Source organism: Mytilus galloprovincialis, chromosome 12 (assembly GCF_965363235.1).
Source record: "Mytilus galloprovincialis chromosome 12, xbMytGall1.hap1.1, whole genome shotgun sequence".
In the NCBI taxonomy this organism is placed as follows: domain Eukaryota; kingdom Metazoa; phylum Mollusca; class Bivalvia; order Mytilida; family Mytilidae; genus Mytilus; species Mytilus galloprovincialis.
Genome location: NC_134849.1, coordinates 62,825,836 through 62,879,833, shown reverse-complemented (window position 1 = coordinate 62,879,833; position 53,998 = coordinate 62,825,836). Strand labels below are relative to the sequence as shown.

At 32.4% G+C, this 53,998-nt stretch overlaps 2 protein-coding genes across 2 annotated transcripts; one reads left to right on the top strand and one right to left on the bottom strand.

Moving 5' to 3' along the window:
- Positions 1 to 9,860: 9,860 nt before the first annotated feature.
- Positions 9,861 to 23,125, bottom strand: LOC143054509 (endoribonuclease LACTB2-like). Its single transcript, XM_076227537.1, has 7 exons — positions 22,958 to 23,125; positions 19,053 to 19,216; positions 16,452 to 16,572; positions 14,185 to 14,287; positions 13,181 to 13,402; positions 11,570 to 11,651; positions 9,861 to 10,319 (listed from the first exon to the last, which is right to left on the bottom strand). Exons 1-7 carry the CDS (start codon positions 23,092 to 23,094, stop codon positions 10,264 to 10,266), a joined length of 885 nt encoding a protein of 294 aa, XP_076083652.1. The 5' UTR covers positions 23,095 to 23,125; the 3' UTR covers positions 9,861 to 10,263.
- Positions 23,126 to 23,316: 191 nt separating this feature from the next.
- Positions 23,317 to 47,785, top strand: LOC143054508 (serine/threonine-protein kinase 3-like). The gene is made up of 13 exons (XM_076227536.1): positions 23,317 to 23,469; positions 28,156 to 28,236; positions 31,019 to 31,199; positions 31,702 to 31,764; positions 33,843 to 34,007; positions 34,766 to 34,871; positions 35,587 to 35,648; positions 37,259 to 37,396; positions 39,619 to 39,729; positions 41,104 to 41,173; positions 43,185 to 43,280; positions 46,003 to 46,199; positions 47,190 to 47,785. Exons 1-13 carry the CDS (start codon positions 23,456 to 23,458, stop codon positions 47,346 to 47,348), a joined length of 1,443 nt encoding a protein of 480 aa, XP_076083651.1. The 5' UTR covers positions 23,317 to 23,455; the 3' UTR covers positions 47,349 to 47,785.
- The last annotated feature ends 6,213 nt before the right edge of the window (positions 47,786 to 53,998 follow it).

The window sequence follows — 53,998 nt, the reverse complement described above, 5'->3', positions numbered from 1 at the left end:
GGTACTAAAATATAAAGAATAGATATTAATCAAGGTAAAGAAAGAATAGATAAGAATGGCATATAATTGAATTATTGAAATTGAATATACCTCCTTCCCTAACATCGCGAAAAAAGGTCCAGATCATCAGACAATGGCACGACAAACAAATTAATAAACAGTCCTTATAACAAGATCGAAATAGATGAGTGGACGGTCGGACATAATTTTAGAATTGTTTATTTTCTTATTTTTAGATTCACTTTTTATTTGGTATTTCATTTAAAATTTGACCCCTATTCAAAGGTGAAAGCCTTGTCTTTAAGATGTTTCCATGACGTGAATTATTTCATGAATGTATATGCAAGTCTATTTACCTAACACAAATACACGTACTTATTGTGCCAAGTGACGGTTTCCTAAATAACTACAGGATACTTAATGGTGTGGAAACTTGATGGTCAAGTACTAATTATTGTATTTATATTTAGATAAGATGCAACACTTTTGTAATTGTACGAAGATATTCCGATTTCGTCATTAATGTTTACAAATACGTATACAATGAGATTATTTTTTTCATTTATACATGTATTTACTTATCTATCAATTTTATTCATTTATCATTTTTATTATTTATCTATTTATTTTTATTATTTTTTATTTTATTTCATCTATTTATTTATTTTTATTTTTAAGGTTTATGCGCAGATTTGTAATGTATTCATTATTTAATTGTTTGTTTTATCCACCTACTTTGAATAATTTCACAATTGACTTGATAAAGAACGTCTTGTGTCTTTCCTCAACAAAGTCTTCAATCTTTTAATGTTTTATTGATCTTGACAATAATGTATTTAGAGATAGTGTCTTATCGCTGTCCTCGTTATAGGCTGCCGTGCACCTCGACTAATACCCATAAAACACTCTATTTTAATTGCTAGAGTGACAGTTTACATTGCTTTACAAATTATACACAATCAGAACAGACTCTCTTGATACCTAGGGACATATGATGGATCAGTTCCTGTTGAAAATGAAATTTTCGTTGAGATTTGTACGTGAATATATATTATCAACTAAAGTAAACTCCTCCGATAAAAATTTACCTCTTACTACATTAGATGTTGTATCACCATTAAATCAGGTTAAGAAAAAAAACCACAAGAAATTTTTAAATCACTTCGAATTTGAATGTTTCTACGTTTTTCTTTTGTCTTATCTAAGATTGATTGATATATGCTCAACGTCCAGTGGCAAATATTTAAGCATGTTAAGTTCAATTCTTATTTATTTGCTTTCTCTTATACATACTCTTCTACATCTAGTTAGACAGATTAGGCTGAAATTTAAAAGAGTTTCAAAATCATTTTGCTATTGCCATCTTCGTCTTTTACCATATATACAGCATCCTTAATCCACAGGTTCGGTAGGATCTATGGATAAATTATTATACCCCAAAAAAATGTAGGACCGAATAGAGTGAAAAACATAATGCCGGACAGATATAACAACTGAAAAAATGCATAATAAAATTTTTCATCCTATCCCTTCCCCCTAAAAATCAAAAAGTAGTTCCTTAAGAATCGCTTACCAGAAAGCATTCGGCAATCCTCGGTAGAATCCGCTACTCTCCTTATGTTAGATGAGGGTACGGAATCGGCCGAGTTGAGACGAATGACCAGAAAGCAGAGGTTTATTCCGTTCGTATTTTCCCTAGAGAAGAAGCTGTATTACGACAGAAAAGATTAAAAGTACGACGGACAAAGATGACATTTTATCTAGATGACTAAATGTCAGTAGCCTGTGGCATGATGTTTACACACCCACTAAAGAAGAAAAAAAGCAGAACCTCCCTCCCCACCCCTTGAAGTTAAATGGTTACTAGTATTTTTCTCTTGAGAAGAGTTGAATAAAAGTATGACAGAAAAGATGACATTTTATTTAGAAAAAAAAAATGACATTTCATCTAGAGAAAAAGATGACATTTCATCTAGAGAAAAAGATGATATTTTATCTAGAGAAAAAGATGACATTTTATTTAGATGACTAAATATTTCAGTAGCCTGTGACATGTTGTTTACACACCCAGTAGCTCTGATATAAACAAAGCAATGATAACCTTTATCTTTACCCTATTGTTTGATTACACAATCTACAATTAACTTTCATATTAGGTTTGACAATGGAATGCTAAATATTTTAGTAAACAAGTTGTTTTTCAGTCCCATACCGATGTAATATAAAAAATACAAAAAACAGAATACCTCAAATTGATTTTGTTTGTACTATTTTTTTTCATTTCCCGTGATTCCTCAGTTTATTTTTTACATCTACCAAATTGTTTCATAGGGCTTGGGGCATGGACCTTCCCTCTCCTTTTTTTTTTAGAGTGTGTGTTTGTGAGTGTAAGTATGTTTAACTTTGAAAATTAGTATTCTATAAGGTTTTTACTAATACCAGTAAATAAATAAATTTATGATGTACCGTATTAGGTTTTAATTTCAAATCAGTCAAGATTTCAAAATGTTAAAAGTTTTGCTCTTGTCCATACGAACATTCGTTTATATATGCTGCATCTTTATTATTTTTCCTCAAATGATTTCTAATGTTAATGGCCAAGATTTAAACTTACGGGCTAAATGCTATCAAATTCCATACACATAAATTAAAAGAGTAAAAAACTAGATTTAGGATGTATCGTACTAGCTTTTTAATATCAAATCAGTCAAAATTTCAAAAGGTCAGATTTCACTGTATATCTATTGGGTTTAAACAATTGATATATACCAAGGCGAATCTATAAGGCAGCAACCATTTGATTTTCGGGGGGGGGGGGGGGGTTTGGAAAAAAAAGTTTGTTTCCAGTTTTTGGAGAAAAAAATAATTTGTTTTTGATTCTGAGAAAAAAAAATTGTTTGTTTCACCCTCAGCTGCCACTATATGTAATGCTAAAATTGAAAGAAAATAATTGTTTTCGACTTGAGTTTGTACAGAAAAAAAACCATAGCCATATCTTAATACCAATATGGTAGACGGTCAGCATTATAATTCTAACTTGAGTGACAATGGTATACTCCTATGTTTATGAATCAAACAAATTTTAATTAGGTTGTTGCAGAATTTCTGCAAATTTTGCACCGAAATTTCTTCTACAAAATGAATTAATCAATGGCTGCGGTTACATGAGCAGACGATAAAGGAAATGACATGACAGCTTTAACAACAATTTTATTTCTAATTTTGATAAATTTGACAAAAGGTTAACAAGCATCTAGACCTTGGAAAAACCACGGTAATTAGGTACATCACCAATATTTAGGTTAGCAACTGAAAACAAATGTATACAAATGAAAAATCACACACATTATCATGTTTATCAAGGAAATGTGTCCAAAGTTCAAAGTCCGCAGTAATGCACTTGTGATATTGGATACGGATTAATTATAACAAGAGTGCATTTACTGCATGTAATGTGCTTTTCCGAACTGTTTTAAGAAAAAGCTTAAGCAACAAGTATTACAAAAAGTTAAAATTATCAATCAAGGAAATTGTCAACAGTTCCGTATCCGCAACTTTCTAATAATTTTGTTTTCATGGGTACCAATTTTCGTGGATAGAGGAACAGTTGCATATTCGTGGATATTTAAATTCGTGGTTTTGAAAATATTCACATGCATTTCGTTCAACATATAAATTCGTTGTTTCCCTGTACCCACGAAATCCACGAAAATTAGTTTCCAACGAATATTAATTAATCCACAGTAATTAAAGAAGAGCCTCGATTAATTAATGTACGTCTAGTGGTATGATTATGGATTAATTATAAAAAGAGTTTATACACACTGAAATCTCCTTTTCCGATCATGATTTAATTTGTATTAATTGTCTTTAAAAAAGAAAAGGTTCATGCGACAAGTCAAACTCCATACAGCATTATCGTTCGGGTCATCCTTCCCTTTCTCTAAAAATGAAGCGTAGCCAGATATCACCACTGTTTCGGAGTTTGGCGACAAGTATTACATTAAATAAGTAAACCAATGATTCATATAAACAAGGTTAAGGTCAGGTGATCCACCGGACAGACGGTTTACATGTACGTCTCACAATCGTTGTATACACCAAATATAAAAGTAAACCTATGTCATATTGTTTCCGAGAAAAAGTCCCAATGAAAATGACTAAACTTCACAAATGAACCATGAAAATAAGGTCAAGCTATTCAAGATGGCCCATGCGAGACAGACACCTTGCAATGATGCATCAAGAAAGCTAAAAAAAGAGCAAAAAAAAAGGGGGCAAATAAAACGAGATTGTACACGCTGAAATATCTCGCCTTCTTTACTAATTATTGATAATATGTTGATAGTGCTAAATATAAAGCTTTTCTACAAGTATCACATAAACTTAACATGATCCAAATAAATGAGGTCAATGTATTTCAAGGTAAAAAAAAAAGCTGCGGAGGCCGATACGTACATCATAGAATATTTCCATACAACAAATATGGTTGACCAATTGAATATAGCATTAGAAAAAAGAAAAGAAAAACTCAAAAACTTAGAGGTTAAGGTCAGATGACACCTGCCAGTTGGATATGTACTCCTAACAAAAATTCCATATACCAAATATAGAATATCTATTGCTTACAGTATCTAATATATGGACTTGACCACGAAAAGTTAACCGTGTTCACCGATCCATAAAATAAGGTCGAGCGCTAAAAACTGTCTGGCGGGCATGATTGAAGACATTGCTAGGTACGCACATGCATTGTACTATATATATATAGTTATCGTATTACTCATAATAAAAAAAAATTAACATTACAAATAGTCTGAACTTTTTTTTCAAGTAGTTACTGAAGGGCAATGACATAAGGCATCTATATATACAAATTAAAAAGCATACAGGTCGTCCACCTTCTAAAATATAAAACTTTTAAGAAGTTCGCTTACGCCACCACCGTCGGATCACTGTCGCCTATGTCGAGCATTCTGCGACAAAAAAAATATTGATATGCCTTCAACTAACTCCACTGTATTGCAGCAAGTATTTTGACTCCGGGTAAGCTAAACAAAAAGGGCCAAAATAAAGCCACCAAAATTCAAACTGTTCTCAAAAGCTATCAAATGGTCAGAGTGGAATCATTTTTTTGCCAAGGAATTATAGCTTGACAACACCATCCTGAGCTTTAATAATACGATGTGTTGTAATTAGAGTAATCTCTGTTACAACCAAAAACTCAAAGAAGAAAAACAGTTCATAGAAAACACACATGCGTACGATAAACTACAGTGTTTAGGCGGAGACAACAATACTTGCTCATATAGTTACACACCGACTCGTTCTTGCTGAGTAAGGGTCGACAATTCATGTACACCAACTCGTCCTTGCTGAGTAGGGGTCGACAATTCGTCATGTACACCAACTCGTTCTGTTAATCATTTAAAAATTGTTTTAAGATTGATTGAAATGCTTCTTTCAGCAATTTTGATTATTTCCTGGCGAACAGGAATCCTGAAGCCAGAATTGCTGGAGAGAACGACTGCTCTTTTGAAGGAAATCTGGCAATTAGGATTGGGGCCCAAAACATCATGCAACAGTAAAAATCTATGATAAAGAGATGTTCCTGACCCGTGACGGGTGTAAAAAGTAGCAGGGTTTTATAGGATGTCAACCCTCCCCTACAGATCTAGCCAATTGAAAAAAAAACCAACAAAAACATGCACCATTAGGCATAGCATTAAATAAATAAAAATATCATAGTGTTCAAATTGAGAATGGAAATTGGGAATATTTCAAAGAGACAACAACCTGACCAGGGATCACGGCTTGACTGCACAGTTGTATATAAATAATAGCATTTAATGTCTGGTGACACTTAATACGTAGGAGACACATGCTAGCCCTCCTCATGCTAAGATCTCTGTACTTTCTTAATATAAATGAAATATTGGCAACTGGACGTCCAGTAATAAGAGTCGATTCATCAATGCAAGGGGATATTGGAGATGCAGGATACAATTATTACAACTTCGTCAGGGGTAAGAACTGTTGAAAATTTTACACTGTCAATTTTGCACTTAAAGCTTTAGAGATAAGCCAAAACTTCACTTTACATGTATCCTATCTTCTATTTTTAACAACTGCAGCCAATTCTGGTGATGGCTCAAGTCCAAAGACACACCTTTTTTTAATAAGATAAGATAATTTAAGGGTTATTTAGGTACGGTTTGGTAACAATTGGACCATTAGTTTAAAAGAAGAAAATTAGAAATATGTACATAGGGACACGGATGATGCCCCTGCTGGCGTATAAAGTTATAAAGGGACTCAAGAACTTCAACAGAGTTTTGTAGTAATAAGCAAAACAATTCACATTTCATTTAATTTAGTTGAGACAAACTAAAGTCAGAAAATGGAAACAAAAATTCAGCAATTTTTCCATTTGTAAAGGGGCATAACCCTAGAATGGTAATCAAAGTGCTTGTAAGCACTGAATGGTAAATATTGCTTTTAATTTATCAGTGGGAAGTAAAATTGAACATTGCATTGTATAAAGCATTGGTTGTAGTTGATTCAACTACCATTTTGGACAAAGAAAAATAATTCCAATTTCCAAAGAAGATTTTGAAAATGACATCAGTTATATTTTTAGAACAGCAATTTATCCATTTTTAAAGGGAGATAACTCTAGAATGGGAAAAATGGCACCACCAAAATTCAAACTTATGTTTTGTGGTAATAAGCATTGTGTAAAAGTTTCATAACATTTGGTAGAGGCTAAAAAGTAAAAGAACAAACAAATTTGGGGATGTACAAATGGAGGGATGGACAGACAAGGGTAAAACTTAATGCCCCCTCTGCTATGGCATTTTAATTTAAAAAATAATGTGTTTATGGGTCACAAATATCCCTGTTTGTAAATATGCATGAGTCAACTTTGAAATACAGTTGCAGGCCTCATACACATTATTAAGACCAGTTTGTAATTATAGGCATTGGGTATAAGGCAAACTAAAGTTAGAGAATGGAAACAACAGATTAAACAAGTTTTACATTTAGAAACAGCATATTAACTCAAGAACATTAAAAGTAATGCCACCCAATTTCCAACTTGATTGATATTTTATGGTAAAAATTGTAATAAGCATTGTGAACATGTTTCATGATATTTAAATGAGGCAAAATAAAGTTAAAAAACTGAAAATCAACAATTTTTATGTTTACAAAGGTTCATAACTCATAAACAGTAAAAGTGACACCACCCAATTTCAGTCTTCATCTGTGTCTTGTGTGAAACGTACAGTGTATTGTGAATTGGTTTTATAAAATTTGTTTGAGGCAAACAAAAGTCGGAAAACAGAAAAGAAAATTCAGCAAATTTTATGTTTATAAAGGGGCATAACTCATGAACAGTAAAAGTGACAACACCCAATTCCAATCTTGATCTGCGTCTTGTGGTAATATGACAGTAATGACAAAGATAACACTCTGCCCCCTCTGTTCCAGTAAGACATAAACAAATTAAGATGACAAACAGAGGTCAATATACGCCAAGTGATGGCATTAGGTCAAATGGCCAGGTGAGTTTATAACACTGTACCAAAGTCAACTATATTATCTTTATATAACAATAATTTACAAATGTTTTAAACATGTTTTTATTTGAAATTTATATCATTTAACAAAATGTAACAAACTGATTTGTCATCAAATTTTGATAACTATAGGACATACACATTAAACCACTTAGGCCATGGAAAAATAATTCATGGTTTCCCCTAACCCGACCGGGTCATTGTTTTAACACCGGGTTATTTAATTTTTCTGGGGAAAAAAAAACAACAAAAAAAACAAAAAAAACAAACAAAATATGCAAGATTAAAGTTCCGCTGTAAAAACAAACAAATAGATAAATAGATATAAAATTACGCATGGTTCAGAAAAAAAAAAAAAAAAGCCTGCCTAGTTGCCAGGTCTTTAAAATTTTCGCATGTTAGGGGAAACCAACAATTAATTTTCCATGGCCTTAAAGGCATTACAATAACAATCTTGATTAATATAATACTTAATAATATATATATATAACGAGAGGAGTGTTCACATTTATTTGGTCCTTTCAATGACAAATGAAAAGTTTCAAGATTTATTTTCGAACCTTAACAAATCTGAATACCCTTGCAAAAAATACATTTTATTTTCTCCTGAGAGTCCACTTCTACTGCAAATCAAGACAGCTGATCTCTGAAATTCTTAATAAGGGGAGATAATTGAAGTTCTTAATAAAGGGTGATAATGATCTCTGAAAATACTAGTCTACCCATATAGGTATTGAAAAGTTGCTACTCTGAAAAAGTTGTTCAAAAGACAGAGTTCTGTCAGGAGAAGTTTCAAGACAGATTCACTGCATGTTCAGCATAATAAAAATGTGGTTATTAAACAATATACATATGTGTATATACATGTACATGGTTAGATAAAATATTACAATTAAAAAAACACAATAATTGACAAAATACTATCAATGCTTTGGTTAAAACTCTATATTCAAATACTATTGTTAACAAAATAATATCAAAACACTATATTTAAACACAATGGTTGACAAAATATTATCAATGCTTTGGTTAAAACACTATATTTTAATACTATTGTTAATAATAAGTTATGATTTCAAATTTTATTTTTATTTTTATTTTCTCTCTCCATTTTTCTAAGAATAAAATACTGTTAATTCAGAAATAATTGCGTGTTTTTTTTTAACGGAAAATGGTAGAAAAAAATCATGAATTTAAACAAGCTTGCTGATGCTACGAGAACGAGTATGAGCATGATCATGCAGTAATGTGATTTTGACCATCTTTCTTTGAACAAGGGCACCAACTTTTAAGTTATATCAAAATGACTGAAATTAGGTGAAAAAAATTCCGGATTCTTGGCCTAGTGCATATTACACTAAATAAAGATCATATTCTGATATCTGATACGTATTTCTCATATGTGGATGAATTAAAAAAAAAATCTGAAATTGCAAAAATTTATCTCATATTTTAGTTGTCTTCAAACATTGCAATAATAAGTGCATAAATTCTGAATATAATGTAGGAAATTTGTATTTCAACTATTAAACATGGAGTTAAAATAAAAAAAAGATTAAAAAAAAAAATCATTTCACAGGAATTTTACAAAAATGGCCCCACACAATTTTTACTCAGAAAGCATAAGAATACAGTAATTGCCATCATTTCAGTCACAATTTAAAATTGTTAACCTAATAATGAATGTTGAGTATGATTTTTATCATTTACCTCTGAAAACTTACAGCCAAAAGGTTCACAACTCTTTAAGTCAATATTTTCAACATCTTTGCTTTGTTTCATTTAGTTTATTCTTAATTTTTTTCTTAAAAAAATAATCATACCCTGTTGCTGATTATATATATTTTTATAAATTTCTATAAATACCTTCTCTCTATTCATTTTCTTATAAAACTTTTCTTTTATTCAAACTTTACTGCCCTTTGTTTTGAACATTTAACCTGTATACGAATATAAAAATAAAAAATCATATACAAATATATAAAATTTTTAATCACAGACTCTTTAATCTTATAATGATTTTGTCCAAAAATCAAGCATATCCTTATAGAAAAACAACCTAAGATTATTACCTAAATTCAACCATACACAGAAAAATCTTTATTTCAACCTATAATTCCAAATGCATCTTAAAATAGATAGCAGAAATTAATGACAAATTTTGACACTTGCTAATGTAACATATCAATAACTATGTACTGTGGATTCAGAATTTTTTTTATTGAGTACCAGTTTACAACCATTCAAAGGGTACAGATGATACCACTAATTTATATCTTCAAAAATTGTCAAAGAAGTACATATTTTTAATTTTTTTGTATGGTAAAGACTCTTGTTTAATCATTGAACCAAAAATACAAAAAATATATTTTTTCTTAATCCACTAAAAATTGGTACCCCATCCCCATCCCACCAATGAATCCACAGTAAACTAACTCTGTAATCTTAATATCAAAATAAAGGTCACTCCTTTCTGTTCTACAGATGAGTGCTCAGGATACAACCATATCATGTCAACAACTGAATTTCAATTCATCACTTAAAACGCAATACTTCACAAATACTTTGGTATATTTTTCAATACATTTTTAAAAAGTAAGAAAAATGGCACCAAAACATCAATCAGGATGTACCAGATCAGTTTTACAGGTTCCATGCTTTCTTTAGAGTACCAGATCATTTACAAGTTCCCTGTTTTCTTCAAATTCCATCTGGTATCCTCTTCTTCAATTTTTTCTGTAATTATATTATGTACATTACAAATTGATTTTAATTAGATGAAAAGGTGTTTTTTTCTGATCTCTCTTTTATACTGAAAGAATCCATCTTGCATAAAACATGAGCAAGTGCAAAGTATCTTAAAATATCAACACAGATAGCAAACTACAAGTAACTAAAGAGAAAGTTGAAGTTTTTTTGTTTACCTTAACCCTCTAAAATGACAATAATGTAGTTGGTACAATATTAAAATGATATAACATGACATAAACTTCAACTTTGGATGACTTGAAATCCTAAAAAATGTTAATAGTCATGTAAGTATAAAATTGGTATGTTTGTTAAGGGGCCAGCTGAAGGACGCCTCCGGGTGCGGGAATTTCTCGCTACATTGAAGACCTGTTGGTGACCTTCTGCTGTTGTTTTGTTTTTTTTGTTGTTTTTTTTTTTTTTTTCTATGGTCGGGTTGTTGTCTCTTTTGCACATTCCCCATTTCCATTCTCAATTTTATTGTTAATGAGACCAGTGATATTGTTGGCTTTTTTCAAAACTACCTCTACCCTTTTTTATTGGGAAAATATGCGTCATTTTTATCAAATTGGGAAATTTATAATAAACCATGAATATGACTGGAACATCAATTTGCAGACCTCCTTTCAACAGGTAAACCCTCGTTTGAAATAAGACCTCTTATTGTCAGTGAAGATTCATTAATAGACCCTCAAATCTACACAAATAGTCATTTTAGGCATGAAAAATTATGAAATGAGTGTTTTTCAGTTTGCATTCATGCACAAGACTGCACTGTTGCGGAAAAAAGTTATCTGTTTGGGAATAATTTTAAGCCATTTTTTTTTTCAAATTGGGATTTTTCTCCAGGGGAAAAAGCCTTTATTCTCCAGTTATTAAAGGCAAACAATATCACTGGAGACAATTACCCTTCCACAAAGAGACCAAATGACAGGAATGAAAGCAGACTAAATATCACTGTACAGGGCTAATCTATGATTTTTGAGAGGCCAAAGTCACTTCTCCTTCCATGAGAGATTTGGGAGAAGTGAAACTCAGTTACCGTCTGCATTGTGTTTCGTGAACATCATTAAGGGAAAATTGTTTTATTTGTGCAATAAAAAATATATGCAGTAAGCCAGTACGGGTTTTGCTCATTGTTGATGGCTGTACATACTGGCTTACTGCATTATTTTGACTTTCACTTTGAAAGATCCAGTTCATTTGTACATAATTTGATAATTTAACTTGTATTCCACCTGCAAATCCATCTTTAACCAGCTTTTCCAGATGATGAACAACATTATTGGCTGCTGCCATCTTTAACATTGGATTTAAATCCTATAATTAAAAAAAGAAATTAAGTGTGGAATGCTGATTACTTGAGTGAATTTCAAAATTCCAAGGACCATAAATCTGTACAAAATCATCAGACCAAGGATTTGTATAGTAGACCATAACAAAATTCAAATTTGGACTGTAACTAACTTTAGCAGCCAGTATGGTTCAATTTTGTCAAAATAAGTTAGGAAACATTGATGATGAATTATTCACTTGCAAGTGAATAATTAGACCTCATTGAATCTGTTTTCTGTGAACTTCAATGTCAACCCATTGGCATAGCTACTGATGGATAACGCATGAATAGTGCATGTAGAGTTGTTTAAAAGAAAAGAATGTCAAAATTGAAAGTGAAACAAATGTAAATCATTAAATTAACTGATTCAATCTACAAGAAAATCATTCGTATACAGGTAAAGACAATGAATAACATATATTTTTAATCTATAAAAAGAAATTAAACAGAACTAGAAAAATCCCATTGTATGAAATTTCTATTTAAGTTTATATCGCTTATATAGTCATCAGAGGTTGACAAAGGTCAAATCAATAGTTAATTAGATGGTGTTCAGACTAAAATACACATGCAACAAGGCTACATATAGTTGAGCCTATGCCCTGTAAATTGTTTATTTTATACTTTTTATGATTTGTATCAATTTTTTACATTGTTATAAATCAAATATGAGGATTTGAGTTTAATCAGTGAACATGAATTCAACAGCTAATGCCCCTTTAAAAACAGCAGTATGATGAATTAAGAATGTACAATGATGTAGGTAAAAATGTTCCAGGTCATTTTGCTCTAGAAGATGTAAGATGATAGATGCTTGAAAATAAAGGCTCTTACAAAAGCACACTGTAATTTTTTTCTCTCCCAGAAAGCACCAATCAAATCCTGGATTTATCATGTTAAGAGCTTAAGCCCCGGTTGGTGGGAGAGATTGAACTAGTTGGGTTATATAGAAAGTGGCATTTAATGTAAAATGAAAATTTTTAGTAGGTAAGTTTTTCAGTAATCATCAACCTGATGGTGTATAAATGTAGCCAATGATCATTCTTTTATATATAGATATAGGCTAGAGGTATAGGGGGAGGGTTGAGATCTCACAAACATGTTTAACCCCGCCACATTTTTGCGCCGGTCCCAAGTCAGGAGCCTCTGGCCTTTGTTAGTCTTGTATTATTTTAATTTTAGTTTCTTGTGTACAATTTGGAAATTAGTATGGCGTTCATTATCACTGAACTAGTATATATTTGATTAGGGGCCAGCTGAAGGACGCCTCCGGGTGCGGGAATTTCTCGCTACATTTCGGACCTGTTGGTGACCTTCTGCTGTTGTTTTTTTCTATGGTCGGGTTGTTGTCTCTTTGGCACATTCCCCATTTCCATTCTCAATTTTATATATATATGAAAAGAGATTTTCTAGGTCAACAGATTAACTTTTAGTCAAAATAAGATTATTTGGACCAAATTCACAAAAGTTTGCAAGTCTGACATTAACAAATAGTAGTATAAGTCAAACTGACCGTGTATATTTTCTCTACTAACTCCTCGGCTGTCATTGGTCGATTTAATTCTTTCATACAATGTAAAATCTGTTGTTCCCTGTTCATCCTGTGAGCGATGTATTCTTTTAATTTGTCAGTAGGATCGTTGATCACTGAACCGTGAGAAGGGTAGATAACTGATGGGTTCAGTTCAAGTATTTTCGATAGAGATCCCATGTAGGTCTGTAGATCTTCAAATACCTATAAATAGATATTTATTTAATTTAGTTTCTTGTTAATTTAGGTACGTCTACTACTTATTGGATAACAAAGATTCAAAAGTTGGAAAAAATTATTTGTATAATATGTGACATTCCCGACTTCACTAATTTCACCTTAAATAAATTCAGTTACAAGTATTTCATCCATAAAATCTAAGATTGATATCCAAAAAGTTTGAAGATACATAAGCTATTCCAATTTGAATGAAATTACTAAACTTGACTGACAAATGTGCATGGTACCCTTAACTATCTTAATTTCTGATTATAAAATACTGGTACCCTTATCATTATCTTATCAGCATCTGATATGATGCATATCGATAGTATCAACGTTACATAAAATTGTTATACCTTTTCAATTTGATTTTATTTACATGAGGCTAACGAAGAAAGGCAATCAATTTCACTATATTGATTGTTGTTTTATTTTCCTCTATAGATAAATTATAACGCAGAATTCGTCTATACATGCTATAAGGGCTTATAATTACAGTACACAGGTCTAAATGAAATAGACTTTATGCTTTTACAGGTGATACCTTCTGCGTAAAACTAGTATAGGCAGTTGTTTTTAACTCACAAAGACATAATTCCAGAGAAACCTTATAGCGATAATTCAACTAAAACCATCTTTTATCTGATTTTCAAAATATTAAACTTAACAGTATACATATCCTAAAAAAAAAGGGGCCCTTCTATTGTGATTAAATGAATTAAACAAGATGCAATTCTCCTGTCATTCATTGTTATTATACATACTGCAGTTGTCTCCCCTAGTACGGTATCGCCAGAAAACACAGCATTCTCTTCCTCAAGGTACAGCGCCATGTGTTCTTCAGTATGACCTGGTGTATGTATAGCTCTGAAATACATAAATTAACTTTCAGTTTTAATTCATCACTCTCTAATATAATACACTTTTTTGCAAATAAAACAAATCTGTTGAATGGACATAAATCAAGAAATGCATATACATGACAAATCCATGCATTATTGATAACTTCATATCTATTCTAAGAGTAATATTCTTTTTTTTAACTTTCACAATTATTTTTTACATTTGCAGTAAAGGATCAAAATGACAATAAAACAAGCCTTTTCGTTTAACAACTTGTAATTGGCCAATTAAAGCTTTATTAACCTTAAACTGGGTTTTGTTTGCAGATAATAGTAATCCCAATTAAATTGAGCATCAATTATTTCTTGACAATGGGCAGGGATGATTCCACTATATAGTTTCGGGCCGCTTAGCGGCCCTTAAATTGGCTAGCGGCCCCAAAAAAATGTACATGAAAATGAATTCCCAATTCAGGAAAATAAAATAAAAATCGATATTTCCGGAAAAGTTTCTGTCACCGATTAAGGCAACTATAATTTTTCATAGTTTGTTGTCAAAACGTTTTAAAATCCGGATAAGAATGCTGTTTACGATTGCATCTTAGTAACAACAATTTAATTATGTCAACATGTGGGAAACAATTTTAGCAGCCGAATACAATTGATTAATATGTTATGGGAGTATTGGATCTTGTAAAAGCAGATCGCCCAGCAGGTTGATAAAAATGGGTGTCAAAGCAGACCTCAGCAGAGAGCAAATTCAAATTTTGATATAACATTGATGGATGCCGATCTCGTAAAAGCAGATCGCCCAGCAGAGCCGGTTATATAATATGATGAAAACTTGTTTTAAAAAAGAAATTATTTCCTCAAACATTTTGTCAAAAGACAAAAGTTTGAGTATTTTTGAAAATAATGTTGATGATAGACCATTCATGAAATACGATGTCATCATTATTGAACTATTTCAATAGTTTTGAAGATGATCCAAATAATTTTAAAGAACACTGGTTCAATGCTTTAAATATCTTATCAATTAAGTATATGAACTTTTGTAATTGCTTTTCTGAATTCGACAATTGACCAGTTCAATGTGAAATCCATTTGAATTAACTTAAGGTAAATTTATAGAGATGACCTGCTGTTGAAAAAATACCTGATAAATGATTTTTTTCAGTGGTTTATGTTAGCTGAAATATATGTTTTTGTAATACGGTAGGCCTAGGTAACTATAGCTAAGATGATATACTAGTGCATCATGTTCAATGATATTCATGTAATAACAGTAGCCCATCCAGAATTATTCAAAATGTTAAAACTTACATGAACATCAGTGTACAGGTTAAACTTAATAATATACATTTTCCGTTTTTCAGGAAAATAATGTTATTTCGTCTTAGATTTTATGCTTAAAAAATTCCCAATTAGAATAAAAATTCCCATTTTGATGTTCAAGGGACCCTTTTGAAAACACCTGGAATCATCCCTGATGGGGATTAAGATCTTTACATGTTTGTACAAATGTATAGTACGGACACTTGCCTATTCAATATTGGCAGGGTCATAGCCAGGAATTTCCAAAGGGGGGTTAATTGGCCTCAAAAACTCGACTTTAACAGTCACAATTCGAACAGAACGTTGACTTTAACAGTCATTAATTGTTTTCAAGGGGGTTCGGCCGAACCCCCGGAACCCCCCCTGGCTACGGGTATGATTGTTGATTGATTTTTTGGCACTTCAAGCACTTTTGGCTATATGTTATGGACAGGAGCCAGTTTTCATTGGTGGAGGAAGAAGTAGTGTCCATGAAGAACCACAAACTTTTGGCAGATTAGTAGCAATCATTAAGTCACAAATAAGGTTTGAGTCGTACACACCTGCCACTAGCATGAATCAATATCATTGTTGAAGACAGCATATTAGAGTAGAGAGGTCTTTGTTGAGTTACTTGTGACATTTGGCTGCAGCACCGTTAAACCCACATCTCCTTTCGTGTATAGCAATGACCAATATACTTGCAGTGAGGTGAGAGTTGTTTTACTCCTAGATGATGGCCTCACTGTGACTTTGAAATGAAGAACAGCAATGAAAACGCTTGCTATGCATGAAGTGATTTTGTGTGAAGACATAACGGGTACCTCATATCCTTTGTTTTTTCTATTATATACCTCAACACACAACCAACATACCTTAAAGTAGCCCCCTCTGTTTTAAACACTGTGTTGTTTTCCACAAATGTATACTTTGCTGGAGAGATGTCTAGATCCTGTTGAGATAATCTTTGGAATTTTGATACAATGGTCTCTTGAGCTGTGAATATAAAATAAAAAGACACATATTACTCAATAATAGGATGGATGGATGGATGGAGTGGTGTTTCAAGTCCTGCTGTAAATATTGCATGCATTCAAGGACAAGATCATGTATAGTGTAGCAGGGATGATTCCACTATATAGTTTAGGGCTGCTTAGCGGCCCTAAAATTGGCCAGCGGCCCCAAAACAATGTACATGAAAATGAATTCCCAATTCAGGAAAATAAAATAAAAATCGATATTTCTGGAAAAGTTTCTGTCACCGATTAAGGCAACTATAAATATAACAGGTTGATAAAAAAGGGAGTCAAAGCAGACCTCGGCAGAGAACAAATTCAAATTTTGATATAACATTGATGGTTAAAGTTTAATGGGCGCCGATCTCGTTAAAGCAGATCGCCCAGCAGAGCTGGTTATATAATATGATCATGAAAACTTGTTTTGTAAAAGAAACTATTTCTAAAGACAAAAGTTTAAGCGTTTTTTGAAAATAATGTTGATGATAGACCATTCATGAAATACGATGTCATCATTATGGAACTATTTCAAAAGTTTTGAAGATGATCCAAATAATTTTATAGAAAACTGGTTCAATGCTTTAAATATCTTATCAATTAAGTATATGAACTTTTGTAATTGCTTTTCTGAATTCGACAATTGACCAGTTCAATTTGAAATCCATTTGAATCAAGGTAAATTTATAGAGATGACCTGCTGTTGAAAAAATACCCGATGAATGATTTTTTTCAGTGGTTTATGTTAGCTGAAATATATGTTTTTGTAATAGGCCTAGGTAACTATAGCTAAGATGATAGACTAGTGCATCATGTTCAATGATATACATGTAATAACAGTAGCCCATCCAGAATTATTTAAAATGTTACAACTTACATGAACATCAGTGTACTGTACAGGTAAAACTAGTAATATACATTTTCCGTTTTTACAGGAAAATAATGTTATTTCGTCTTAGATTTTATGCTTAAAAAATTCCCAATTAGAATAAAAATTCCCAATTTGATGTTCAAGGGACCCATTTGAAAACACCTGGAATCATCCCTGTGTAGTCAATATGGGGTAATGTTTGGTTTTAGTCTAAACTTATTTCATAGTGTTCAAAATGGACAAATGGATTAGACACACGTTTTTCAACTTTGTAACATCTTTTCCAAAATACCTATACATATTTATTTACTTTAAGATACAAGTAATGTTCTGGTCCGAGACCACAATTATTTCGTAGTGCATTTCTTTTAGAACATAAATGAAATATAAAAAATCCCACCTGCGCTTTCTCAATTAAATTTTTACAGTGTGTTGTACTACTTTTGGGACAAATTATATCAAAATTATAGAAAACATCATCAGCTCTAACTCAAAATATGGACAATTTTATGTTTAGGGTGTCTTGAAATCTTTTGACAGCTTCCAAATTGCTAATTTTTACCTTTTTCTGCTGGACCAAATCACTACTTTCCTTTAAAATTCTGGACCCAAATTTTTTTACAGTGTAATTTCACCCCCTTACTTGCAATTTGAGGCATAAAACATGGAGAAATAAATTTGGAATGGGTATAAAAAACATTGGCAAGTAACCCACTGTCAACACTAGGGACTATATTCGTGAACAACGAAAATCAAGGGACGACAATTGTGGTCTGGGACCTTCTCTTACATAAGTAAACTGTACGATATGATTTTATTTTCAAGGTTTGAATAATCTCCCTTTGATCTCCACCAAAATTAGCTTATATATATATATACAAGTTATTTGTTTTTACAACACCTTAATATCCACCTTTTATCTCAAAAACTCAGCAAGGAAAGCTATTAAACATGTAGATAATAATTAATTGTGCAAAGTCTTGAAAATTGCTTGCTAAAGGCATGTAAAAGAGTTGGTTTTTTTTAAATGACCTACTAATATGACATTTTTATTGTTAACATGGTTGATGGAATTATACATTTTATAAATAGCAATGACAATAATACACTGACTGTATACTAGAGCAATGTAGTCAAAATAAGACATTCTTACTTACATTTTGGTTAAAAATAAAATCTTTATGTCTTTAAAAGGGATATAACTCTACCTCCAAAATAATTTATCTGCATGTTACAGTAAATCATAAAAACATTTGTACAAAGATTAATCCTGACTGACAAAGTTCTAGTACTTTGTTGTAGCTGTAAATTAACCTAGTTCATTTTTACTTTGATATCCTTACTTGCTTCAAATTGTTCTTGTTTTTTTCACTTTCCCGGAACCGTAACTGATCCAGAAATGTTCATAAAAGAGGTAAGGCTGCGCTCCAGTCATGATTCAGTGATTCCCTATATAAATAACAAAATTTTAGCCTCAGAAAAAGGTGCAGCCATCTGAAAACCCTCTAAATCCGCCTCTTCAGAATACATGTATTATATATTTATTATTTTCTTTTTTTAGAGATTAAATATAACATTTGTATAATAATTACATTTTGTGACTTGGTTACATACATCCTGAACACTTCCACAATGGTCAGCATGCCAATGAGTTATAATTATTTCCTGTATGCCACATTTGTGTTGTGATAAGACATTCTGTAAATTCTTGATGTAATCAGGTGTTCCTGGGTCTGTGGTATCCAATAGTATTCTCCTAAAATTATATAAAATCAAATGTATGTGATGAGGGATATGTAAACGAGACAAAAATGTTACAAAGATATAATATAAAGATCAACATATACAGTCAGGGGACTTATTGAAATAAGTGATTTTTAAATCACTTATTTGAGTAGCAAATTCGAAGTTTTGTCACAAAATGTGATTTTGTAGTTTTACCAAAATTTTAAACACATAGGTTTAAATAATATCTTTTCATTAGTAAAATGAAAAAAAAACCAACTTTTTGCTTCCTTTTAGTAGTAAGGTTATGCCTTTGATGCTGTCATTTAGCTGCAAATTCTATTTGAGTTGAAACAAGACTTAGAGGCTGTCACAACGACAGCAAACCAGATTTATTAACATTTAATTTTGTGTCCTGGCAATATCACAAGAACCATAACTGATGAACGGTGAAAGTGAAAATCGTCAATGTCAAATTTGACCTCAATTTTGTCATCAGTATCAACATATTAAAATTTGAAAAGCTTAGGTTGAATGGTTCATGAGTAAATGCAACAATATGAATTAGCGGGGGTCAGTAAAATAATGATACTTATTCAAGAAGTGAATTTTGGGAGGGAAATTGAGATTTGATACTTAAACAAGTCATTTTTATCTCACTATCCTAGATTCAGTACAAGGTCATCACCTGACATGACCTGGTCATCCTATCAATGCAGATGTTGGTTCTGATAAGTTTATAAACATAATTAGTCCCTGGATCATTAGTATTGTATATTTAAAGCTACATGTACATGTACATAAAATTAAATCACTTCTTCTAGTAATTAATTTGTACTACTTAAATAGGTGATTATTAGAGAAAGACAACTCTCACTTCCAACTTTTATGGAAATAATGTTACTTGAATCAGTGATTTAGAAAATCACTCATTTAGGTAAGTCCCCTGACTGATATACATGTATGCTAACAATTAACACAGTTTAAATCGCCACTGGACATTAAGCAACCAACAATATATCTATCGTATAAACACCTGAAATATGAAGAACCTATGATTTCATTACGCAAAGAAGGGACAAGAATTTTATTTGTTAACTTAAGATCTAATTACTTTTTACTTAAATTATATGAACAGCAGAGTTCAAACATAAGTTAATCGAAAGTTTTATTTATTATCTTTATCATGTTTTAAGTTTCTAACACATTGTAACATGACTTTTACATTGCTGCTGCCTGAACATGCTGAAAGTATTTAATTTTGTTTGGTCATGTTGGTAGCATTTGATAGTTTAAATGGGTGCCACATGTGGAGCAGGATCTGCTTACCCTTATGCATATGCTTTGCTGAAAAGGATTAATAAAATTGAGAATGGAAATGAGGAATGTGTCAAAGAGACAACAACCCGACCAAATAAAAAACACAACAGCAGAGGGTCACCAACAGGTTTTCAATGTAGCGAGAAATTCCCGCACCCGGAGGCGTCCTTTAGCTGGCCCCTAAACAAATCTATTTTCTGTTTTAATAACCTTTCATGATCCTCCTAAACATGCTGAATGGAAATGCTCCTGTGGTAATCACAGTAATAATTATAATTGGCATAAATTTTATAAATTAATATACATATTAAATAGAACCATTTTGGGTTTTTTGGGGGGTTAAGGTAGCAATAAACAGTTAGGAAAAAATATTAAAATTTGCCCTCATAAATTTTACCATCCCCTTTTCATTGCTTTCTTGCAAAATTAATTACATGTATATATAAGCTTGTAAACTGTTTGTGTTATATATGTGCATATGTATGTAATCAGAATCCTTCATAGATTTTATATTCAGAATATAAAATGGTAAAATATAATTTCTTTTGGGTGTATCCATGGCAACAATCTGCATTTATTTGCTATAAAATATTGCAAAAAGGGGGCAAAACTCCGCAAAAGATGTCACATATTTCCCCAAAATTTGGCTAAAAGTAGAATTTCAATCGCTCAAAGTAATACCTTTTCTTAAACTGTGTACATATATCATTCAGTAAATCTAATGAAAATCATATGTCTTTCATCTCATTTTTTTGTAAAATTGCATCAGAAACTTCGTGTAGAAAAAAAGTGTTTGTAAACATTACATTAGTTTCTGGACCGATGGCCAGTCTTAAGCAATGAAAATATGGATTGTCATACAGAAAATAGCCCATTAAACGTGTAAAAAATAATCTTAATGCTCTTATAAACCATCTTTCAAGGCTAAGTTAGTACTCAGCTGTCTGAAAATGAATTTTATTACACAATTACATTCCTATTAGAAAAATCCATCAGGGCCAATGCAAACTAAACTCCTAACAGTGTATTGCTACCTAATATCTTCTTGTGTTGAATCTGAGCCTACTACAACACATTAATTTATAGCAGTCTTAGGTTGAATATACAGTGCTCTAGCTAGAAATCAAAAGGGGCAGGGTGCCAGTGGAGGGCAGGGCAGGGCACTTTTTATGATAAGAAAAGGCACTGCTCATTTTTTTTGTCTACGTTTCTGTGTGTATCACGAGTTAACGAATCTCTATTTTTTTTTTTACTGTATATGTTGTTTTTTTTAAATAAAGATGCTTTTCAACTATAGTCTTTATTTCATTGTTTGTGTAGTTATGAATGATATAGTACATCTTCATCAACATATTATGTTTTTACAGTTTAACTTCACTCTACCCATTATCAAAGAATATGTGGGTTTTTTTCTTATCTCAGGAATTATAGCTTTTAATACATTATATAATCTAAAACTGAGAGCATTACTAATTTAACATTGTTTAGAACATGGATTGCTAAAAGTATAATCAAGTAGAAATTGCAATATATATTTTTTAATATGTTCAAAGACAGTTAATATCTTTAAGGTAACATTATTATGTTATTATATATTCAATTGGTAATTTATTCCTTTTTTTGATACTAGATAATATTTTTAGAGCACAAATTTGTAATAAGCTAAAACAGGGGAAGTAACTCCAAAATTAATTTCCACCACGTTTGGGTTAATTAAAAACTGTACTTGTCGCTAACAAGTTGAGATGGAAGGCATTTCTGTAAAGGCATAGTTTTATTTTGATGACTTAAATTCAATTCTAAAGTCATGAAAGTCTTCATTTATATATACGCTCTTCCATTGTGACTTGGAGATCGAAAATGCCGACCCAAGCTAAACACACTCGCTGACACATTCATCAAAAGTATGACAAAAAGATACATTGTCCTAATTAAATTACCTAGTTATTAACACCTTTGAAGTCTTTATCATTGTAATTGATTGTAATGACATGATTAACCTGGGGGCAATCACACAGGTGTCATATATGTAATTAACTTGGAGATCAGAAATCGATGAAACAAAATTTTACCAAAACGGCACAAGATAATTTTGGAAAAAGACGTCAGGGCAGAAGGGCGCAAATGAAGGCACCCAGGGCGCAGCTGAGGACACCCAGGGCGTGGCGCCCTTCTATTTTGGGCTAGCGAGACCACTGATATATATATATATCTATATACACTCAACTATTTGCCACTGTACATTAAAAGCGACATTCTGAGGTTCAAATATCATCATGTGCTAGCCCAAGACTCAACTTCAACATGTTCTAGATGTCAGATGTAGAACATCTTTAGGCTAAAGCCAATACTCAGTACTATAGTTATAGTCTAGATAAATTATATAATTTTGATTTTAATATTTGATCATCACTGACATCAGACTGAGTGTAATATTTTATTGAAATTTCACCTGTCACCTTTACCAATCAAGTAGGAATTTGTGCCTTGTAAAGTCATTGGTCTTGCATTGCATCCTAATATTCTGATTACACGTTCTGACAGTTTTTCTATTTGAGGAAGTGGAGCTAATTTCACTGAAGATGCCATTCTTCTATATTTTTTGTTAGATCACATGACAGTCATGTGACCTGGCATTTTGGGTTAAGAATGTATGCTTTGTTGAATGATTTGCTGGTTTAACTAAAAATAAAAATACTATACTAAAATTAATCTTTATTGAGGAAATAGAAAAATAATCAGACAAGGTCGGCATTTGTCGGAAACTTAAAAAATCAATTTAACGTTTGAAAGATGGCACATTGTGGCTAGAAAAAAAGCTTTTCATTGAACACGAACGACTTTCCTGATTTACTTCCGGACAAGACGAAAACATTAGAACTTTCATTGTTTTCACTTTAAAACTTTTTTCCATGAATCCAGACGGATAGTAGACCATTTATTCTTCAAAATGAGTAATCAAAGGTGAGTATCATATAGAATTTTACTTCATCAGGTCTGTGATTTCTGAAGAAGATAATAAAACCATCCTTAAAATGATGCTGTCACAAACTAAAAAATAAATAAATAAAACAAATCTCTTCAAACAGATACACACACAGATCCTGTTACATTTTTTTCTTCAGAAGTTTCAAGTTAGCATTGTTCTCACTAAGGCGACTCCATGAGTCCTAGAATTATCAAAATCTGTCTGGACTCACCATTTTCAAAACTTGTGAGTCCACAGGCACAGATGCATCAAGATTGAAATATTTTGTATAAACTGAGCACAGTTAAACAGAAATATCATCATTTTATAGCAAAAGTTAAAAAAAATGATCTGAATTTAAAGTAATTTCATTGCTGTGTAAGGAAATGGAGACTAAAATATTACATTATATTGCCATAAAATATTGGCACTGGCTACGGTTACATGGAAATGTAACAATAATAAAAATATTATTGTTACATTGGAGACTAAATGCCGGAATGCATGGTTGGGTGAGGACCTGATTAATTACGAATGTAACAATAACTATTGAGGCTACGGTTACATAGCGTTATTGGTAATACATGAAAAACAGCAATGTACGATGGGGACTTGTAATATGTACTAAATAATAAAAGTTTAAGACATTTATTTTATATTTACAATACATACAATGTCTTTATTTTTTTTTATTTACATTGACAGTTTATAAATATCCAGTAAGTGGTTTTTGGAGCATGTTTAAGTCCGACACATCATTTTGACGAATCCATTTCAAGCAGCCATCACACACCAGTAATAAGGGGGCAGGACCTTTTTCCGGATGCGGGATCGGGTGTTTTTTTAAGCTCGGGATATCGAGATTGATCTTTCGGGATGTCAGGATTTATTTTTTTTTTAATTCGGGACCTCGGGACTTCATGTTTTTAAGCCCGGGATTTCGGGATCAGGACCCCTCCTACCCTCCGCTGTGAACGTCTGTATCGCATACCGTGCAATTCAATTCTGCGATATTCCTTTTAGAAGATAAGGAAATCTTTAATGTTACAAATGGAAGTTTTTAACGACCTTGACTGGCTATACAGCCCTTGCACGGTCGGTCTTTAATGTTTGCCATGCTTTCGGTGAGAAATACTATTTTACTCTCGCAATGTTGATATTCACATCCGATCTTTTGGTTGAAAGCATGTGGTGTAGTTTCATGTTGTCTTTCAATATGATTGCATTGCCGTCCATTACGGATGTTAGGTTTACCTCAGATTTCAGTATCCAACTTAGCAGTTAACAAACTTTGCTTCAGTTGATGTATCATTTTTTTAGAGTTGCTTTTGTATAGAGCTATAGCTATAGAGCTGTATGAAATTTGTGTCTTGATATTGTTTCATTTTCGTTTCAAACGCATCCCAAGTTTTTCATCCAAAACTAAATTGGTAAAATAAATCTCTTCATCCATTGTTCAAAGTATATAATGACAGTAATAAGAGAAGGTGTGCAGTTAAATACTTCAAAAAGTGAACACTTTATCAGCCCCAGTTCTCAACAACAAACTATATTTTTCGCATTAATTTTGACACTGCTAATCTGAGGTATTTTTATTACCTTTAAGATTTATATGTAAAACTACTTAAACATCATTTGTACAATGTTGTATAATAATAATACTTATTAATTATCATTATTACAAGTATTAATTAGTACATATGAAAGAATTAAGCAACACAGCTAAAGAAGATTTAAATTTAATAAATTTAGCGTACATTGCTGTTTTTCATGTAACAATAACACAATGTAACCGTAGCCTCAATAATTATTGTTACATTCGTAGTTAATCGGTTCCTTGCCCAACTTTGCATTCCGGCAATTAGTCTCCGATGTAACAATAATATTTTTATTATTGTTACATTTCCATGTAACCGTAGCCAGTGCCTAAAATATTTTCTCTTTGCTGTTGGACTCATCATGCCGCTAAAATGTTGAGTCCCTGGACTCTCCTTAAAAATTCCTTAGTGAGAACCCTGAGTTAGCATGATGTCTCAGTCCAATTTCAGTCTTCTTGTGCTCGTTAGCAGCTTAGAGCTCTGCCTTTATCATGTTTATCATTATGGCTTTAGATCCAAAGATTGAGGGTTAGAGGTTGGGACAGGGTATGGTCATGAGGTTTGATCAGGTCATAAGATGACCGTCACATGTCTAGGTGATAGGCAAGGTACTGGACAGGGTTTCCAAGTGTAATACTTGGGGTTGTACAGTGGTGGACCTGTGAGCTGCTTGGATGGTAGTCCAAATAATAATGACGTCTTGCAAGGCTACATGTATATTAATCATTTTCTGAGGCATCCCTGAAAAAAATTAAGCCTTGCAAGACGTCATAATTATTTGAAATACTTGGATGGATGGTACACAGCCCTGAAAAAGAAAACAAGAAGAAGAGTGTTGTAGACCTCAAGATATAAAGGTAGCCTCTAACAGGGCCTCTGGGTGTGGGAGTTTCTCGCTGCATTGAAGACCCATTGGTGAACTTCGGCTTATATCGTCCTATGGTCAGGTTGTTGTCTCTTTGACACATTCCCCATTTCCATTCTCAATTTTAGTTGAGCCAAAGAAGATCTTCCCTAGATTACAGTCCTTATATGAAAAGGAAAAGAGGCCTAATAGGTCATTTGATCAAAATGGCAAGAGGGGTGCCCATGGTTGGTTTACAACATGGACAACAACAGGATGACCTGCACTATATGGCTGCATTTCACATGGAAAATGTAGTATCAGTGACAATCTAAAAGTAAAAATAAACATCTCTTCTGTGGTCAGGTACATGTAGTTGAGCTTGAACCTGTGCAAACTAACCAACCAACAAGTCTGTATATTATAATTATGAACAACCTCAGATACTTCCAAGCTTTAGCTACTGTTACTAGTTTTAGTAAGGATGTTCAGGAAATAAGCATTGAGGACTTGTCTGATAGTAATTCTTGTACTTTAGGCCAACTAAAATTAATTAGTAGATTTTCATCCACATTTTTTTTTAAAATGGGGCGGGTGGGATTATTTTATTTTTTAAATTTTATTTCATATAAAACCCTCGTCACGAGTTCTTCATACCGCGGAGTATATGCTAGTGGAAAACAAGTTGTATAACGTATATACATGCTGTATAAGGAATCCTACACTATTTTTTAAACTCTTAAATAAAAATCCCTGATTGGCAACAACTGTTATACATGTAATTGCCGCTTTAGAAACCTATTTATAGTATACATCAAAAAGAAGAGAAATGCTCTCTTCAGTTGGACTATACCTACACCAAATTTATTTTGTTTTCTAAGCAATGGTTTGTAGTTCCCATAAAATCAATAAAATGTATTGGTACAATTGTATTCAACACAAGTATTATGAGTACAGAATAAAATTTTAACTCAGTGTTGAAAGTAATTTATATGATGTAAAACATGAACTTAACCAAAAAGTAGTTTAATGACTAAATTGAGGGTATTGGGACAGTAACAGAGGGTGTTTGCTGTTTGTCAACAAAAACAACAGCCATGGGTAATTACTAAATATAAGGGCTTGTTATAATTAAAATGCGTGTTTGTCGACTTTTTTTTTCTCAATATATGGTCATTAATCAAACAAGTTCGTGCTTGTGTCAATTTTCCAGTCATGTTTTTTGTACCTATTTGTTGTACAATTCTTGCGCTTTGGATATCATTCAGTCCAAATTTCCTGACACAAAGTCACTGTATAAATAAAGTAAAAAACACTGTTTTCGATTCACTTGTGACTACCGCAATTTGCGTTCAAGGACAAGGCGTTTTACTCGTAACTCGAATATTTCATGCCCTTCTCGATATCAATCTCTATTCTCGGTAGATGATGTTGTCATCATAGAGCAGCAGAATATGTCGACTTAATCATTTTTTTTCGATTACTTGAAGAAATACAAAAACGAAATTTGAAACAGGAAGTATTAAATGAAATGAAATTATCGATGGTTCCCGGTAACGGACATGAACAAAATCCGGAAATCGTATTTTTGTTAAATAAAAAAAATCGGGGCGGGACGATTTCAGAGGGGCGGGCGGGGATGAAAATCTAGCTATTAATTTTAATTGGCCTTAAATTCAGAAATTATTGCAAGGTTTTTATTATTGGAAAATTGTGGCAGGGTTATGTTATAATCCCAATAATATTAAATCTCATTTCGATTTGTTTATATGAATCACACAGGATTTTTCTCAATGTTGCAATATTTAAATTGCATTTTAGTCTAAAATGACAAAATCGCAATAAAAAACATGATAAATGCACACATAATTTCTGAATTTATAGTATATCATCATGTAGGGATAAGGATTGAGACTATGAGTTAGATTTCGAATTTGACCAAAATGAACCAACCAATGATCATGATGATTATCTTGTGTCAAGTACTCCTGAGAGGAATTACTTTTGGATCATCATAATAATTTTTGTATTAATATAACAGCCAATGACAGTAAACTACGATGTTTGTGAATATGAATAACATATTACAATATAATTTAACAAAATGAAAATTAATTGTTCAAAAGAGTCATTTTATTTTTGAGTGAAAATAAACATGATAAAGGTCTAGTCAACATTTGATGGGTCCTGCAAAACTTTTATAATATATATATTGTAATTACTATTGTTGTATATTGTAGTGAGCTGACCAAACTAAGTGATGAAAGTTTAGCCAAACCACCTGATGAAGTATTTGATATTATTTGTAAAATAGGAAGAGGGTAGGAATATAGCAATTGTATAAACTACTTAAATGTGTCAATAAACAAAACATGCTAAAGATTGGGCCACACTTAATAATATTGTGGTTTGTCCAAACCCTACCCAAACATTGAGAAAGTGGGTAGGTACATTATGTAGGTAGGTATTTTTTTTTTTTTGGCAGAGAGAAATGTAAGCACTAGACATGTTAGATGGGTACAAGTCTTCATGTCTATCTGAATAAAAAAAAATATTTTCACATCAGGACAAAAAAAAGATTTTGAGTAGGCAGCTACAATGTATTTTTTGGGTAGGTCAATGTAGGTGGGTCCAAAGTCAGGAGCCTCTGGCCTTTGTTAGTCTTGTATTAGTTTAATTTTAGTTTCTTGTGTACAATTTGGAAATTAGTATGGCGCTCATTATCACTGGACTAGTATATATTTGTTTAGGGGCCAGCTGAAGGACGCCTCCGGGTGCGGGAATTTCTCGCTACATTGAAGACCTGTTGGTGACCCTCTGCTGTTGTTTTTTATTTGGTAAGGTTGTTGTCTCTTTGACACATTCCCCATTTCCATTTTCAATTTTAGGGTTAGGGAAAACACACCTAATGACCTATTCTTTTTTATGTCCTTGATTGTAATTGTTGGCTGAACATCTAGTGGTAAATAGATATAGGAAGGTGTGGTATGAGGGCCAATGAGACAACTCTCCATCCAAGTAACAATTTATAAAAAGTAAACCATTATAGTTCAAGCTACGATCTTCAACATGGAGTCTTGGCTCACACCAAACAGCAAGCTATAAAGGGTCCCAAAAAATTACTAGTGTGAAACCATTCAAACAGGAAAACCAACATTTCGTGAAAATATGTTATTCCTATAAATATGATATATATATTCCAGACGAGAACAAATAGAACATTTATTTCAAATAGGTACCTTTCACAAAATTCAACTAAGGAAATTCTTCAGTGTTCTTTTTGTAATAGCATGAATGCATAGAATAGGCACATCCAAAAATTGAAATCGAATATATCTTATAAATTTATTTGATGCATGGGTCTTTTAACAATTTGAATCTAAAGTTAGTTTAGATGAATAATGAATTTTACATTGTTTTGATGTGTTGTAACTTGTAGTTGTACAAATGTTATTTGTGTGCCTTTTTCCTGTTCTTTTGGATACTCTTTGAGTCAATTGTGGGGGTTTACTTAGCATGACAGCTCAATCATCAATTTTAATTTTGATCTTCTATTAAAAAAAAAAACCACATTTTCAGTTTCAAAGCTTTCATTGATGTCTTTAGATATTAATTTATAATGTTTAAATTAGGAATTACTTCATTTTGTGTGCAGTGTTCTCCCCAGGCCCTTAAAGGACCACGGGCCCGCGATGTATAATTTTCTGCCGCGGTGGTATCGTTCTTGCCGCGATGTATAATTTTTTTCCGTGGTGCTAAAGTTTTCGGTAAAAAAATCGTATTAAAAATCGGTAAAGTTTCAGATGACTTCAACTTTACATCAAAATTGACCAGTTCTAACCAGTTTAATCCAGTATTGACAAGATGATTGTTTACACCACGTGATCGATTTACCTGTTGAGGTTAACCTTGATGATTGGATTTAATCGATGTACATGATTCTTTTGTGTTTTAATTAATTAAGAGATCATAATTTAAATAACAGACTTGTGAGGGACAAGCAGACATTTGTTAATGAACCCTATTACGCCAGTCTCAAGTCAAAATAATTTGCCTTTTAGGAATTAATTGTGGAGTTACTTCCCCTGATTTTGCTAATTACAAATAAATGCTCCTCACATATAATTTCTCATTGCAAATAAAAATAAAGTACAAATTGAATGCAAAATTATATTAGAATGTTACATTAAGGATGAAAACATTCTTAGAACATACCAACAAAAATGTTTTGCAAATTATTTTTGAGAATCATACCATTATTGATGCACAGACATATTATAATAAATGGGTAATTTATACGATGTTAAATATTTGACTGTAACGGGTTTAAAAAGCCTACTGCCACAACTCTAATACATTCCCACGCAGGACTAAAGCTAGGGATGAACCTTGTGAATAGAAAACTCTTTAAAAGTACTCTCCATGTCTGTAACAAAGTATTAATCATAAAAACAAATTTGTTGTTGTCTAAAAGAATCAGATCTAAAACTATGGAAAATAGCTTTTAATTTACTGAAGGTTCTGTATCAAAAATCTTGTTCAAAGTTCATTGTTATGGGGAATGTGTAGTGTAACTACAAGTATCGGGACAAAATGGCTTGATCAAAATATAAGAAGTGACTTTAGCTTAAAGACTAATTGTGCTTTCTTTTATTTATTCTTCAAAGATATTAAAGTATACAAACTGTTTATTAATTTACTTTTTCTACCAATAATTTTCTGACCCAAAGTCCTACAACACAGTTCCACAGTAAACAAAACAAAGGCAAACAGGTAATGACAAAAAGTAACAAGAAAAAAAATAAGCGACGCAAAGCGACACAAAATACTGTAAAATTCATTTCGTCACGCGTTACCCTGGTGCTATCCAAAAATCCTGGGGAGAACACTGTGTGTGTATATATAACAAAGAATGTTGTATATGATTGCCAATGAGACAACTCTCCACAAGAGACCAAATGACACAGGTTTTTAAGAACTATAGGTCACTGTATGGCCTTTAACAATGAACAAAGCCTGCAAAGTCAGCTGATATAAGCCCTCAAAAAGACAAATGTTAAACAATTCGACCGGGAAAACTAATTATACTTTCTTTTGTAACAGGTCTTATGGCAGTGTGTATAAAGCCCTCCATAAAGAATCCGGTCAGGTTCTGGCCATCAAACAGGTACCAGTGGATACTGATCTACAGGAAATCATTAAAGAAATATCCATAATGCAACAGTGTGATAGTCCATACATAGTTAAATATTATGGAAGTTATTTCAAAAACACAGACTTATGGGTAAGTTTTTTTCAGAGTTTGTCATGTTATAATCTTCAAGATTTGAAAATCAAAAAACTCAACCCTGCACTTTGCATAAAGACTCCAAATAAAAAACAGTTAGAATATATTAAGTAGATATATGAAATTTGGTTTAAGTACCATAATGGGTCAAAGTTCATGAAGTACAGTCTTCAACACAGACTGGAGCATTGGCTCACACCCAACATCAATCTGTAGAGAGCGGTAAAATAGATTTTAAAAAGATATAAAACAATTTTATCAGAAAACAAGAAAATGATGAGCTGCAGACTTTCAAGACTACAGTTACCATGGTTACCTCTAAATTTCCATTTTAAGTATTTGATTTGTTTGGTTACAATTGTACTTTTACCCTAAATTTTCTCTGTATTCATTTTTAGCACTATATTTTTGTTAGAATGAGGACTTTTATAAGACATGTGTGACTTGCATGCAAAATTCAGATTTAGTTGGAATAGCCTTTACTTTTTTATAATTTCAGATCGTAATGGAATATTGTGGGGCAGGATCTGTATCAGATATAATGAGATTACGCAATAAAACTGTAAGTATTATCGGGGAGATAAATCTTTTGCACCAAGTTGGTTATCAGGTGCAAAAAGCATCAATTTTGCCAATTTTACGTCCCATTTCTTGCCCTGGAAGAACAAAGGATCCTGACAGATTTATCCAATTGTAGTCAGCATGTAGAGTAGACCCCAGTGAATACATCCACCACACCAGTCCTTAGGTCAAAGTGAAACTGATCTTGGTATGTACAGTAGTTTAAAACATGTAATTTTGACCAAAATGCGTAACTTTTTAAAATTTTATTTTAACTAGACCTGCAAAGGGAAGTAGTATTGTTTATTATCAATAATAAACAAGATCAATAGTTATATGCATGCAGGTTTACACCGTGGAAGTTTGTAGGCCTCTAAACTGAGTGTGTTGGATGGGACGCCAATCCCTAAAAAAAACCATTTTATCTGATTTCAGTTTTTCAAATACCTCTTTTGAGCTCAAAATGAACATTAAAACAGAGAAACATGACTATAAAAAGTGTAGATTTAGATAACTAGCATACATATTTTCAATTAAAGTGTAGATCTGTTACTAGTCTGAGATTACTCTGTTTTGCCAACAAGCTGGGGCCGTGGCACGTCAGAGCTGGTCCCATATCAAAAAGTGGATATATTGCCCATCCAAAATAGATGCGCTGCTCCTTCAATTATGGTGCCAACTAACAGCCTTTGAATTATATAAATCGGTTATTAATTTGTTCATTTTTCATTTAAAAATGAACAGCTATTGGCAATATTTTATGAAATAGAGTTATCTCCCATGAAATAGTGTCATTGATAAATTCTTAAATTATTCTCAAAATTATATTACAAATTTTATTTGAAACTTGTATTTAGTTAGAGAGTGCATACTTATACTTAGTTTATTAAAGAAAATGTTTAGAATTATTTTTTGTTAATAAATAAATGTTAGTTATAGATTTTAAGTAGACCATTGATAAGATTTTTAAGAGAAGTGATACTCACATAATTTTTTATCTCCTCTGTAGCAGGAACTGCTTACCCGAATTCCGGAGCACCTAATCTTTAGTTTTTAGTGTTTATATTTGGACCTGAACTCCTGGCTGAAACCAGGAGAATAAAATATTTAGGAAAAGAGTGATATCAAATATTAAAATTAATACCATTCAACAAATTTTTGGGTGTCAAAATGTGACTTTCATGGTCTGTTGTGGAGAGTTGTCTCATTGGCAATCATACCACATCTTCTTTTTTATATTCATGTTTATCTTGTGAGAAATTACATACCAAAAAAAAAATAGGATCTCAAAATGGTGGATTTCTTAGTTGTGGACTGGTAGAACTGGTGGAATTTACCCCTTCAAAGTATCTGTCAACGTCTAATGAAAAATATTGTTACAAATGAATTGCATTAGAATAATCAATTGTTATTAAATAAATAATGTACAATGAATGTGGTGGAAGTGACATTTTGTGAATCCTAAACTACTCCGAAGAGGTGTGCCTATATTGGCAGAAATTATATTAGACATTACACTTTATTAATACAAAACCATAATAGATTGAAAAAATTATATGCATCCTATCCTACAATTACATATTTCTGACTTTTGCTGTTTTGGTCAGGCTGTTGTCTCATTGAAACTTCATTCTCAACACAACTAACAAAACCAGTCAATTCCACACCCTGTCACATTAAGAAACCATAGAAATCAAATGAAAATTGTCCTGGTTTATAGTGGTGTGACAAATAGCTGTTATTGTCCTGGTTTATAGGGGTGTGACAAATAGTTGTTATTGTTAAGGTCTAATGAATGAAGGGCCTGATGAGGGAGGGGGAGGGGTCTCATCACGATCAGGAGTTATTATTTTTGTCAATCACGATTCACAGAAAATAAATTTCAATCATCACATGTCACGAAAATATAAAAAAAAATCTGTAGAAAAACAGATCAGGATAGCGAAAAATGCGCCGATAATAAAGAACGAAAATAACCCATCAGGCCCTTCATGAATTAAAGACCTAAGTTTCCACAAAATGTTACTTTTTTCAGTATATATATATTATTTTATAGTTTAAATATGATTATATTTGCAGTTAACAGAAGATGAGATAGCTACGCTGATGTTGGACACATTACATGGTTTAAACTATCTGCATTCCAGACGAAAAATTCACCGAGATATAAAAGCGGGAAATATATTGCTCAACACTGTAGGGCATGCTAAGTTGGCAGACTTTGGTGTGGCAGGTCAACTAACAGTAAGTTATACTATACTACTGTAAATTCAGAAATTATTGCGCGTATTTATTATTGCGAATTTGTCATTTTAGAATAAAATGCAATTTTAGTTTTTGCAATATTGAGAAAAACCCTGTTTAATTCATATGAAAAATTTCAAAATGCGAGTTTAAATTATTGTGATTATAACCCTGTCGTATTTTTTGCAATAATAGAAGCATTGCAATAATTTCTGAATTTATGGTTTCGCTTCTGAATGTCTTTTTGTTTTAAGTTTTCCTTGACATTCAGTACTTTTGTAAATTTACTTTTAAAAGGAGAATAACCTCTCAATATTTAATTTAGATTGATCAGAAGTTCTGTTTTTGATGAACTTTTATTAATTATGTAGTTCCATCAAAAGATCCAAGAGCTATATATTTGGTTATAATTGTTATTGCTTGTAGTAAATACTGAAAAGTAGGTTATTTTTACAGGGACTTATTTTTTTCTGATTTTCACGAAAATAAAACAAAATCAACAAAATAATAACCGCCAATTTAAAAGTGCATATACAATTCTAATTGTAATAAAGTTTTGACTGCCAATATAAAACCAACAAAATATTTTGTACACCTTATTCTATGAAAATCAAGGGATTTTACACCCGCAAAAATAATACTATACAGTATTTAGTATACAGGATCAATCTGTAGTACAATCAATATAAGCTCGCATGAATTATTACTTGAATTTGAGTGTATTAACTCTATAATAGCTTGGTTGATATTTATTTCAGGATACAATGGCCAAAAGAAATACTGTGATAGGGACCCCATATTGGATGGCCCCAGAGGTTATACAAGAGATAGGCTACGATTGTGTGGCAGATATATGGAGTTTAGGTATGAAGTCCTCTATCATTTCTGTAATTAACAAACACCTAGACAAAAGTTCATTTGGGTCGTTTTATTTTCTTAAGTTTTGACCAAATATTTATTTTGAACGCTTTGACAAAATACAAAAATTTAAAAAATACTTGAACCACACACTTTAAAAATGTCTTATTTCAGTTTGACAAACACTAAGTTTGATCATCGAGAAGCGTTATATATACATTGTTATATTTCCTTATAAAGAATAGAAAATGATAAGAAAGTTCAGCAGATTTTTACAAAGTCATATCTCCCTGTAGAGTTATGTACCATCTCAAGGTGGTATCAAACACCTTGACTAAAATAAATTTGGCTTTTTTAATTTTCATAAAAGTTTGACAAATTATTATTAAACTTTGACCCTTTGACAAAAATATAAAAATTTCAAAAAACTTGAACCACACACTTTCTTGGAATAATTTCATTGGATACATAGTAGTTTGACAAACACTACTGCTGGGGGGGGGGGGGCCAGGCCCCCCTTTTTGGGGAAAAATTTGGTTGCTTATATAGGGAGTGACTGGAGCAGGCCGGGTCCCCTCTTAGGCAGTCAATGGGCCCCCACTTATGAAAAATTCTGGATCCGCCACTGTTACAAACAATTGTTTCAGAAGTCTGATTCTAACTAAGATGATATAATTCCCTGATTGCACACATGCTGTACATTTATTGTTATATTTTACAGGTATAACAGCATTAGAAATGGCAGAAGGGAAACCCCCTTATGGAGATATACATCCTATGAGAGTAAGTTATTCCATTTTAAGAAAAAAACATTCAAGTTTCCCGTTTTTTTTTAACACTTTATTTTTATTAGGCCTATGAGAGGACATACTTGATTTAATCTGACTGGATAATTGATAGTACATGAATCAATACTTATATATGAATTTTTATGGAAATATTCTTTATAAAGCACAAAGGTGTCAGTATTCACCTCAGAAACTTACAAAACCTTTGAATAGACTTATTAAGAAGGGATATAATTACGATACTGTTGTCAAGTCATTAAAGATTGCAAATTTTGGCGTTAATATTGAGTCACTGATAAGGTCTTTGCATCGGAACTAAACACATTTATTCTAAAAACAGTTATTGGCATGACACGGGTTATGCCACTTTAATATATATATATTCTCATATATGTTATGGCGGTATGATACTAAACCCCTAACGGGAAGGATTGTGCCTGATGTTCATATGATGAAATCATAATCTTTCAGTCAGTTTAATTGAAGTCTGGAGCTGGCATGTCAGTTAACTGCTAGTAGTCTGTTGTTATTTATGTATTATTGTCATTTTGTTTATTTTCTTTGGTTACATCTTCTGACATCAGACTCGGACTTCTCTTGAACGGAATTTTAATGTGCGTATTGTTATGCGTTTACTTTTCTACATTGGTTAGAGGTATAGGGGGAGGGTTGAGATCTCACAAACATGTTTAACCCCGCCGCATTTTTGCGCCTGTCCCAAGTCAGGAGCCTCTGGCCTTTGTTAGTCTTGTATTATTTTAATTTTAGTTTCTTGTGTACAATTTGGAAATTAGTATGGCGTTCATTATCACTGGACTAGTATATATTTGTTTGGGGGCCAGCTGAGGGACGCCTCCGGGTGCGGGAATTTCTCGCTACATTGAAGACCTGTTGGTGACCCTCTGCTGTTGTTTTTTATTTGGTCAGGTTGTTGTCTCTTTGACACATTCCCAATTTCCATTCTCAATTTTTAAAAACAGAAAAAGATTTGGTGATATCATGGATACTGTATGTTTTCTAGTTTTAGGTTTCTGAATGTTGAAAAAGACAAAAAAATGGAAATCTTAAATTTCTGTGAAAAATTAGACCAAAAAATGCTTCAAACACATCCAGTCTTTATCAGTGGCATATTGTTTCAAGGGGAGGATACTATATTAGTACTTGTTTTAGAAATAAATTCATACCCTTATATAACATTATGCTGCTTAGAATAGCTAATTAAAAATACATTTTTATCAAAAAAAATTAAAATCACAAAAATACTGAACTTAGAGGAAAATAAATTGGGAAAGTCCATAATCACATGGCAAAATCAAATAACAAAACGCATCAAAAACGAATGGACAAGAACTGTCATATTCCTGACTTGGTACAGGCATTTTCAAATGTAGAAAATGGTGGATTAAACCTGGTTCTATAGCGCTAACCCTCTCACTTTAATGACAGTAAAAATACATTAAGCCAAGAAAAATAACTCAGATTTTTATCATTTGAATGATGATAGATATGAGAGATACATGTTTAATCATCATAGTTTTTTGTAAATATTGAATCCTTCATCTTACATGTAACTGAATATACATAAACATAAAATTGATTTTGCAGGCTATATTTATGATACCCACCAAGCCACCACCATCTTTCAGGAACCCAGATAAATGGTCAACAGAATTTATAGACTTTGTATCTAAATGCCTTGTAAAGAACCCAGAACTCAGAACAACAGCTGAGGAGCTCATGGAGGTATGATATCTGTAGTGTAGGGGAGATAACTGCTGAAATAACTTAAGATTTCTTATTATTTGTTGGGTGTTATATTTTGATTCAGCCATGCTGGATCTATGCACTCAATCTGGTTTTGGAGATGGTGTTGAATACTATGTTGGAGACATATCATGGAACAAATTATGTTTTTCTGCACCATTTTAATCATAAACTGCCAACTTTGACTTTCTATTAAAGCTTAGTTAAATCTATAATACTAAAATTACGAGGTCCAATTTGTCAGCCGTCATCGGGTAAAAACGACAAATCAAAGAATTCAACTCTATATATAACTAATATAGGACAATGGTGTAGATTAAAAATTACACCACTCCAGACCCTTTCGTTTTCCACATAATTAATATTGCCAATAATTAACAAGTTCCGGGTCGAATCCAATACCGATACCAATAGTATATTCACCTGTTAGCTATTACCTTATCTGTACGTTCCGCATTTGACAGGCGCACCACCAAACGGTGTATTTAGGATTTTGCTATATACACGGGTCATAATCAAAGGGACACTACTAAATTCGATCATTGTCAAATTGTTCCCTATTGTAGTTTTATTCAGCAATCAGCAAGACTTTCTAAGATAACTAATATAGGACAATGCTGTTGATTAAAAAATACTCCATTCCTGGATAGCCAGGACCTTTGTTTTCCAAATAATTAATATTACCAATAATTGATAAGTTCCAGGTCGACGGGTTCAAACAGAAAGATTTGAAAGTAGAGAAAATTGTGTATCTTATAATCGACATGACTTTATCAGATGACAATACTAATTACTTAAATAAGGCTTAGGCATTGTTATATACTTTAATTCAGTCACGGACCCGCGATATCACAGGTGTGTACTTGTATTTATAATATTTATAATGAGGGTCGCCTCCGGGTGCGGGAATTTCTCGCTACATTGAAGACCTGTTGGTGACCCTCTGCTGTTGTTTTTTATTTGGTCGGGTTGTTGTCTCTTTGACACATTCCCCATTTCCATTCTCAATTTTATAATATTGGGCTATTAAACTTCAAATTCAAAATTTCTCCACTAATAGTGATTTCTGTTATGGCAAGGTCAAGGTTGGCAAAAAAAGTGGTCAATTCTTGTAATGACCATACCAGTGGTAAATACTGGCATATACTGGTCGATTGAAATTTGGTGGACATAACTATAAAAACCACTCTCAACCTGGTTAATTACCATGATTACTGTTAATAATGAAATAATGTAAGTGTTCAAGTCATTTTAAATGTTCTCATTTCTATTTACTGTAAATTCAGAAATTATTGGGAGGTTTTTATTACTGTAAAATAGAGTTGTAATCAAAATAATTTAAACTCACATTTTGAAATATTTTAAATGAAGTAAAACAGGACTTTTCTCAAAATCATAAAAATTAAAATCGCATTGAAGTCTAAAATGACAAAATGCCGATAATAAATGCACGCAATAATTTCTGAATTTACAATGACTTATTAGTACAAAAGATTAAAACTGTTTTGTCCCTGCCAAGGGAACTCATCAGATGACTTGCATTGACTATAGAACTGGCTTTGTTGTTGTCCCAATGGCAGATATTCTTGATTTTAAATGTAGTGACTCTGCAGCTTTTGCTAATCTAACAAAAGATGATTATTTGTGTACACCAATTTGAAGCATACTTATTGCCTGGTAAAAATATGACATTATTTTTTGTCATTGGTACGGCAGATAAGGGCATTATCTCCCCCTTTGGCGCATTTTCTTCCCTGGAGGAATCTGCTCTTTTTCGGTCATATGGCAATAAGACTAAATAATTGGCATATTGCCCTATTGATATACCTAGTAAGTAATTTCTATTACATATAATGAATCACTGTTGAATAATTGTTAGATTATTTCAGGACAGTTAAGAGCATGAACAAGTTTGTGGCAGTAGCCCAACATCATATATCAGCAAAAAATGAAGTTAAGAAAATAACAATATTTCATACCAAGGAAAATTAAATGTTTATATATATATGTTTGATAGAATAAGAAGACAAGAGAAGAAAATTGTGACTTTGAGATGAAGAACAACAGTAAAAATTCTGTTTGTTAACTTTGTTTACTTTTTCGTCTTTTTTTCTGTTGTGCATGAACTGATTTTGTGTCGTGAATGGATACCTCATATCCTTTGTTTTTCTATTTTATCTATATATCTTATTTATTTTCAGCATGAGTTTGTAAAGTCAGCAAATCCCAGAACAACATTACAGAAGATGATACAAGAAGCCAGAGAAATACTAGAAATGCAGGCAGGCATAACGACAAATGGAGATGATTCAGTATGGGTTTTTTTCAACATGGTTACAAATCATTGTCCTGTTTTTAAGAAATCTATGTTGATTACAAATAAATAAATTATGCTATCAATAAAAGAATACTTTAGAGCAGTGTCAATTAACTGTTTCTGAATCTAATGCATTCTGGGTAATATTTTCAAAAGCGTACAACAAAATGTTGTGATTGGTTTAAAACTTACTAACCAATGGAAGTATATCCAATGATGTAATGTTATTTACATTTGGTGTAAGAACAATGAGATTACCCATAGTCCTTTAGAATCTGAAAAAGGTTAATTATATAGGCACTCACAGCAAAATCTAAAAGACATGAAATGTATTTTCATGTAAAATATACACTAGGTTGAAAAATACCATCTAAAGGTTAATATCTTGTTAAACTCAATACAAAAATAACCTACAAATACAAATGTCTGTTTAAGGTATAAAACCACTAATTCATAGCCCCATTGCTTTCTATGTTAAGTTCTGCAATTTCAAGCATTAATGGCTACTGTGTCTTAACTTCAAATAAAGTGGCAGTTATTTCATGTCAAAACTGTACCTTATCCTGACTTGTGCTGGAAGAAACAACATACCTTTAATTGCATATTAGAGTGTACCGGTTCCTGGAAGTTTGATAGTACAAAAACAGGAACTTCTGATCTGAACAACTGGTCAAATGTGCCCTGCTATCAAAATTTCATATTCTTCTTTATTATTCAAATAAATCTTTCAACAAGGGTTCTACAGTGATCTTATAGCTAAGTCCCCAAGCTTTCAATTGATACCACAACTTACCAAATATACCCGCTATTGACAAAGATACAGCTATGTGTATGAACTATTTTGTGTAAAATATGTACTACTTTCTTGTATGTTCTTTCCGACAGGGCCTAAATTAGTGGTTCTATACCTGAGGGGGGAAAGGACCTTTATCGGGACTTCAGGATCGGTTGTTTTTATGCTCGGAATTACGGAATTGACCCTTTCGGGAACTGGGAATTTTTTTTTCAGATTTTCAGGAAGTCAGGATTTAAATTTATTTAACCAGAAAGATGAAGATGATCTTGTATACATAAAATGGATCTTAAGTAAAATATACACCACATTTAGAAATACCATGGAAAGGTTTAAAGTTAAAAATCTGCAAACAATTTTATATATGATATAGACTAACCTAGTGTGTTTTGTATGGAAATAATCCTCTCATTTGATATGTTTGGATAATTTTTTTATGGTATTCTTATACTTTCTAAATTATTTTTAATCATCAAATTTAACATTAAATTTTTTTTTGAAAATGTTTGTTTAATAATGAAAAAAATGTTACGCAATAAATATTTTATAAATACTGTTTTATGTCTGTTTTGCCAGGAGGGTGAAGATGAATTAGAGGGTGGAGGTACGATGGTCAGAGGTGACAATGATACAATGAAGTCACAAGGTAACTTACAATTCCTGTCATGAATTATAATTTACATAGTCACCTTTACTATCAAACTGTCAATACAGAAATATATTGCTAGGTATTTATTAATGCAAATAATTTGACTAGGTGAGTATCACACAGTGATCTGGAAGGATTTTTTCACTATGGGCCCAGGGCCCTCCAAAAATAAATTCAATGGGCCATTTTAAAAAATAATGGGCCATGTTGTCAAATGAGTGGGCCATTTAAATTGACTACTGTAAAAAAAAAAAAAAAAAGTATCAATATATTTGTGCAAAGAGGTGGTGGTACTTACCTTTATGATTTTAAATTATATCATGGATATTGTTCTTGTGATTTTGTAATTTCAATTTCAATGAATATACAATAAGTTATTTTAACTTCCTCCAAACCGGACAATATTTAAGATAACCTTTATTTACAATATTCAAACTGGTTTTGTTGCCTTGTACATGTTCATGTTTTTATGTACATTAAATTTGGGTCTTCGTCGAAACCATACTTATTCCAGACGTTCCGTATCAGAGGACATTTCTGGCATTTCCTCTGCACTTCTTGCATTATTATTACTTCATGACAATGACAAGACTAACAGTAGAGAGTATCATTAATTGATAGAACAAAACAACAATTCGCTGAAGTCATGTTTACAAAATGTCAAAACGAGCCAAAGACCAAAAAATGACAAGGACAGTTAGTTAAGCGCCTATTATGGAGACAAAAACTATATTCATTAAAAGGCTTTGGGGTTTTTCAATCGAAATAATAGCAAGCTAAACTAACTTAAAAGATTATAATTAGAGATAAATCTCGTCTTTACTAGCCAAATTTCACAAATTTAAAGTTGTTTATAAAAAAATATATCAAGAATGATGGTTAATTACATTTTTTGGGTAATCAGTTAAACCGCATGGTTCTATTATTACCATACGAAAACACCCGAGACGTTAAACAGCATGGTTCTATTACAATAGGAAAACACCCGAGACGTCCCAAAAAAATATAGGTGCTCCTTTCATTGGAGGAACATTACATAGTTGTGTATACACACATGGCGGTACGGAACACGATCGGAAATCCATTTGACAATATCTAAACATTTCGAAATAAAGTGAAAAATATCGTGCTCCACGTGGGCGCTTACATTTGTCACTCTATGCGCCATTTCTGGTCGATATGCGCTATAGGCGCAGGGCGTACGTCCTTCCCGATCACTGATCACAATAATAAGAACAGGCATTCTGATGTCTGATACATATACAGTGTAACCTGCCTAATGGGACACCTGAGTATTCCAACATCCTGCTTTAAACACATTTTCATGGTCCCATAATATGCATTAGAAAAATGAGTTATCTGACACCCTGCTTAATCCCTAAATGTCGGACAACACTGGTTACACTATCTATATGCAGATTTCCTGAAGTTGCAATAATTTGAAATAGCAATTTTGTCATTCTTCAAAAAATCTCCATTAATAATTGCATGTGAAAAAAATCTAAATTTTAAGTAATTTACAAAATAAGTTAAAAAAACAAAAAAAATATACTTAATTGACAAAGTATAGGTGATAAATTTTATTGATGTACAAAATAAGGAATGTTTATGAAAATTATTTGACTATTTGTTAAATAACTTTAAATAAGGCAAATACTTTCACTCTAACTAGTGTTAGAGTGTGTCATAGCAGTTATTTTAAAATTCATTGTTAAATATAAACCATTTATGTCAAATTACTCAATTTTGAGTTTTTATGATGTCCGGTTAAATGATAAATTTGTATGTTCTAGAGTAGTTGCAGATCCAAGGTCCATAGGTCTCATAGGTCCATCCACAAATTGTTTAATTAGATCATAAGGACCAGAGACCTATTGTTCTGCAGCCAAACAAATTGTCATCCCTTTATTTCTAATTCTTTGTACAAAAAATAATTTGGGAAATTTACATTTTTTGCAATTTTAGTGGACAAATAATAATACCCTTTCATTTTCTATATATTTTACAGGTTCCAGTACAAATGGCACAGTAGGGACCTTAGTAGAGTCAGAACTGGGTACCATGGTGATCAACGAAGACAGCGAAGACGATGGAACTATGAAACGTAAGATGTTAATATTTTGTATGATTAAGCATGGTGGCATTACTCGTGTTTCTCTTCATCTTACAAGACAATACATCATTTCATATATTGTGGATTAATTCTTATTTGTGGAGTATCAATTTTCGTGGATATCTAAGTTAATGGTCAACTATGAATATAATTAAGGAATGACTGTAATATTTTTTCGGTCTATGAAGAAATAACATAAAAAATTTGGTGCACACTGAATAACGCGCGTAGCGGGTTATTTAACAGTGTGCACCACATTTTTTATGTTATTTCAAATAGACAGAAAAAATATTACAGTCATTTCTTATAATTTAATTCTTAATTCCATTTTAAACCATAGAAAACCTTGAAAAAACATTGATGACATCACGGTCACATGACTAAATTATGTCTATGGTCTGATATCAAAATAACGTCAGCCAATCGGAAGACGTGTTACATCCAAAATTAAATTATTGTTCAATAAAGTACAAAATTTGTCCACAAAACAGGAAAATTGGCAGTAACAAAAATAATTGAATCCACAGTACTCAATATCCTTTGATGCTTTCGTTCACTGGAATGCATAATTGATCATAAATGAATGTTGTTTGCTGTTCTATCTTTCTTAATTCCATATTGACACACACAACAGAGTTGATAATAAATATGTATATTGTGGGGCCTAAAATAAAATTTCATTTGTTTGGCATTGCCGCCCGACCCACTGAAAAACTTGCCGCCCAAATAATTTTATTTGCGTTTCAGAATTATTTTTTTTAAATAAAAAAAAATCGAAATTGTGCCGGAAATTGATCGTATCCGCCGAGTTTGTTCCTGGCTTTCCTTATTTCAAATCATGATCTTGAAAGCGCTTGCCTTACACTGTATTGGGAGCAAACATTTAAATGACATGGAATAGAAAAAGTCTGCCAAAAGTAATGTCAAAGAGGCCGGCAGGGGAAGGCATCTCCCTATGCTGCAATGCATTGGTTAAGGGAGATGTATTTTATCAAAAATCAAATTTCAGCTATTCTTTGAAAGAAACGTTCTGAGAGACCTTGTAGAGGACTCAATTTTATCTTTTGTAAAGCAGAAACAGATGATTTCTGCTTGACTTTGTCGCTTCATGAGATAGAAGTTTTTCATCGGGACATCACAGAACAAATATGCATGGCTCTTACATTTGTTGAACTTATCAAATATTTGAAATTTATCATTGACAAATGTTCCCTTAAACCAGAGAACAAAGTATCTACTATAGTCAGAACCACAATGATGCATTCAAGATAATTATGGCTGTAAGCACCAAAGCTTAAAGACCATAATGATTTACAGGTTTATAGTAGTTTTGTACCAGTAGTTGCTAGCCTGGAACAAAACATACATATTTTAAAGACTAGCATCTTGTGTCAATTGAAGTACTTCCCCCTTTTCTTGCCTTTCTTCTTAACATGAATAAGATAATTCTTAAAACATAAAAGATACTGACAGAAACCTTTTCCACAATTCTAAGGGCTCATTAATTTATCTGTATTCATGTAATGCATGTCCAGATTTCTGTTAATCAAACAAGCATTACAACCCATAATTTATTTTTCTGCAAAAATTGTCTGTCCTGCTGCATATTTCCATTTTGAATTTATCATACGTTTTAAACCTATCCCTGAAAAACCTTGCACTTGGATAATATTAGTATAAACACCATGTCTATAATTTGTCACGCCAACCTTCCAAATTTTTAATATTTTGCTGTCCTAATTTGGAACAGATCCTTTATCCTCAAAACTTATATGGGGAAGTAGGCGTGTTTGTATGGTAGTTCGTCACACCTTACATGTATGATTACTAGCCTCCAGGTATTGGTTTGAGCCCTAGTTGGGCAGTTGCAAAATTAAGGTTTGGTTTTCATGTCAGATGTGATAAGGTTAGTCAGTTTCCTCCCACAGGTTGGCATTTTCCTTCAAGTACTACGGTTTAGTACGGCACTAAAACTGACTGCCATGAAATTACCCATATGGTGTAGAAAGTGATGTTTATAAAACCAAAGAAAACAATCAAAGTTTTAAATCTTTGTCCATTTGTACAAGGAGCCGTAGTGGTTGAGCCATTTAACTTATGGTAATTTTACCAAACTGTGACCACAACTTCAAGATGTGACATCAGGCCTCTTTTAACTTTGCCAATAAAACTGACTGTCTTACGTGAAATTATCCATATGATGTAGAATGTGACATTGATGGTTGACCCCTTTCAAAGAAACCACCAGCATGTACACACAACAATGCTGCAATGCTTTAGACAACATTGATCTAGAGACTTCATGATTTACATGTATAGGGCTTTTAAATGTAAAAAAAAAAAAAAAAAAAAAAAAAATTCCCTACCTACCTACCCACCTGCTGATAGTGTGGGTCGGCAATGCCAAACAAACAATTTTTTAAGGGTGGCCTGGTGTTAGTTGCTAACAAGTTGTAGAAAGCAGAATATCTCATTTATTATCAAGCAATATTTGGTGTTGCAATGATTTATTATCTTCTTTTGAAGGAATCACAATGGATTATGTTTTTACATAAATAATCACATGTAGTTAATGGCTCATAACCATATACCAGTGTATCAGCATGTCAGCATAATATTTGTCATCTCAAGCCAATAATATCAATTTGTACTAGAAAAATCTCCAAGAAAATATTATAGAAATAGGAAAAAAATATTTAATGCAAATTTTCAGGTCATGGTACAGCCACTGCTGGAAAGGATGAATACCGTCCATCTTATCTTGACCATTTTGAGAAGAACGATAAAGAAAAACCTGCAGCTAAACCAACACAACAACCTCAGCAAATAGCGCCACCATCAATGTCACCGAAAACAGCCACACCCCCTCATCACTTCCAACGGTCTTTCATTGATGGCGATTTTGAATTTGTGAGTAATCAGAATATTTTATTCTTTAATTTCAGGAATGATAACAGCCTTCTTATTATACTTCATTCCAAAGGAGAAACAGTGTATGGTGTTTTTCCTCCCTCTACAAGTGCCATGAAATTCCATCACATTTTTCTCAGTCTTCATGTGAACGTGCAATACAGTGAGATGTGAATTCAGATTCATCGATCCTTTTAATATTTATATATATTTAACACATAATGGCTATGGTTGAAATTTCATTGCATTTTTCATGGGAAACAAATTAGAGCTTCCTACAAAAATCTGGCAGTGTGAACATGCTATACAGTGTATATATATGTCTTCAGATTCATTGACAATGAAGAAATAAGAAAATGTGGTATGATTGTAAATGAGACACTTTCCACCAAAGTTCAAATAAACTGGATGTAAGCAATTATAGGTAACCATACAACCTTCAACATTGAGAAACACCCTTACCATTTGGTAGGCTATAAAAGTTTTGTGAATACAGAAGCAAAACAGGAAAACCTTGTGATGTGATTTCTTGGGTTACTTCAAATTCTTGTGATAGTAAATTGAGGCTTGTTTATTTTGTGTCAAGCTGTTCTATTGATGAAAAACCCCTAATTTCCTTTTATTTATTTCTCAAACCACAGCAATAAATTTAAACCAAACCATACTGCATTAATACTAAGGTTCCAAAAAAAGAGGCTAAAAAAGGCAGATAATTATAAATTGTCCAAATTGTGATATAAGGGACATAACCCTTTTTCCTATCTGAGCATGCTTTTTGATAGTATGCATTTTGTAAGTCTTTTCATCTTACACTTTATCTTTACAACTTGCTGTGAATGTATGCTTTTCTTTTTGCTGAATGGTATAACTACATACATTTGTTATGGAATATGCAATGTTTTTTTCTGCTGTTAGTCTTAATAAACTTTACTATAACTTCTTGAAATGTCCATACTTTTATTATATTTAATACCTATTTTGTTTTTGCAGTTAAGAAACTTGCAGTATGAAGAATTAGAGGCCAGGTTAGCTGACCTTGACCCTGAAATGGAGAGAGAGATAGATGAACTCCGAGCCAGATATCAAGCCAAGCGACAACCAATTTTAGAGGCTATAGACGCTAAAAAAAATAGACAAAAATTCATATAAATTAAACATTGACAGTACGATTCTGTATATATTATACATGTGATAAAAAATGGAAGAGTTTTTGATTTTGAAATGTAGTAAAAATCAGCACAGTGCAATTTTTTTTTAGAAAAAATCATACAAATAAGACTTATTACATACAAGGCATATAGATGTTCAAAAAAAAGTAAAATGAAAAGGCCAGATTAATGAAAAAAATTACTGTAAAACAACTAATTTTCGTGAATGATTTTTTTTCGCGTCTTTCGCAAGCAGAAAAATGATGAGAATATAAATCATCGCAAATATATAAAACTTGGTATCTTTACTTATTTAACTACAACAAGCAAATTTGAAAATCGTGAAATTAAATCGCCATGAAAAGGGCTAGTAAGGAATAAAAGCGAAATAAAGTATCTGCAAATACAAGTTGGTTACAGTTTATATAGATATATACTTTTTACTAAAGAACAACAACTCTTGCACTAGTGAAGATGATTTGCAATTGCTTGAGATTTGAAAAACATTTCTTTAAACTGTGTATACTTATAAATGAAAATACTAAATAGCATATATATGCCTGGGACAATCACAAGAGTTCAAAGGTTATCTATAAATATGCAATCCATCAGTCTTCCATGTGATTGAATCTTTAATATGTACATCTCTTACAGTGAGAAAGTATTATTATGAAACATTTTAGCTGCATTTTTATTTTGTTAAATTGTGATTGCTTCTTCTATAGATATAACAAGGTACCTTAAGTATCTAACTTTTTTTTCTGGATTTAGCTTTTGAGTTCTGAAAGTTCTATGACTGATAGGCTGGCTTTAGTGCTGAGTTCATTTGTAAATTTTGGGGTAAGCGTGTTTAGTTAGCACTAGAATGTACAGCCTAATCCAATCATTTGGCAAAGAAGCTAGGAAATCAACCATTCAAATTATAAACACATGTCAGTTACTCATCAGAACACTCCAATAGGCTTACCCTTGGTCTAGTATTGTGTACCAATATAAAAACAACTGCCATAAAAATTACTTTATAACTGACCGTGCAAGGGCTGTATAGCTAGTCAAGGTCGTTAAAAACTCCCATCATCATAAATTATAAGTTTTTAATAGAAATGAACAATGTGAATTATGTTTCTTTTATTTAAAATCAGAAGGAAAATGAAGGGGGATTTTTTTTTTACAGGTCAGGCCATAATAAATGATAGGTTTGTTTGCCCAAACGCTACCTACCCAGAAAAAAGCTGCCTACTCAAATTCTTTTATTGTCCTGATTTGAAGAAGGTTTTTTTTAATCAAATAGGCATGAAGACTAATAAACATCTGATACTTCAAATTTTTTTTTGGGAAAAAAAAAAGAAAATGCCTACCTACCTACCATGCCTACCCACTGTCTCAACTTTTGGGTAGGGTTTGGGCAAACCAAAATATTTTTAAGTGTGGCCACATTGTCCAGGAAAGGTTGATAAACTTTCATGGTGTGTAAAAGATTTTGCTGCTGTCTTTAATAAAAATTTACCAGGCAAAAGGCAATAATCTGATATATTTTGCAAATAAGTGTTTTGAATTAGCAATACATTGTTAAATTATGTAACTACTATTCAAATCTTTTTAGCAGGATGAAGTGTTTACCTCGACTTTTCACTATATTTTGATTTGTATTTAAGATTTTTTTCTATGTACAATTTCAACTATTATTTTTCTTTTTCTAAAATCTGTGTGAAAAAAATTCTAAGTTTCTCTTGCTAATTTGCAGTGACATGTTGTTTTTGAAAAATAGGTGTATAAAAGTTTGTCTAGTCAAATTATTGTCATGGCAACATAATTTGTTGTTAAAATATCATGTTTTAAAGTTGTCATTTGAAAAATTTGCATTTATTGTATAATAAAATGCTGAGCATTTAAGATTTATAATTGTGGATTTAAATAAATATATGTTCTGTCAAGTGTTTTTTCTATGTAAACAGGATGTGATTTGTGTGGATTTCACACCTTTTTAGTTTAATTAGAAAATATATGTCTTGTGTCTAGTCAAAGCATAATATTAAAGTAAACTTACTGGAGATCTGAAATGATTAAATTGTTAAATTTTGTTAAAACAAATTCGAACATGATTCAAAAGAAATTTTGGATAAATTTGTTTAAAATGTTTTTAGGAAGTTACAATTAAGTTTTTCCTTTTGAAAATATTACCCAGAATGCATTAGATTTCTGAAATGCATCTGTGTACAATGTATTAAGAAATGGGAAAGTGGGGATGGTTTTTAATTAAGTAGTGTATTAATGAAAACTGGAAAGAAAGAGCCATTTTTTTTAATAAACATTTGTACATTCAATAAAGTTTTGGTGTATCAATATTATTTTATCCATTATTTTAATATGTAAATACAAAATGTATATCTGTGTCATTTTACTTCTTGGTATCATTTGTGATTTGATTGTTTGATAAAACACTTGAATGATAGTGATTTTGAATATGTAAATTAGCAACCAAGAAAATATTTTTTAGTTCTAACATTTATTATTTTGGGATTGTTTATTAATGTTTTTGTTTTTATTGTGTCATAAATATAATGATTAAATCATTATTTGTCTTAGCCATTTTTGAGAAAAAAATTGTGAATCATTAGATTGTTTTTTTACACAAATCACATGATTTATTTATCGTCAGTTCTAGGGATAGATTATGACCGGGAAGGGTAATTGGAGTTGGCTCCTCATGGATCAAGAAATAAACCATTGTTTTTTATGTAAGGTAAATTATTCTTCCTTCAGCACAAATAAATAAACAAAGTATTTTTTAAAGACCTTAAAATTGTGAAGAAATACCTTGTTCGACAAAATACAAATGTTTAATCTTTTATGTTGTTTATGGTTAATTTTGTCGTCAAAGATAATTTTATCTATCAATCTATATTAAGATCACTTTTCAGGAAAATAGAAATATATATAAAATTAAAGTTGAACTGCATGGGATAGAAATCGACCTTATGCAAGTGTAAGTATACATGTACATGTATTGGACTTTGATTGGAACATTCAAATTAATTTCCAACTCTGCATAGATATTGATTTTATACCGAATAATTTAACAGATTTTTTGAATAAGGTCATTTTTTTATCCGATGCAGCTCAGTTATTGATTAGAGTTATTTTTTATTCGATGATTATTTCTGACTATTATTGTTGATAACTGATCGTGTCTATTTAGAGTACATGTATTTATCACTCATGAAGTATTCATGAGCATATCATTTTGAAATAAAATTGATGCAATATTTTCCCAATTGAAGTACATTTAATTTGAATATTTAAGTCCCAAACAAAGTTTGGAGACTTCTTCTTCTTCTTCTTCTTCTTCTTCTTCTTCTTCTTCTTCTTCTTCTTCTTCTTCTTCTTCTTCTTCTTCTTCTTCTTCTTCTTCTTCTTCTTCTTCTTCTTCTTCTTCTTCTTCTTCTTCTTCTTCTTCTTCTTCTTCTTCTTCTTCTTCTTCTTCTTCTTCTTCTTCTTCTTCTTCTTCTTCTTCTTCTTCTTCTTCTTCTTCTTCTTCTTCTTCTTCTTCTTCTTCTTCTTCTTCTTCTTCTTCTTCTTCTTCTTCTTCTTCTTCTTCTTCTCCCGCCACTTTAAAAATGAACTTGTCCGCAGTGTTTCTCCAAAACCGCATGTCAGATTGACTTAGAATTTCATAAAATGGTAGACTAATATGTCTAGGTGAGCCATCAATCTTTTGTTTGTGCATTGGGGTCTATTAATGGGTATTTTGGGGGGTAGAAAGGAGGGAGGGGTTTACTATAGAACCCTATGGGATTTTATTTTCTAAAATTTTCAAATGAATATAACTTGAAAATCTGTAAGTGATAGATACATGCAGTCTTCAGAATTGATTATAGGACAATAAAACAAATCACATGAAATATAGGGGGAGTCCCTTGGAGTTCATCCCCACCCCCTTCAATTGAGAATATGCTTATATCTTGTAAACGGTCCAGATCCCCACCCCTAAACCATATATATTCTTAAATGGGACGATAAAACAAATCAAATGAAATTAAAGGGAGGTCCCCGGGGGTCATCCCCACCCCATTCAATTTGAGAATGTGTTATTATCTTGTAAACGGTCCAGATCCCCAACCCTAAACCATATATAAACTTGTAGGGGACAATAAAACAAATGAAATTAAATTAAAGGGAAGTCCCTAGGGGGTCACCCCACCCCCTCCTGTTTCAAAACTTGTAAACGGTCAACATCCCCACCCCTAAACCATATATGTTCTTGTAGGGGACAATAAAACAAATGAGATGAAATTAAAGGGAAGTCCCTAGGGGGTCACCCCACCCCCTCCTGTTTCAAAACTTGTAAACGGTCAACATCCCCACCCCTAAACCATATATATTCTTGTAGGGGACAATAAAACAAATGAAATGAAATAAGAGGGAAGTCCCAAGGGGGTCACCCCACCCCCTCTTGTTTGAAAACTTGTAAACGGTTAACATCCCCACCCCTAAACCATATATATTCTTGTATGGGACAATAAAGCTAATCAAATAAAATTAAAGGGAAGTTCCTGGGGGTCGCCCCACCCCGTTCAATTTGAGAATGTGCTATTATCTTGTAAACAGTCCAGATCCCCACCCTTAAACCATATACATTCTTGTAGGGGACAATAAAACAAATCACATGAAATGTTGGTAAATTTCCTGGGGGTCACCACCACCCCCTCCTGTTTGAATACTTGTAAATGGTGGAGATCCCTACTCGTAAGCCATATATATTCTTGTATGGGACAAAAAATCAAATCAAATGAACATGGGACCATATGAATGGTGAGTTATGGGAGCTTTGTTTGGGAGACAATTACTTCTTGTTGATACCAAAATTATAATTTCCCTACCTTAAAAAAAAGTTTATTGCTAAAGATGCAATGCATTTAAAAATACTATTGAAAGTTTGACTAGATTTTACATATTCTATTCTAACCCAATCATATTCATTTAAGGAAGTGGCTTCAGTAGCTGGTCTTAATTGACCGAGAACGCCAGTTTTCCTGGTCTTCATTGACTGAGAACGCCAGTTTTCCTGGTCTTCATTGACTGAGAATGCCAGTTTTCTGGTTCTTCATTGACTGAGAACGTCAGTTTTACGGGTCTTCATTGACTGAGAACACCAGTTTTACGGGTCTTCATTGACTGAGAACGCCAGTTTTCCTGGTCTTCATTGACTGAGAATGCCAGTTTTCCTGGTCTTCATTGTCTAAGAAGGCCAGTTTTATGGGTCTTCATTGACTGAGAACGCCAGTTTGCCTGGTCTTCATTGACTGAGAACGCCAGTTTGCCTGGTCTTCATTGACTTGAGAACGCCAGTTTGCCTGGTCTTCATTGACTTGAGAACGCCAGTTTGCCTGGTCTTCATTGACTTGAGAATGCCAGTTTGCCTGGTCTTCATTGACTTGAAAACGCCAGTTTGCCTGGTCTTAATTCAATCATTTTCATGTTCAAATCATATTCAATTCTAAAAGATTAATAGACCTGTTTCAGTGATAAACATATGAAGTGGATACAGTGGCGTACTAAATTATAATCCTGGTACCTTTGATAACTATTTACACCACTGGGTCGATGCTGCTGCTGGTGAACGTTTCATCCCCGAGAGTATCACCAGCCCAATAGTCAACACTTCGGTGTTGACCATTTTTATTGACTGGCGTTCTCAGTCAATGAAGACCAGGAAAACTGGCGTTCTTGGTCAATTAAGACCAGCTACTGAAGCCACTTCCTTAAATGAATATGATTGGGTTAGAATAGAATATGTAAAATCTAGTCAAACTTTGAAACTAAGGATTTTCTTATCCCAGGCATAGATTACCTTAGCCGTTTTTGGCACAATTTTTTTTAACTTTGAATCCGTAATGCTCTTCTTCAGCTTTGTACTTGATTGGCTTTATAAATATTTTGATATGAGCGTCACTGATGAGTCTTATGTAGATGAAACGCGCATCTGGCGTACTAAATTATAATGCTGGTACCTTTGATAACTATTAGGAATACAGCAAATAAATTCAAGATACAAAATCCTGCAGCCAAGCACTTAACAAAAATCTGAAAGCAAACAAACACTTCTTTAAAGTAACTATAACATATAAAAAGAAGATATGTTATGATTGCAAATTAGACAACTCTTCACTAGACAGGCGCGGATCCAGACGGGGGGTTCCGGGGGTTGGAACCCCCCCCCCTTTTTTTGGAAGATCAATGCATTTGAATGGGGACATGTAATTGGAACCCCCCTTTGTCCTGGGTTAGGACCCCCCTTTTTTAAATGGCTGGATCCGCCCCTGCTAGAGACCAAGTTGCATAGAAATTAACTGCTGTAGGTAATTTTTCTTCCTTCCACAATGAGAAAAACCAATAAAAATGGTTACCTCAGTGCAAATTCATAATTGCTAGTATCAACACTTGGATTATTGATTACAGGATTTGATGAAGTCAATGAAATCTTCAGTTGTGGTTTTTGATAAAGTCAATGAAATCTTCAGTTGTGGTTTTTGATAAAGTCAATGAAATCTTCAGTTGTGGTTTTTGATAAAGTCAATGAAATCTTCAGTTGTGGTTTTTTAATAAAGTCAATGAAATCTTCAGTTGTGGTTTTTGATAAAGTCAATGAAA

What these genes read in the sequence shown, in the direction of transcription:
- LOC143054509 (XM_076227537.1), bottom strand. Translation starts at nt 23,094, where the DNA reads ATGGCATCTTCAGTGAAATTAGCTCCACTTCCTCAAATAGAAAAACTG. An exon ending in ATGTAACCAAGTCACAAAAT is followed by an intron (nt 16,573 to 19,052) that starts GTAATTATTATA and finishes TTATATTCACAG; the next exon opens with CTCAAGAGACCATTGTATCA. An exon ending in TAGTAGAGAAAATATACACG is followed by an intron (nt 11,652 to 13,180) that starts GTCAGTTTGACT and finishes TTTTAATTATAG; the next exon opens with GATTTAAATCCAATGTTAAA.
- LOC143054508 (XM_076227536.1), top strand. An exon ending in ATTTGTAAAATAGGAAGAGG is followed by an intron (nt 28,237 to 31,018) that starts GTAGGAATATAG and finishes CTTTTGTAACAG; the next exon opens with GTCTTATGGCAGTGTGTATA. An exon ending in GAGATATACATCCTATGAGA is followed by an intron (nt 35,649 to 37,258) that starts GTAAGTTATTCC and finishes TTGATTTTGCAG; the next exon opens with GCTATATTTATGATACCCAC.